At 39.0% G+C, this 56,774-nt stretch overlaps 1 protein-coding gene across 3 annotated transcripts; it reads right to left on the reverse strand.

The window, feature by feature from the left end:
• Positions 1-21,569: 21,569 nt before the first annotated feature.
• On the reverse strand, positions 21,570-52,289 carry PDLIM3 (PDZ and LIM domain 3). Of its 3 annotated transcripts, XM_045785774.2 has the most exons (8): positions 52,058-52,288; positions 42,514-42,665; positions 40,403-40,487; positions 32,509-32,576; positions 27,510-27,773; positions 25,771-25,901; positions 23,655-23,766; positions 21,570-22,297 (listed from the first exon to the last, which is right to left on the reverse strand). In XM_045785774.2, the coding sequence occupies exons 1-8, from the start codon at positions 52,148-52,150 to the stop codon at positions 22,108-22,110; spliced, it is 1,095 nt and encodes a 364-aa protein (XP_045641730.2). In that variant the 5' UTR covers positions 52,151-52,288; the 3' UTR covers positions 21,570-22,107. The 3 variants fall into 3 exon arrangements, with proteins under 3 accessions (XP_045641730.2, XP_045641733.2, XP_045641731.2); XM_045785777.2 differs by lacking the exons at positions 27,510-27,773; positions 32,509-32,576 and adding an exon at positions 32,956-33,143 and having other exon boundaries at positions 52,058-52,289; XM_045785775.2 differs by lacking the exon at positions 27,510-27,773.
• Positions 52,290-56,774: the final 4,485 nt, after the last annotated feature.

Here is a 56,774-nt window from a genome sequence, read left to right on the forward strand (position 1 = left end):
TTCAACTGTTTGGCGTAGCTGCAGGCAATACTTTGTGTAGCACAGAAAATGGCGCTCTTTAAGTTTTAGTGAATATCTATGACATTTTGCAATAGCAACCATTACAGAGAGAATATAAAATAATTGAAATTTCAAATTTTAAGTCACAATAAGGAATTTAAAGTCGTGATACAATAATTTATTATATAATAATTATATGTTTTGCTTTCATGGAAATGAGACTCATTATGGTAGTCTCAATATTTACTTGCTGTACCTTCTTGTTTCCTATAGAAATGGTCTCTAGAAGATTTGATAGTCTTTCTTGTGGCATTGTAGACAATTTCAATAAATTGTGTTTTTGAGAATTTATGTTCTCCATTGATGACGTATAGTGACAAAGTTAACTTTTCCCTGTGAGAGCTACAAGTTTTCAGCAATGTGTCTGTTAAATTACTACTCTAAATAATTTACAGTATTTTGAAGTGAGAATGTAGATAAAACACCACTACAATTTAATAAGTTAATTTCTATACTAATGAAATTTCCATAACAAATGCTATATTTCATGTAACATACTAACATCTAATAATATGTTAATATAATGTGATGTTCTCTAATAACTCTAATTTGTCTATGTGATATATGTAGATTATGATGGCAAGTGAATATTGGTTATTATATAGAAATTTCTTGAGGTTTTAAATGGGAGGATTTTGCCACACCGTTTAAATATAGAATATAAAAAGCAAATGGTAAGTTGCAATGTCAAACTCAAATTTAGCCAGTGCCCTAATCTCAGTAGAGACATACTATAAGATACTTCCCAATCAGTCAGAAAGACAGTTCTTTACTTAGAAGAACAGTTTATTTTAGAAGTTAGGTCAACAAGGTCTTCGGATTTCAAACATTTTTCTTTTGTAAACTGAGTCATATATATATTCTCAGGAGAAAAAAGAATTTGTCAGAAACTTCTTGTAATTAACATAAAAAAGCCCATCGTTGGAGCCTACAAAATATAAAAATTAATAAATTAAGAAAAATGTTTTAAATAATAAAGATGTCTATGAGATGAGTGACATCCCCTCAGAAGAGGCCCCTTGTGTAGGGTCTCACACAAACAATTACACATGGAGACCCTCTTCTCTGATGAGAGAGAACCTGAAAGTTGTTAAGAAGAGAGTATGTCCCTAAAAAATGAGGGTCCATGGTGGGCATATCTCTTTGGGGGCATTCATTACATTTGTGAATGTATGTTGAAGAAATCTTATCTGAATACTCAGGATCACTTAAAACCATTGTCACCTATCACAGCCTATACTTGAAACTCCATTCCGAATTTGGCAGTGATTCAGCGACTTCCCCTATGTGAGCATGAGTTTACTTACATGTACAACAGGGAACCAACAAGATTGTTCTGAGGACTAGTGGGATCCTGTGTGGTGGGTCCCACTACAGTATGTGCAGTAGCTGCATAGGGGGCTGACCGTGAACGGCAGCTCTAGACCTCAGAGTCTAAGGTGAGGTTTCATCGACAGTGTTGATATCTCTTCCTTATTTAAAAAGATTTGATACTTCCATTGAAAAAGATTCTAGCACAAATATCAGAAAAAATTTATATTTTAGAAAGTAGGGGAGTGTGTTGTCTAATTTGTTTTGTATATCAACTTTGTGGATGAATTTGCCAAACTTCTAAAAATTTTACAAGCTTCCAAGTAAATGCACATTTAGATGGCTTGTAAAAAGTAAAGTCCTTATTATGTTTTATTTATTAAATTATTTTTGATAAATTTAATAATAATGGAAAGTGCAAAAATGATGTAACTAACTTTTTGCTTCCGTCTCTCAGAATTAACTATTATAACTCTATTGACATATTTGGCTTATATTTATTTGGAAAAATTAAAACATTACGTAGAAGTGAACTCCCTACAACCTCTTATCCTGTTCCTCCTTCCCCATGTTCCTCCCACAAGAAACCACTATAATGAATTTAAGGTATAGCCTTACAGTCCATTCTTATATTTTTATAGTAATTACATGTGCATTCATGAGCAGTGTAGATGATTGCTCTTGTTTGTTTTAAATTTTTTCATAAATGGTATCATACTTTTGTTTTATTCTGCATTTGCTCTTTTTACTCAAAATTATATATATTTTTTTGGTCTCTCTATTAAAAAATAGGTCTTTAACTGAGTTGTGAAAATGGGCTTGAAATACCTTTCAGTTCTTTCGACTTTTTGGTTCCTTTTTATTTATTTACTTATTTTAATTTTTAAAAAATGTTTTATTTTTGAGAGAAATGAGAGAGAGAGAGAGAGGGAGAGAGAGAATAAGTAGCGGGGGAGGGGTCAGAGGGAGAAGGAGAAGCAGGCTCCCTTGAGCTCAATCCCAGGGCTCAATCCCAGGACCCCAGGATCATGACCTGAGCCAAAGGCAGACGCTTAACTGACTGAGCCACCCACTCGCCCCAGTCTCCTTTTTTTTTTTTAAATTTTTGAAATTATCACCAACTTTACTGTAAGTTGGAGCTACATGTTCCATTTTTTCTTGAACCATTAAGAGGGAGTTGCTGACATGGCGTCCCATCATTCCTGAATGCTTTGATATGTATCTTATATGGACATGCTTCATTACGAGCACAATACAGCCATCAAAATCCAGAAATTAGCACTGATACATTACTACTATCTTATCTTCAGACCCCACTCAGATTTCACTGATTCTCCCAATATTGTCCTTTAGACAAAAGGGTCCAGTTCAAACTCTCACACTGCATGTAGTTGTCAAGACGTGTATCTCGAATCAGAGTCTCATAGACTCTGAGTTTACTATTTTATTCAGTGGGTTACGATGGATTATCTTCTGTTGCTAACAAGATTGATATTGTTGCTTAAATTTTCTTAGAGGGGTCAGGGAGAGTTTCTTTAGCTGGCTTCTGTGTACTTTTGACATGTTTCCTTTATTACTGGAGCATTTCTTCAATTTTTTGCCTGGACAACCAAATGTTCCAGTCTCATCCCATACCTTCCCTGCCCTAGCCTTGAAATCAGCCCTTTCTCCAGGATCCTTGGTTGGTTTTAGAAGAGCATGGCATTTAGAAACCAGGACGTGAGTGTTAGGGTGCGTGTTGCTATCTGGGTGTCGCTGCTCCCAGGCTATCTTAGTGGATAGTGCTGGGGAATGTCTATATACATCTACACATACATATAGACATCTGTACCCATATATACATACAAACACGTGAACATTCACATCCATATTTCGTTCTATAGCTATCTCTATATATTGAGAATTATGAGTCATGATACCTCCAATTCCAGCCCAACATCACAGTGCTCTTTCTAGTTTTCTCTTTCCGTATTGTAATTTCCCTTACCAACAGTGAGAAAGTTGACTCCCCTTACCTTTTATATATTTATTTATATGAGTAATACCTTTGTAAATATCCATTCTTTCAATGCCAGTCTCTCTCACCAAGTCCCCATGTGGATGCCACTTAGGTTCCAGTACCCTGCACTGCCGCTTCCCTCCTACGTTGCCTTTGACTCTGAACCCTGTATTGGGTCTGTTCTCTACTTGGATACCCTCCGCACACTTCTTGGGCTCTGTCACCCTATGCTGGGCCTCCTCTCTGTGTAGAAGACTTCCACATCCCCCTGAGCTTTGACCCCATGAACCAGCTAGTCCCACACAGGGCCACCCTCCTTACTCTGCTCAGGCTCTGACTGCTTACTGATGCCAGTGCTCCCCCACACATGGGTGCTTCCCTCTCCTTCTTTGGGAATGGACACCCTGTGTCTGCTTTTGCAAGGCTGTAAAATGATTCATCCATTTTTTTCCCCTAAAAGCTGGATTGTTTTACCTTTCATATTTCAATTCATCTGGAATTGATCTTTATAGAGCGTGAGGTAGGTGTCAATATCCATTTTTAAAATTATGGCTATCTGATTGACTCACCATTTATTGTAAAGAACATAATTCCCCACAAAAGCCATATACTTTAATATATTTTAAAATGTATCTTTCTTGGGGCCTAGGTGGCTCAGTCAGTTAAGCGTCTGCCTTCAACTCAGGTCATGATCCCAGGGTCCTGGGATTGAGCCCCATGTCGGGCTCCCTGCTCAGCAAGGAGTCTGCTTCTCCCTCTCCCTCTGCCACTCCCCCTGTTTGTGTGCTCTCACTCTCTCTTTCTCTCTCTCTCAAATAAATAAATAAAAATCTTTTTTGAAAAAATGTATTTTTCTTATATGTGCTCTCATTCTACCATCTTCACCCTAAAGTTTTTCATTGCCAAGTTGTTATGTCAAGTAAGATGATTATTTGCTTGCCCAGAACATAGGTTAGAATTAGATAAAAGGGATAGTGTAATGAAATTTCCGTCAGACTTCCAAAATGGGGAAATTCTCCTGAGTGAGACTAGGATGACCTGGTCCTCTGAGATTCTTGCAGGCTCTTTGGCTGCTGTTGAGCACTCAGTGTCTTCTACAAGGCTCAGATTTTCAATACATAGAAATGAAGGATCATTGATATACAGAAAAATCTGGCAAATTATACATTATGCTTGCTGGAGCCTACCTGCCCCTGTTCCTGCTCCTGTGATACTGAATGGCTCATTATCCCATTTGCAATTGTTAAACAAATTTATAATCAGAACACTTACTCTGAGGCATGTTAAATTTCCTCCCCTCCCTGATGTATTTATTTTCCCAATAATTAAGCTTTTTGTAAAATATTCTTACTTATACGTAATGGATTGAGAACTGTGGAATTGTATGAAGAAAATTATTTTCCAGATTGGTATGGGGGAAAACTGAAACATGGGAAGGTTTAGGAACTTTTTAAAAACTCTGTAACCGGTTGGTCAGCGACAGACTTCCTGATTCTGACACACTGGTTTTGCCCAAATCAGTTTATTTTAATGTTTTGGGGTGTTTTTTTTTCCCTATAGCAAATTATAGTTTCATGAGATAGGACAACATTTCATCTAAATTTTACAAAAGTATAAAGGACATGTAAATGTAATTAATGCTAGAGCTAAAAGTTCCTATTTCCTGCTGTGGTATCACAGTTCACCTGTACTTTCTCAGGGGGCTGAGACTGTTCCTATTTCATTTGGCTTTCTATCAGATGGATAGCGGAGCATATTCTGTCAGGAGATACGCTTTCTCTGGTCACACATGTCACTCGATTCAACAGCTTCCCTGAAAATGTCTGATTTTTTTTTTTTGATTGTGAAATTCATTGCTAAAGGACAGAATTAGAATCTGTGCTGACAATGAAAAAATCTGTGAGTCACAGATTTCACAGTATTTCAAAATCTCCAAATGGTAGCTCCTCCTAGAGAATCCGCTTTCACCTGTTGACTAACAGCTGCAGATTCAAGAATCTGGAACAAATTCAAGAGCACTGCACAAACACAAGCTAGCCAAGTATTTTCTTAGCAATCTATTACCAGACTAAAATACTTCTTGGTTTTTTTAGCCTCAGAAGATCTTTTTTTTTTTTTTTTTAAGCCTGAGATCACAAGGCTGTCAGTCATAGCTGAGATCTACAGTAGTGTGAAAGTGATCAAACTTCTCCTAGGATATAAGAAATTTGGATGATTTTCCTAAGGCAAGTGCTTTGGTCAGAGAGGGGGACCTATGTGCTGGTGACTTCAGAAGTCTACCGTGGGTGGTGGGTCTTTGACAGCTCAAAGACTTGCTCCAAATGCAAACACCTCCACTCTAAGTTTCCTACGTTTCCAATGCTAAGTTTCCTTTAGCGTTGATTTTAACCTGATTTCATCTGTATAGAATGAAGCCCACATCTCACTAAGGATGGCTACTAGCTTTAGCTCTTAGGAAGTTGATTGCCATTTTAAGAGGACTTATTAATAGTGGTAAGGTGGGGATACTGAGAAAGTGGGGTTGGTCTGACTCTGAGAAGTTGGTGCGCTAAAGGGTTAGATGTAGGTCACTATCAAGGCAGCTTGAGAAGGAATAGTTGTTAGGGAAAGAGGTATTTTTAGGATGGTGTATAGTACTTCAGCGTGTTTGCAGGCTGGGAAGAGTCAGTGACAGAGAGAGACAGAATGGGAAAAATAAGTTGGGAAGAGAACTTGAGGGATAAAGTAATGGGTATGATTTCGACCAAGAAGAAGAAAGAGGACCAACAGTCTCTTTGAACATGTGAAGGTTTGGCCATTTTGTAGAGATGATGTAAAGCTTTCTTCCCTCTGACAAAGGCCAGCAGTAGGGAATTAATGCCCTTTCTCTGGAACAAGGCACTTTGGGCAGATAAGATGGTATTTATTGGTTTGGGTAAATTCAGAGGTAGTGGTCTCTGTATCCTCTGTTAGATTGAGGAGTCTAATTCTGCTCACATACCTCTGTGAATGTACTAAGAACTACTGAATATACTAAGAAACTTCAAAGGGGTGAATTATATCTCAATAAAGCTATTATTTTTTAAAAGAACACTATTAAGGGCTCCCTGGGTGGCTCAGTGGGTTAAGTGTCTGCCTTCGGCTCAGGTCACGATCCCAGGGTCCTGGAATAGAAACTGGCATTGGGCTCCCTGCTCAGCAGGGAGCCTGCTTCTCCCTCTGCCTGTTGCTCCCCCTGCTTGTGTTCTCTCTGACAAATAAATAAATAAAAATCTAAAAAAAAAAGAACACTATTAATATAAATATGTATTTGTTACAAATCTGTTAAATAGATAGGTTCAAGATTAGAAATGGTTGGGACCAAAAGAAAGAACATGGGTAGATAGGGGCGCCTGGGTGGCTCAGTGGGTTAAGGGTCTGACTCTTGGTTTCAGCTCAGGTCGTGATCTTAGGGTCATGATCTCAGGGTTGTGAGATAGAGCCTCGTGCATAGCGCTTGTGCTGGGCATGGCGCCTGCTTAAGATTCTTCTCCCTCCTTCTCCCTCTGCCCCCCCCCCTTTAAAAAAACCATCATGGGTAGAAATGTTCCTCTTTATTTAGATGATTCACAAATTCCTTTTCTGGAAAATGCTTCATCAGTGTTAAACTAACAGCAATAGCCAGCACTTACGTGGCTCTTGCTATGTACCAAGCACTGTTCCGAGTGCTTCACATGCATGCGCTCATTCAGTCTTCACAGCAGCCCTGCGAGGTAGGCATGGTTTTTCTTCCCATTTTACAGATGAGGAAACTGAAGCACCAAGAGGTTAGGCTAAGTTTCTCCTATAGTAAGTGGTGGAGACAGAATGTGAACGTGGGTCTGGTTTTAGAATCCATGCTCTTGAGTACCTGTCTCTGCTGCTTCACATTATTTCTGCACAAGAGATATAATAGCTTTTAGTTTAGGATGATTATAAAGCTTTCATGGGACAACAAAGCCCTCAGTAAGCTTTGTAAAAAAAATATCTCCTAGATTCCATTTCAATATAACTGATTCCAGGTACTAGAACTTGGTGGTTACAAAAATGAACTCTGGACACTGGCAAAGCTGAACTGAAATGAGCTCTACCATCTTCTAGATGAAAGCTATAGAGAAATCATGACATCTCTCCAGACCTCAGTTTCATCAACCATAACATTAGGATGATAATCCCTACTTTACCGGGTTGTTGTAAGGATTAAATTAAGGTAATTCATATAAAAATATCTGACACATTTCCTACCAAGTAATGTGTAAACCCCTAAAAACTATTATTATGTATGCATTTCACTATTAAATCCCAAGTTAAAAATGGCATTTCTATGCCTTCTAATTATTCTTTGGTGTCAAAAATCAAGAGCCAATTAAATGAGCACAACTGTATCAAGCCAGAAGATTCAAGAACTAAATAACTATTCCTGAGAGTCCCAGGAAAGTTGACATTTCACATTGAGACAGATCAGATTCATGAAGTTCACTGGAACTTCTCTTCATTTGAGGAGGGTAATTTTAAAAGCTTGAATTCATGGAACCTGACTCCACCAAAGACTCACTGGCAATATTCTGTTAGATACTCAATGGTAAGTTCAAAGCAATTCTTATGTACTCTAAGGATTTAGAAGACTAATGGAATTAAAGTTGAACCCAAGTAAAAATTCTGGTTGCTCAAGCAAAGGCAAAGAATGATAACAAAGAATGATAACAATAACTGAAACTGTAGGTTATAATCTTGTAGCTATAAAGAGCACTAAGGTACCTTTACTGACTATATGTATTTTATTTGAGTGTGTAGATTTTTAATTGAATGTTTACAAAATTCATGACATAACACCAGTCACATTTATACATTATATCTAATTCTTATGACTTTGCCAAATAGACATTTTACAGATGAGGAAAAGTATCAGAGAGCTTAACTTTTGTACAAGGCTACACAATTAGAAAGAATCGCATTTAAACTCACTAATATTCCCTAGTGACAAGTAATATGTCTCGGACATCTTTAAACCTATGAATTCTAAACACTATTACATTTCTTTCGCTCTGTAGTTTTGTTTATTTATATCAGTATTAACTTGTAGTCCATGTTTGTTCTCTTTATAATAAAAATAATCTCTTCCATAAGTGCTAGGAAAAGTAGTGTGGAATAATAAAAATATTAGGTAATGAGTAAGTAAGGAGATTGTTGTGGAAAGAGGTCTGAAGAAGGATCTGGATTCTAACTGTAGCTCTGCCCCTGGGCTTTAACTCCTTTATCTTCAGAACAAGGGAGGTAGACTGGATGATCTCTGAGACTTCTACCACCCCAAACAGTTCAGACCTGACCTGCGCTTGACGTTGTCTTTATCAGCGTTAACCGGCTGCACGTTCTGTTCAGTGAGGGTATGCTACCAATGTGGCTAGGTTCGTGGTTCAGTTTAGGTTTCATTCTGTTCCAATGGTCATGGACACTACGTCTGACTCATGTCATAGGTCACAGCTGAAGTCAAGCAAGGAATATGGGTTTCTTATTGCAAATCCATTTGCTCTGTTGGAAGTACACGTTAGTGGTATCTTCTTATAGCTAAGAAAACTTACTGTTTTTAAAGCATGACCAAGTGGCCCTTGCCAGTGCAGCTCTTTTAGTGTCCAAAAACCAGAAGGCAGCTTAGCATCAGGAAGAAGTGGTCACATACTTTGGGGAATGAGAAGCTTTGCAACATGAAGTAGTGTTCTGAAAGGGTCATGGTTGGGAGTTTTGGGAGCTCAGATAGCAGCAATTGGAGCCCAGATGCATGAAAGGGCAGGCTGAGCAGCCAGTGCACCTGTGGGTGTGATTGAGCCTAAAGCAGACTCTTCATCCAGTGACATTGGTTGCATAACCTCGGTGATTTTGTGAACCAGAGGTATGCGCACACCCTGGCACATATACGTGATGGCTAATCCACATACCTGTGTTTTTCAACCCCTATACTGCAGACAAGGAGATGATGGGAATTTGGCCTCATGAGAGGTTGTTCTCAAACTCACAACATAGTTTTGCTTTTGGTGCAGAAATAATAACTTGCGTATACTCCTTCACCAGGTGAAAAATTGAATAAATAAATGAACGGAATAATTTTCATCCCCAAATTTTTGGCATTTCATATAATCTAAATTTAGAATCCATTTGTGCTTGATATTTATGATAAGGGTAGCAATTAGGATTTAAGAGCAGATATTGTATTAGTCTTTGAATAATGGACAATGGAATCATGCCTTGGGTTTTCATAAATTAAAGCATGCTGACATGCTTTATTCCTTGAGAAAGGAAAGCATGTTGTTGGACATTCTCTGAATCTTCAGAAAAAGTTTTCAGGCAATTAGAAAGGTAATGTTGAGACCTGATTTTATGTTCTTCTTAAATGAATGTTTGATAATATTACTAGAAAATTTGAAAGGAAATAGTTATAAGCAACCACTTCTTACAGGTGCTTTGTTTTGAAATTAAGCCCACGAAGCATTCTAATTAGTGTAAAAATGTCCATTTGTAAATGTACACGAAGTGTTCAGAAGTCCATATTGTTATGCCTTGTATTCAACATCTCTTACTTGGTAGGTTTTCAAATAAATATTTATTGAGTGCTCTCCAAAATGGATAGACTTGAGAGGATTGTCTCGAAATGTTGACTTAGAGGAGATAAATGGTTTGTGTACTTGAATGATCTAAACACCTTATTCTTTTTTTGAATCGCCTTTTTTATGCTTATGATTCAGATGGCACAGCGTAAATAGTAAGAGAACATCAAGTTCTGATGACATGATAATAAAGAGTAATGGTTATAAGTAGCAGTTTTCTAGGACGGAAATAAAATCTGTTCAGAGGTCAACTTGACAAACTTTTGCAACTAAAGTCGTTAATAGAAGAGACTGAGAGTTGCATTCTGTTTATCTTGGAGTGTTCCCACGTTGGACAAACTGGAGATTATCTTACGGAGAGATGAGTAAACTGTGTGTCACATTAACCATCATGTTTTATTCTGCTTACACAGGTGCAAACACACGTGATAAGTAGGACTGTTTTTTATTTCATCCTTCATCCTATTGGTAGAGAGCATAGCAGCTCTATCCTGTGTTTACTCTGAAAAAAACCTGTAATTTAGTTAATCATGAGTCCAAAGTTCATAGATGCCCAGTTCTTACTTAATCTTAATGGATAGTTTCATCAATCATTGTTAGCTTTAATAAGCATGTAAATATAAACACAGTGACTAGTCTGTTTACTAAGAAAATATGTTATTCTGTGAACTAAATCAAAACTGGTTGGCATTCTCTGTTCATGGCATGAATTCCTATGTAGAATCTGGTGTGAACTTATTGAGGGACAAAATACTAGTATGGGGGACATATTATTTTCTCATTTTTTTAAAGTTTTAATTCCTTTTCATTTTAACAGTGCTATTTTTATTTTGTACTTTATATATTTAAAAACAATTTTAATATTGCAGTCATTTCTTTTTTTATTTAGGTTTTTATTTTAATTTCAGTTAGTTAACATACAGTGTTATGTTATTTCCAGGTGTACAATATAGTGATTCAACACTTCCATACATCACCTGCTGCTCATCATAGCAAGCACACCCCTTAGTCCCCATCACCTATTTAATCCGTTGCCTGTTCCCTTCCCTCAGATTGTTCTCTGTAATTAAGAGTCTGTTTCTTACTTTCTTTCTCTCTCTATTTTTTCCCTTTGCTTGCTTGTTTTGTTTCTTAAGTTCCACATATGTGTGAAATCATATGGTGTATGTCTTTGACTTATTTTGCCTAGGATTATACTCTCTAGTTCCATTCATGTCATTTCAAATGGCAAGATTTTATTATTTTTTATGGCTGAATAGTATTCCTCTATCTGTCTATCTACCTATCTATCTATCTATCCATCCATCCATCTCACATCTTCTTTATGCATCCATCAGTCTATGGACATTTGAGTTCTTTCCATAATTTGGCTGTTTTTTTTTTTTCCCTTTAACCTTTAATAGAAGTACACATACTCTGTCTCGTTTTAAAACATTGTTTTTAAGCAACTTAGATTACATGCATATAAACCCCTTTATTGCTTTGAAAGCAAATTTCGCTGTTTCTGGATGAGGCCTGCACCACCAGCTGATTTGTCACTTTTCTGCAAAACAATTTATTTATTTATTTATTTTTTAATAATGATTTTTTATTATATTATGTTAGTCACCATACAGTACATCCCCGGTTTTCGATGTAAGGCTCGATGATTCATTAGTTGTGTATAACACCCAGTGCACCATGCAATATGTGCCCTCCTTACTACCCATCACCGGTCTATCCCATTCCCCCACCCCCCTCCCCTCTGTAGCCCTCAGTTTGTTTCTCATAGTCCATAGTCTCTCATGTTTCATTCCCCCTTCTGATTACCCCCCCTTTCTTTATCCCTTTCTTCCCCTACTGATCATTCTAGTTCTTATGTTCCATAGATGAGAGAAATCATATGATAGTTGTCTTTCTCTGCTTGACTTATTTCACTAAGCATTATCTCCTCCAGTGCCGTCCATGTTGTAGCAAATGTTGAGAACTCATTCTTTCTGATTGCTGAGTAATATTCCATTGTATATATGGACCACAACTTCTTAATCCAGTCATCTGTTGCAGGGCATCTCGGCTCCTTCCACGATTTAGCTATTGTGGACATTGCTGCTATGAACATTGGGGTGCATATGGCCCTTCTCTTCACTACGTCTGTATCTTTGGGGTAAACACCCAGTAGTGCAATGGCTGGATCATAGGGTAGCTCAATTTTTAACTTTTTAAGGGACCTCCACACGGTTTTCCAGAGTGGCTGTACCAACTTGCATTCCCACCAACAATGTAGGAGGGTTCCCCTTTCTCCACATCCTCTCCAACAATTGTTGTTTCTTGCCTTGTCTATTTTTGCCATTCTAACTGGCGTAAGGTGGTATCTCAGTGTGGTTTTGATTTGAATTTCCTTGATGGCTAATGATTTTGAACATTTTTTCATGTGTCTGTTAGCCATTTGTATGTCTTCATTGGAAAAGTGTCTGTTCATATCTTCTGCCCATTTTTTGATTTGTTTATTTGTTTCTCGTGTATTGAGTTTGAGAAGTTCTTTGTAGATCTTGGATACCAGTCCTTTATCTGTAGTGTCATTTGCAAATATCTTCTCCCATTCCGTGGGCTGCCTCTTAGTTTTTCTGACTGTTTCCTTGGCTGTGCAGAAACTTTTAATCTTGATGAAGTCCCATAAATTCATTTTATCTTTTGTTTCTCTTGCCTTTGGGGATGTGTCATGAAAAAGGTTGCTTTGGCCGATGTCGTAGAGGTTGCTGCCTATGTTCTCCTCTAGAATTTTGATGGATTCCTGTCTCACATCGAGGTCTTTCATCCATTTGGAGTTTATTTTTGTGTATGGTGTGAGATAGTGGTCAAGTTTCGTTCTTTTGCATGTAGCTGTCCAATTTTCCCAGCACCATTTATTGAAGAGACTGTCTTTTTCCCACCGGATGTTTTTTCCTGCCTTATCAAATATTAGTTGCCCAAAGAGCTGAGGGTCCATTTCTGGGCTCTCTATTCTGTTCCATTGGTCTATGTGTCTGTTTTTGTGCCAGTACCATGCTGTCTTTGTGATCACAGCTTTGTAGTACAGCTCGAAATCCGGCATTGTGATGCCCCCAGCTTTGTTTTTCCTTTTCAACAGTTCCTTGGAGATTCGGGGTCTTTTCTGGTTCCATACAAATTTAAGGACTATTTGTTCCAGTTCTTTGAAAAACGTTCTCGGTATTTTGATCGGGATAGCATTGAAAGTGTAGATTGCTCTGGGTAGCATGGACATTTTAACTATGTTAATTCTTCCGATCCATGAGCATGGAATATCTTTCCATCTTTTTATGTCTTCCTCAATGTCTTTTAAGAGTGATTTATAGTTTCTAGAATAAAGGTCCTTTACGTCTCTGGTTAAGTTAATTCCAAGGTAACGTATGGTTTTTGGTGCTATTGTAAATGGGATGGATTCCCTGATTTCTCTTTCTTTGTTCTCGTTATTCGTGTACAGAAATGCAACTGATTTCTGAGCATTGATTTTGTATCCCACCACGTTACTGAATTGCTCTATAACTTCTAATAGTTTGGGAGTGGCTTCTTTTGGGTTTTCCATATAGAGTATCATGTCGTCTGCGAAGAGAGACATTTTGACTTCTTCTTTGCCGATTTGAATACCTTTGATCCCTTTTTGTTGTCTGATTGCTGTTGCAAGGACTTCTAGTACTATGTTGAATAATAGTGGCGAGAGTGGGCATCCTTGTCGTGTTCCTGATCTTAAGGGAAAGGCTTCCAGCTTTTCCCCATTGAGAATAATATTTGCAGTAGGCTTTTCATAGATGGCTTTTATGAGATTGAGAAATGTACCTTCTATTCCTACACTCTGAAGGGTTTTAATCAGGAAAGGATGCTGTATTTTGTCAAATGCTTTTTCGGCATCGATTGAGAGGATCATATGGTTCCTGAGTCTTTTCTTGTTGATATGATGTATCACGCTGATTGATTTGCGAATATTGAACCACGCTTGCATCCCAGGTATGAATCCCACTTGATCGTGGTGGATAATCCTTTTAATGAACTGTTGGATTCTATTAGCAAGTATCTTGTTGAGGATTTTGGCGTCCATATTCATTAGGGAAATCGGTCTGTAATTCTCCTTTTTGAGGGGGTCTTTGCCTGGTTTGGGGATCAAGGTAATATTGGCCTCATAGAATGAGTTTGGTAGCTTTCCTTCTGTTTCTATTTTTTGAAATAGCTTTAGGAGAATAGGTATTATTTCTTCTTTGAATGTTTGGTAGAATTCCCCAGGAAAACTGTCCGGGCCTGGAGTTTTGTTATTTGGAAGGTTGTTTATCACTGACTCAATTTCTTCATAATTAATTGGCCTGTTTAAGAAATCAATTTCTTCCTTTTTCAATCTTGGTAGTTTATAGGTTTCCAGGAAGGATTCCATCTCTTCCAGATTGCTTAGTTTATTGGCATATAGCTGTTGATAAAAATTTCTAATAATCCTTCCAGTTTCAATGGTGTTCGTCGTGACCTCTCCTTTTTCATTCATAATTTTAATAATCTGGGTCCTTTCTCTTTTCTTTTGGATAAGTCTTGCCAGTGGTCTGTCAATTTTATTGATTCTCTCCAAGAACCAGCTTCTAGTCCTGTTGATCTGCTCTACTGTACTTCTGGTTTCTGCTTGATTGATTTCAGCTTTACTTTTGGTCAACTGCTTCCTCGTGCGTGGATTAGGCCTGTCCCTCTGTTGCTGTTCCAGCTTCTTGAGGTGAGAATACAAAAACTGCATTTTAGATTTTTCTATTCTTTTGAGTGAGGCTTGGATGGCTATGTATTTCCCCCTTAGGACTGCCTTTGCAGTATCCCATAGGTTTTGGACTGTTGTATTTTCATTCTCATTGGTCTCCATAAATTGTTTAATTTGATTTTTGATTTCCTGGTTTATCGAGTCATTCCTGAGCAGGATGGTTCTTAGTCTCCAAGTGTTTGAGTTTCTTCCAAATTTTTCCTTGTGGTTGAGTTCCAATTTCAGAGCGTTGTGGTCTGAGAATATGCAGGGGATAATTTCAATCTTTTGGTATCGGCTGAGACCTGTTTTGTGTCCCAGAACATGGTCTATTCTTGAAAATGTTCCATGGGCATTAGAATAGAATGAGTATTCTTTGGTTCTGGGGTGTAGTGTTCTATATATATCTATGAGGTCCAACTCGTCGAGTATGGCATTCAAAGCCTTTGATTCTTTGCTTAGTTTTTGCCAGGGTGTTCTGTCTATTTCTGAGAGTGGAGTGTTGAGGTCCCCTACTATTAATGTATTTTTATCTATATGTCTCTTTATTCTGGTTAAGAGTTGGCTTGTGTATCTTGCTGCTCCCCTGTTGGGGGCATATATATTTATAATTGTCATATCCACTTGTTGAATACTTCCTTTAAGAATAATATAGTGCCCTTCTGCATCTCTAACTATAGTCTGTAGTTTAAAATCCAATTTATCTGATATGAGAATTGCTACCCCAGCTTTCTTTTGAGGTCCATTTGCGTGAAAGATGGTACTCCATCCCCTTACTCTCAGTCTGAATGCATCTTTGGGTTCGAAATGAGTCTCTTGTAGACAGCAAATGGATGGGTCATTTCTTTTTATCCAATCTGCAACCCTGTGGCGTTTAAAGCAAGAATTTAAACCATTAATGTTAAGGCTGAGTACTGAGAGATATGCTTTTAATTCTGCCATGTTGTCAGTAAAGTCTTTGTTTGTATTGGCTGTGACTTTCTGTTTTGTATCACTCTTGGGGCCTTTTTACTTTTATAGAACCCCCCGTAATACCTCCTGTAGGGCTGGTTTCGTGGTTACGAAATTGGCTAGTGACTGTCAATTCTGAAATGTCTTTATTTCTCCATCAATTCTGAATGACAGCCTTGCTGGATAAAGGATCCTTGGCTGCATGTTTTTCTCTGAAAGAGCTTTAAAAATGCTCCCCCAACCCTTTCTCTCATTCCAGGTCTGTGTAGACAGGTCTGACGTAATTCTGATGCCTTTGCCTTGGTACGTGAGAAATTTCTTTGCCCTGGCCGCTTTCAATACTGTATCCTTGGATCTCATATTTGCGAAATGCACTATGACGTGACGTGGTGTAGGTCTGTCATGGTTGAGCTTGGGAGGGGTCCTCTCTGCCTCTTGGACACGAATTTTTGTTTCCCTTGCTAGATTAGGGAAGTTTTCAGCTACAATTTGTTCAAATATCTCTTCTAGGCCTCTGTTTTTCTCCACCCCCTCGGGGATGCCGATGATTCTAACATTGGATCGTTTCGTTGAGTCAGTAATCTCCCGTAGCCAACATTCGTGGGCGTGGATTTTTTTAAGACCATCTTCTATTTTTATTTTTTCCTCTATTAACCCATCCTCCAATTCACTAACCCTTTCCTCCGCTTCCGTGACCCTGGCCGTCAGAGCCTCTAGTTTTGCCTGCATTTGGCTCATAGAATTTTTAATTTCTGTCAAATTCGCTCTCATTTCCGCCCTTAGGGATTCTATATTCTCAGTAATATTTTCCTGAATACTTTTTTCAAGTCTACTCATTATCTTGACCATTGTTACTCTGAATTCCATTTCTGATAATTTGGTTACATCCATATCCGTTACTTCTGTGGCAGAGGCCACTGACTCACTGTCTTTTCTTTGCTGGGGGGGGGGGGCTTCTCCTTCTTGTCATTCTGATGAAGAGAGGTTGCGGGGTTTCCAGAGCCCAAAATTATTGACTGGGTCCCAGGCCGTGCCCCTTGTTTTATAGGGATCTTAGAGATGTGGGCTTCTTCTTTAAAGATTTTATTTATTTACTTATCTGAGAGAGGGAGACATACAGTCAGCAAGAACGAAACAGAAGCAGGGGAGTGAGAGAGGAAGAAGCAGGCTCCCAGCGGAGGAGCCCGATGAGGGACTCCTTTCCGGAACGCTGGGATCACGCCCTAAGCCGGAGACAGGCGCTCAATGACTGCGCCACCCAGGCGCCTCGGGTTGTGGGCTTCTTGATTTTTCAGCCTGCCTTCTGTGTTCTGGGGGAGGGGCCTGACGCACCGATACTCAGGCAACCCTGTTTGGGTAGAGTCTCCGTGTCCCCTGCGAGGGAGGATGGGGATGGGCACTCCCTGAGCCGGTATTTCCAGGCTTTTGTTCTCTGGCGGCTTTCCCTGGCGGCCGGCTATGCCTCTTCTGAGGGTCAGAGCAGCAGAGGCTGCATTGTCGCAGAACAGAGGGATTGCGGCCCGTTCTCCACTGATGTTCTGGCCACTTTAACTCTGTTTCTGTTGGTGCTGCTCAACCCTGCAGCGTCCCGGGATGTGCGCCCCACACCCGGCGTCCCTGCCCTCACTTCCAGGGCCGGCGCGTCTCTGTCCTTTGTGTTTCTAATGCCGCCAGCCACCGGCCGCCCCGCAGGCTCCCGGGTCTCCCGGTCTCAGTCTATGCCCGGTGAGCACACCGCGATTCCGGAGTTCCGTGAGAAGCCTGGTGGCGCGCGCACCCGGTTCAGGGTCTGAGTCTGCTGTTTCGCGGGTGCCGACCGCGAGTCCGCCCGCTCCCCCGTGGAGGTGGCCCGCCAGCCGCCAGCCGCCCCGCGCGCGCTCCGGGAGTTCCCGGTCTCAGTCTGGATCCCGTGAGCACACTGGGATTCCGGTGTTCCGGGAGATGCCTGGTGGCGCGCGTTCACGGCTCATCGGTCTCAGTCCGCTCTCTCGCGGGTGCCCTCTGTGAGTCCGCCCGCTCCCCCGTGCAGGTGGCTGCTGCTTCCCGGCGCCCAAACGCGGCGGCTCCCTCCCCCTTCCGTTTATCTTCCGATATCCATGCACGGTTTACAGCTCCCCTCTTCGTACCTCAATACTCAGCGCTGGAGATGTTCATTTATAGAGTTCCAGATGCATCATCCTGCGTCTCAGGCTGATTCCGTGGTTATTTAGGCTGGTCTGGTACCTATCCAGCTCGACTCAGGGGACCGGCTGAAAAAGGGGTCCCCTACTCCTCCGCCATCTTAACTCCTCTCCATAATTTGGCTGTTGTTAATAATGCTGCTATAAACCTCAGAGGGCATGTATCCCTTCAAATCAGTATTTTTGTATCCTTTAGATAAACACCTATTTATACAAAGTGTAATTGCTTGGTTATAGGGTAGTTCTAATTTTAACTTTTTTAAAAAAATTAATATCGGCATCAGGGAAATACAAATCTATTTTTAAATTTTTGGAGAAACCTCCATAACTGTGTTCCACAGTGGCTGCACCAGTTTGCATTCCCACCAGCAGTGTAGGTGGGTTGCCCTTTCTCTGCATCCTCGCCAACATCTGTTGTTTATTTTAGCCATTCTGACTGGTGTGAGGTGATATCTCACTGTAGTTTTGATTTGTATTTCCCTGATGATGAGTGATGTTGAGCATCTGTTCATGTGTCTGTTAGCCATCTGTAGGTCTTCTTTGAAAAAATGTCTTCATGTCTTCTGCCCATTATTTAACTGGATTATTTGTCGAATTTTGTAAGTTCTTTATATATTTTGGATACTAGCCCTTTATCAGATATGTCATTTGTAAATATCTTGTCCCATTCTGCAGGTTGCCATTTATTCATGTTGACTGTTTCCTTTGCTGTGCAGAAGTTTTTTATCTTGATGAAGTCCTTATAGTTCATTTTTGTTTTTGTTTCCCTTGCCTCAGAAGACGTATCTAGTAAGAAGTTGCTACAGCCAGTGTCAGAGCAGTTACTGCCTTGCTCTCCTCTAGGATTTTGATGGTTTCGGGTCTCACATTTAGGTCTTTCATCCATTTTTAATTTATTTTTGTGTATGGTATAAGAAAGTGGTCAGTTTCATTCTTTCTCATGTTGCTGTCCAGTTTTCTCAACACCATTTGTTGAAAAGACTGTCTTTTTCCTGTTGGATATTCTTTCCTGCTTTGTCAAAGATTAATTGACCATATAATTTCTCAGTTTTCTATTCTGTTCTATTTATCTTTGTGCTAGTGCCATACTGTTTTGGTGACTACAGCTCTATAATATATCTTGGAGTCTAGAATTGTGATGCCTCCTGCTTTGCTTTTCTATTTCAAGATTGCTTTGGCTATTTGGGGTCCTTTGTGGTTCCGTACAAATTTTAGGATTGCCTGTTCTAGCTCCGTGAAAAATACTGTTCTTATTTTGATAGGAATTGCATTAAACATGCAGATTGCTTTGGGTAGTATAGACATTTTAACAATATTTGTTTTTCCCATCCATGGGCATGCAATGTCTTTCCATTCTTTGTGTCATCTTTAGTTTCTCTCATCAGTATTTTATAGTTTTCAGAGTATAGGTCTTTTATCTCTTTGGTTAGGTTTATTCCTAGGTATCTTATTATTTTTGGTCCAATTGTAAATGCAGTTGATTCCTGAATTTCTCTTTCTGCTGCTTCATTATTGGTGTATAGAAATGCAACACACTTCAGTGCATTGATTTTGTATCCTTTGACTTCACTGCATTCATTTATCAGCTCTAGCAGATTTTTGGTGGAGTCTTTAGGGTTTTCTATATACATATTATTGCATTCATTTCTGTTTATTCTCCACATGTTGAAATTTCTAGATTTAATTGTTGAAAGAATGATTTTGATTAAATGTAATGAACATGCAACTTCAGGGAATGCTTCACAAGCCTTGGTCATGTAGTCTGAATTATCAGATTTAAGCATATCTCTCTGGAATTTCAGATTAGAACTATACTATTTTTTTTTAAATACACTACCTTTTTTTAAAAAAAGATTTTATTTATTTATTAGAGAGAGAGAGAGAGCATGAGTGTGGGAGAGGGAAGGGCAGAGGGAGAAGCAGACTCCCCACTGAGCAGGGAGCCCGATGTGGGATTCCATCCCAGGACCCCTGGATCATGACCTGAGCCGAAGGCAGACCCTTAACTAACTGAGCCACCCAGGCGCCCCTACACTACCTTTTTTTAAAAACTCATTGTTAAACACATGAACTGAAGCCGTTCATTATTATTCTACCATGTACTAAATATGATGTACATGAATGTACAGTACAATGTCTAATGTACACTTCTATCATGAGTCTTTCATTCTTAATCTAACCTCTTTTTAGTATAGTACACATATCCTCAGCTGTGCTTCCTGACTCCAGTTGAGATGTTGCTTAATCTTCTACAGATAATACCTACCAGACTGCCACTGGAAAGGGCCCTGAGGTGTGAGAGAGGGAACAGCTCTGGGGATTAAATTCTTCTCAGGCAGATTCTACTTGCTTCTCCTGATAGTCACTCACTTTTATCCCCGAGTCCAGAAATACTGGTGCTGTGAATTTCCACACCGTTGCAAGATTCTGGAGGGTATATTGGGTTGGTTTTCAGTTTTCTCCACTGCTGCTTTGGATTTCAGCTTTCTTGAGTTTTCTAAGTCAGTTACCATTTATTTTCTCCCTAGCTTCCAAGCTTTTAAGTTCATATCCTTCCCAGAACAAAATATTTTAAAATAACATCTGAACAAAAAATATAGTCTATTTTGGATACATTCATTTCTTTGATCTCTAAGTTTCTTATTTTATTTTAATGCCTTTGTTAATGAATTTGTTTTGGTGCAAGGCGCTCCAGTTGCAATCTCAAAGGTCTTAGGGGCCGGGTAGGTGTTGTGGTTCCTCTCACTGGATCCAAATCTTAGACAGGTCAGAGTCAGAAATAAGTAGTTAAGTTTGGGGAATTCCAGAGCAATACAACATGTGCCTTATTTTCCATTTGGGACAATAGGAGATTACCTGCTCCCGACCCATAGGGTAGGGTATAGACGTAGAGGGTAGGATAACAAGGTAGAGGTGAATTTGTGACCAGGGGGTGAGACGGAGGGCCTGAGATGGTCCCTACCTCCGCCTTTCCACATCCTGCCAGTTTTGCATGGTTTGTACACGGAGGGGACATTTTCAGAAGTTTCCCATATATCCCCAGTGAGGGGCATGGGAAGTAGGTAAGACATGCAAGTTAGGGGCATTTCTATGTGGCCACCATAGTGAGGGGCAAGGTGATAAGACAGAGCCAGGGGCCAGATGGAGTTCACTGAGATGCAAAGGATCCATGACTCGGGAAGGCTGAGCTGAGACTTCTGCAGACGATGCTGGAGGTGGGTTTGTTGCCTGCCCCCAACCATGTGGAGAAAACAGACCACAAGTGAAACCATGGATTTTAGCAGTGGATACAGTGGGACCCCAGGAGACTAGCAGCCCCTCCCTTCCTCAGGAGGGCCCTGAAACTGTCTTCTCTTGGAGATACCATCTTGGGAAGGAGGAGGCAGCAGTGGTGAAATTTTGAGCATAAAGAAACAGACTTGAGGGAGGTCTGAGCCTTGAATTCACTGAATATTTCATCTGAAAGAAGCATTTATAAAATGAAAGAGACCGTTTCAAAGCACAAGAAACTGTTTTTATGGGAAAGGGACTGAATTACCTTTAGATTTAAATATCCCTCCTATCCTCAGAAATTGTGGGCTCATAAGAAAGAGTAAACGAGTTATAAAAACTAAAGAAGCCACATTTTTCCTAAAATAACTGAGATATTAGTGTACATGTCAAGATATGATTGGACCCTCTTGTTGGAATGTTGATTTTATTCGAATTCATTGAATGACAACTTCATTAGGTATTTTAAAAATATTTTATGTATTTATTATGTATGTTGTATCTGGTGGTATAATTGAATATGAAACTAGAGAAAACTAGGGAATTTCTTTCTGGCATGCATTATCATAGTTAAAGCAGATACGGACAATTGCAGGTTGTGTTAGAATACAAGATTATCACTTGGTATTTACTACAATTGCAAAATCAGCTTCTTAAGGAAAGATAATTAGACTCCCCCAAATCTCTTGATGTCAGAATATAAATATAAATTGTGGAGTAAGACATAAAAAAAATTATTGCTTTAAATGTCATTAAGTTATTGCTAGACCGAGAGAGAGAAAACGGCTGCAAAACATAGCTAAGTCTATGTTTCCGCGTACATTTAGAGCAGGCACTTGTCTCCCACTCCCTTTTCTTCAGTAACAATAAGATAAACGTCTAAAAGCCTTGGTTTTAGATTTGAGCCAACAGTTTGCTATCCTTCTGCCCAAAGCCATCGCTGTCTTCCTGTGTAAGTGTGCGTGAGTGCGTGCGTGCTCCGGTCTGTGTAAGACTGAATTAAGCTTTGGGGTAAAGAGTAACTGTGTCGTAGCCCTCTGGGGGCCTCGTGCGAGCCCTTGCATGAGTTTCGCAGTACAGCTCCCCCTCCACGAAGAAGTAGCCCTTCTGTTTGAGGTTGAGGTTACAGTCAGCGCACACGAAGCACTCCGGGTGCCGGTACTTATCCCGCGCCTTCACAACCGCACCGCTGTTGAGGAAAGGAGGTGAAGTGAAAAACACAAAGCCAGAAACACGGAGACCACACCGCAGATAAGGCCGGTGTTGTCTGTTTCACATCCAGGAAACAGCCTCCAGCTGTGAAGCCAGCAGGGCTGTGAGATTGATGTCGTTGTCAGGGAGATCCAAGACAACCAGAATCACACATCACGGGATTCTCTCTGCTGTTGACCTGTGACTATTTTTCAGATTTTTCAAACAAGTCGCTTCTATAAAAGTTAGAGGATCTTCCTTCCTGATCTTTGCGGATTGTTTCATTGAAAGAGGAAAACATGATATAGGTAACACAAATACCTCTGCAAAGTATTCTGATTTTGACCAAGCTTTTCTACACAACTAGAAGTCCCTCTGATTGCTTTCTGCCTTGGCCACGCAGCCTCTATTCTATGGGGCACAGAGAAAACAGAGCAAAGGGCAGACATGGAATGTCCATGGGTGGGTGGACTCACTTCTACTGTCAAAACAGTTTACTCCAACTTAGTAATCGCTTTTGGTACCATCATAAACTATTGTGTTTTATGAGATCCTCTTTGCTCCTGAGCTGCCTGTCCTGCTTCTTTCTTTTTCCTTCCTTCCTTCCTTCCTTCCTTCCTTCCTTCCTTCCTTCCTTCCTTCCTTCCTTTTCTTTTTTCTTTTCTTTTCTTCTTTTTTCTTTTTCTTTTTCTTTCTGTTACATTCCCCTCCTTGCTCTAACCAGGCTTCTCTCCCACTGCCCTCCTGGGATGAATCCTGGATCACTGGACAGATGGTGCTGCAGTGTGTGAGCTAATAGTAGAGGAACAGAATAAAGGGGTGGGAGAAGTGACCACGTGGGGCGTTTGCAGTGGAGAGATTGAAATGATCTGGGTCGCTTGAAGATTTGAACTAGCAGGTGTGGCTATGCAAACATAAGGGCCCTTGACATGGAAGCTGACTGTATTTTTAAAAGTTATACTTCAATATTTGTGCAACTTAAGAAACCGACTAAAGATAATGTGTTTTCATGAGCAACCTGATAACCCTTGTATTTGGTTTCGTTGGTTTGTACAAATGAAGAAGTATTTAAAGACTAGACATGAACCAAGGGAGGGCTTTTTGAAGTGAAGTTATGCTTCTCAAAAGCAATTTTTAAGGTATGCTTTGAGGATAGTTGTTTTTTTTTAATGAGAATATATCTGAAATTATAAGTCCAGATTGCTGACTCACATTATATGCCAATGTTAGGGCACGTTGAAGGAATTCTGGTGAAAATGTGCTAAATGTTGTGGACGTAGTTGAAGTCACTGACTGGAAACCGAGAGCGGATACCAAGATTTATAGTGCACGCCTGGGTTGAAATTGAGACTTACACAATGCCGCTGCCACATTTGTCACAGATCGGCATCTTCTGTGTGCTGCCAGCACCGCCGTGGGCTTTGGTAACGGGAGCTCTCACACTCCGAGTTCCAGCAGGACGGTCGTCTGAAAAACAAAGTGCTTCCATTTATGGCGAGGGAACAGCTGGCTACAGTCTGTACTTCGCTTCTATTTTAAGGTGTGCACTTTAACCTAAGGAATTCTTAAGCTGCGCCAGTACTATCATTTCAAAGGGAGTAGGACAGGCTCAGGCATCACTTGTTCTGAAATAGGGCCTTTCCAAAATGAACTCGTTAAAATTTGTTGTCGTTGCTCTTGGAGGGAGCTGTTATAAAATGCCGAAAGGAGTGGAGAACAGTTGGCCTTTTTTTGCTTTTTCTTATTGTGGTAAAATATACAGAACATATAATTGACCATCTTGACCATTTTTCAAGGTGTAATTCAGTAGCAGTAAGTACATTGACAAGGTTGTGCAACCATCACCAACAGTTCTTTCCAGAATGCTTTCATCATCCCAAACAAAAACTCTGCACCCATTAAGCAGTAACTTCCCATTCCCCCTCCTCCCAGATCCTGGTAACCTCTACTCTACTTTGTGTCTTTATGACTTGCCTATTCCAGGTACCTCAGAGGAGTGGTTGCACGCAATATTTATCTTTCCCTCAGCATGTTTTATTTTTTATTTATTTATTTATTTTTAAAGATTTTATTTATTTATTTGACAGAGATAGAGACAGCCAGCAAGAGAGGGAACACAAGCAGGGGGAGTGGGAGAGGAAGAAGCAGGCTCATAGCGGAGGAGCCTGATGTGGGGCTCGATCCCAGAACGCCGGGATCACGCCCTGAGCCGAAGGCAGACGCTTAACGACTGAGCCACCCAGGCGCCCCTCCCTCAGCATGTTTTAAAGGTTCATCCATGTAGCAGCATGTATTAGAATTTCATTCAATTTTGAGGCTGAATGATGTTCCATCGGATGGATAGACCACTTTTTGTTTATCCATTGATCGGTTGGTAGACGTATGTGTTATTTTCATTTTCTGGCTATTGTGGATAAAGCTGCTATGAATATTGGCGTATGAGTATCTATTTGAGTCCCTGCTTTCAATTCTTTGGGTATATATCCAGGAGTGCAATTGTTGGATAATACGGTTATTTCTGTGTTTAACTTTTTGAGGAACCACTATACTATTTTTCACAGTGGCTGCCCATTTTGTATTCCCAGCACCCATGAACAAAGAGTTTTTCCACATGTTTACCAACACTTGTAAATTTTTTTTTAATAGCCAACTTAGTAAGGCATTTTGCATTTTTGTGCAACTTTTAAAGGACTGTGTATATCTTTTCGGGGTAGAAAAACATTGGTAAGATTATGAGCTCTGAGGACAGCAGGAGTGAGCTAGAGATTCAGTCCTGCTTCTTACTGTCTGTGTCTCTGTCAGTTTCTCATTTGTTAAAAGGGAAAAGTAATAGTTCCTATCTCACAGGTTATCGGGAGGATTAAGTGCGAGTATGCAAAGTACTTAGCACAGGGTTTGGAACATAGTAAGGGTTCATTTCAGTGTTGTCTAAAAATTTTGATGATAGGGCCTCCTGGGTGGCACAGCGGTTAAGCGTCTGCCTTCGGCTCAGGGCGTGATCCCAGCGTTATGGGATCGAGCCCCACATCAGGCTCCTCCTCTATGAGCCTGCTTCTTCCTCTCCCACTCCCCCTGCTTGTGTTCCCTCTCTCGCTGGCTGTCTCTCTCTCTGTCAAATAAATAAATAAAATCTTAAAAAAATTTTTTTGATGATAATGACACCCTGGAGCAGGGGGCAGAGGCTAAGAAATTTTGCAATATCCATTTAAAATTCTAACTTATGATTTTTGAGCCAAACTAGCCCCTTGACTATATGGATGGAATTTGTCTTTGGTGTCCTTTTATGATCAGGTTGGTGGCTGCTTGGACACATTCTGGAAGCTCCTTTCCTAAACCAATCACCACCCAAATCTTTCTGAGGAAAGATTCATTCGATCACTGAACTAAATCCATTTTTAGTCTCTCATTCCCAGTATGTTTGCCATCCTCCCCTCCATCAGTACTGTTCCAGCGACAGTCACGGCTGCTCACCAGGGCCATCATTCACTAATTCCTGGAGCACTCTGAAGGAGCCCGACTGGCGGGGCTGAGTAGGCTCATTCCGATTCTCATGGAGCATCCGGTACACATCTGACTGGGGCGGCACCGAGGCCGTGGGTTCACTGAAACACAGGACGGCATGTGAAGCAGTGTCAGGAGCCTTGTGCGGCATGGAATGTGCAAGAAGCCACAAGACATGAATAAGCAATAACCACTATTTGCAGTAACTCCTGAGCAAAGATTCAGCATTTTCAAGTCAATCTCTATTACAGTTAAAAATACGATATGAATTCACATGGGTCACCTTCATGATGTCACCCGTTAACCTGGGAGTCACATCAGCACTTCTCCATCTGGCAGAGTCCTTTAGAGGGCAAGTACAGTGTGATTGTTAGGGGATAGCAATTTAAAAAAAAATAACACTCGTGTCTGATGGATATAAAATTAGAATGTGAACAAAATTAACTTTCCTCAGAAAAGAGACAACATACACATGGTGGAAGTGCAGGAGTGAGCCCGGTTTGATTATTCTCAGTCATAAAATTGTCAATAAAATTCAGATTCATTTCTGATTTTAAACTGAAAGGTATGGTTTAATTTTGTTTTTAAGGTTAATTTGTTAACTCCTGAAAACAGCAAAGGTATCGTTTTGCTTATAAATTGAAGAAATTCAGCTTGTCTGTGAAAGTACATAATGTAGAAACTTTCATATATATGTCAGTTATATCAACTACATTGTTTTTTAATAGCCACATTATAATTCACTTATAACAATGATAGCAGCTTAATTTTAATATTCTACAAATGTAATTCATGATGAACAATAAGAAGATGCATGTCAGGCACTAAATGCTTTATTATTTTATGTCATTTAATTGCATTATCTAGGAAAGGTAATTGCTCTCTGCACATATTTTTGCTACCTACATCATATTTTAAAATCATCATCTTATATATCTGAAATTCTTTGCAAAAAAGCTTTGAGATACATTACACCATTATTATCTTATCATATTCCTCCCAAGAGATATTTTGGGATATAGTTACACAGTACTCTAAAACATTATAAAACTTTAATTTATAAAAAGTGGTTATATAATACTGAAAGAAGTAATAAGATTTTATCTTATAATAAGTCTTTTTATTTGAAAAAACTTGATGGCAAAAGTAATTTGAGCAAATATTCATAATAAAGAAGAAATTAGTCAAAATAGGGACCAGTGGAAATTAAATATTTACATTAATAGTTTGAGCTTACAAAACCTTAATCATGGTAAAAATTCTAAATGGAAAAATGATGACCTCTCCACAAGCTACCATTAAAAGAGAGAGGAGGTGTCATCTCTTAAAATTTCTCTGAACCTCCCATTCCTTTCCCAATTTTTGATGCCCAAAGAAGAAGCATAGAGTATACTAGATTATAAGTCACTTTTGAGAAATATTTTACCAGACATTTGTAAAGAACGTTGTAGCTTTCCAAAAGACATAGACATTTGTTCCTTCCCTGATTTCATTTTTTTGCTCTCTGTCACATAAAGCTCTACTTAGTTAATTCTTGAAATCATTTTATCTTTAGGTCTAGATATTTGCAATACACCCCTAGTATTTTTTTCTTTAAAGCTTTCCACATAGCTTCCTTTCAATTACGACAGTGTTAAAAGACACCCGTAAAGCTGACATTGCCCGTGTGTTTAGTTAATATGCCCGTGGTTCAAAAAGACTCGCATTACCTCATTGAAGGTGCTTCCCCTAGAGCTGTTGAAACCTGACCCTGAAGTGTTTCCATAATATTGTCATCTGAGTACAACTGCATAGGTGTATTAAACTGAGCATGTATAATCTTCACACCGGGAAGTTCCATTTCCAAAGGAATGTTAGGGGCCATCTTAGCAGCAACTTTCAAGTCACCTGGGCAAATAGTACTAAGAGTACTGACAGAAGAAGGGGTGCTACGTCCACTGCCACCGTCAATACCGGACGGAGTGCTGCATCCACTGTGTTAATGACCACGTGACACAGAGGTGACGCAGGAATCAGAAAATCCAGACAGAACACAGAGAACACGTACAGAGAGGTTAAAAGGAATTGAAGACAGAAAGTAAGAAGTGAATTAAATCAAATTCAAATGAACTGTTTATTTCTGGCTAGACTGTATTTTACAAAGGGAAGACATTTCAAGATTCATGATTGAAAGAAGTGCAAAGAAATTAAAAAGTACAGGTGATATTGCATTTTTTGGCTCTGTTCTACTGGGCAGTAGGCTGAGGGTTATACAGAGTTGTACGTGAGGTAGAAAAGATGCAACAACTTTTGCTTTTTAAAAATAAGCCAAACAATTTTAAACTTGCCCACATCACAAGCAAATGATGCAGGGAAACAACATTGGGTGGATGTCCTTTCACACTTATGAGCTGCGGTATTCAAAATCAAAATATTACTGAATGATTCTTCACAATTAGTAAAGGACTATGCAGCATGAAGATCTTAATCAAATATTTAGGCTAAACATTTCAAAATAAGTATGTTTCAGAAATGCAGTTATACTTTCATTGAAGAGTAACTGGCAACTTGAAGGTTCTGTGATAAATTTTATGTTTTAAAGCTATTTTGTAAATGTCTTATAGTTACTATTTTAACTTTTTCTACTTTCATTCTTGATTTTGTGAAGAATACACGTTAATAAACTATTCAGTGATTTAATATAGGCTCTAGAAACAGCCAATAAATGCTTGTCACCTTGACATTAATTGATTAGAGGGCAAATAAGGTAGTCTTAGACTCTTTGGATACTACCTAGGGCTAAGCTATATTTCTTTCATACATAGCTATTTCATATAACAATTTTAGAGGCACACATGTATTCCCATGCATATTTCTCATTTCCTTTTAAAGATCAATTGAGGGGACTTATTAAAACATGAGAAAGGCCAGTCATGCAATTTTAAGAATAACTAGGGGGATTTCATAATTTCTATGAATCTGGATAGGAAGCTAGTCACAGCTGACACACCAATGACTAAAGTCATTTTTCTACATGCATTTTAAGTGCAGCATGAGAAATGCATTTTACAAGAAAATGAAATATACTGAGATTTTTTTTTTTTAAGCACAGTCATTTAAGACTAAGGCAAAAGGAATGTTAGTATTTGTAAACTTCTATCATGCTTGCAGGTTAGTGTTGCTATAAACTCCAGACAAAGAACAATTTATATGATGTGTTTATGTCAAAATCCATTTTCTCTTAGGGTTCAAGTATGGCTCTTGCATTTACTCTCTAGGGCTGCTAATGCTAACCGTAGTCTGATATAGACAGCAAAAACCAAAAGAATATTGAACATTGATTTTGTTGACTTCATCACAGTTATAGCCTGCTTAGTCTGGACAACCCATGTCACAAAATGGATTTTTAAATTTTTTTGTCTTGTGTTATCCAGTTCAACCACCTGCATGACCTAGGTGAGACGAGTACATATGGATGTGCTCCTTCACTTCCTGGCTGTTGAGAGCCTATTTAAAACCCAATCTGTAAACTGGTTAATCACATACAAAATGCCCAGTGGCTTATTTACCATCTCTGTAGGCCCAACACTGTCCTAGCTAGCTCCTGAAATTGACCTCAGTTGGTAAAAAAAAGAAAAGTAAATTCTCAGTTTCCTCAGGATTATATTGATTTGACCTGAGTGCAATGAAGCATATTAAATTGTAATTTGGGGATTTGAAGCACTGAGTTAAATCTTGGGAGGGTTGGACTTAAGTCCAAAATAGTGAATCTTGTCAGCAAGCATTTATAGCTATTCTGGTCCTACTGTGTGCCAGGCAGAGAGCTAGAACAGAGAGTAGATAGATAAACTATGAGCAGTCAGAACTTACAGATAGATCTTATTTCGTAGTTGTAATTAGTAATCTTTTTCTGTTACTAGTGTTCTTGTACATAGCATGTTTGTGTATATAATTTTATTTAAGCAAGGATTGTGTCTTCTATTGCCTGGCTTCTTTATCATTCTATTGAGGGGCCCGTAGTTATTGAAGAGATAGGAAGTAAACCCTAAGCAAGCAAGAATGACCTCTTATAAATTTCTGGGACACTTTCACAAGATCTCTTGAACTGATGATTTAAATAAATAGTTTTCATGGACTCCAGTCACTGTGGGTAGTATCAGGGGTCACTATGACCTAGTGAAAAGGTAGGTACTAATGAGATTTCTTGACTTTGACTTAGTGATTGGCAAGACCACTTGTAAGCTTGATGATACACTCAATTACTTCTTACCTCCATAGATATCAGACAGAGAACTAATTTCCCTGACCTGTATACAGACTTTTTGGATTGAGCTTCTTGAAGTGATCTGTCCAAAAACCACTCACAAGATTCTGTCCTATCATTTGGATCTATAAAATAAAATTTTTAAATTTACATATGTGCATATGAAAATACTGACTTTTTAATATGATTCAATTATGAAAAAATTAAAAGAACCATAATGACCAGTAAGGCCGTAGGGAGATTAACATATTAACAATTTAGCATCTCCCACTTACTTCTGATTAAAAAGTTGTTCATTGATGGTGTAGTTGTGGCTTGGTGTGTAGTCACCTAAACTTCCACCTTGACAAAGACTCATTTGGAAAGAACAAGAAATTCAGAAGCTAGAGCAAATAGTGAGAGGACACAGGAAGAAAGGAAAGGTAGTAGAGGCATTTTTACAATTCTTTAGGATTAAATGCTGGAGCCTGTCTTTAAAGCAAACTCTTTCATCCCCGTTCCTCCCCTCTCCTCTCCCAAATTCAGCTATATTGAAAGGCACCTTACAGTGATGAAAGTATGAGGGGCTTGTCCCTATTACCATTTTTGAATTAAAATGAAAATATAAAAGAAGGCCATTAGCTACCTAAATCTCTCTGACTTTCCCTGAAGTTTTATAAAATTAAATGTTACTGGGCTTTAGCAAAAGCAAGATCTGTGTCATTCTAATGCCTCCTGAAGGCCTATAGTTCAGTTTAGTGAGTGAGTTTATAGTTAAACCAACCTCAAAGGAATGCAAATGTATTAATTTTACAATACTCCTTTAGAGAGTTGTACATATGTTTATTCAATAGTAACATAGCATTTTTACTCTTAATCTAGTGTTGTGATATCAGGGGTGGGGCTGCAAAGCTGATGAATGTGGAGAAATAGGGAGAAGATTTAGAGGAAAATGGAATGGGAACCAGGGAACAAAAAAAGAGAAGTAAAAAAAGGCTTGTGCAGAGTTGCATGTATGAGAGAGAGGTGATAGCCCTTTTTTCTTGCCATCAGAGAATATTATCAGGTACTCTTAGGACTTTGTTCCTTTACCTAATGAACACTGATGGAACGTTTAGTCTGTCCCAGTGTTGTTTCTAGGTGCTGGGAAGATAGAAGTGCTCCATTCTAGGGGGGAAGATGCACTTGGCAGTCACTGCCTTTTTAGCATCGTCTCCTGATCTTCCACTCTATTGTTTTGTCTGAGTCTGAGATCACAAAATTGTCCAGCTTATTTTGAGATAATCCTCTGGCCCTAACTCTGCCTTTATGGAAAGGTCTGCATAAGGAGATCGTATATCAATTGATGACTGACCATGCAGAGCAGATATCATGAACGTGGATACCCCCAGGGGCCAGCAGGGTACCACACGTATGAAAATGGGCCAGGTATCAGGAATGATGGGCATTTTGACAGGATGGAGAGTAGGTGTTCCATCTTAGGCATTTACTTAAGTTCATTTTTTTTTTTAACAACAGGAGGATTATGTAAAACACTGTCTATAAATTGGATGGGCCACTAGTTTGGAACTCTGGGTATAGATCATTAGTCAATAATCCTAACCACCAACGTCCTTCCTCAGGGCTGATTAATGTAGCTGAGGTCAGAGGAATGAGCTTGAGGTTTCGTAAAGCCACTCTTTCCCAGTGTGCCAACACAGGGCATTAATTTCTCCCCCTTGGGTTGGAGTACAATTTCTAGAGAAGATATTTATTTGGAAAGGATCATCTGAAGATGATCTGTTTCTCTGATTGACAACCACAAAGAGCTTGCTCATTCTTACTGCAGTGTGTACACAGTTATCCATGAGGGTAACCAACATATATCCCTGTCTCCCAACTCTTTCCTTCTACTTATCTCCCCCCATGTGGAAAAGTTCCTTTTTAAGTGGCCTCTCTTTCTTTGCAAGTATCCACAAGAATGCAGAGTTATTTTTATGTAAGAGCTGGAACGAGTGGAACCCAGCGGGCTGGTGGTGCGGTGAGGAACAGGTGTTGAGGTGGGCTGCCCAGAGAATATGCAACATAGAAGCCTGCCCCAGCACTCCCACTGGGCCCCACCTGCTTCCTTACTCCGACTGGGGCTGGTTTCCAGGTTTGTTTCTGCTGGCTGGGGCTTCCTGACCTGGGAATGGGGTACATCTGCCTGCCTCAAAGGTCAGTGTGTTCTGGATGGGATCCTCAGAACAGCAAGGGTATTAGTTATAAATATACATGGTGATTGCCTAACTTTTCACAGCTCTATAATCTTGTCAGTATTTACTCTCAGAAATGGAGGTTAGTGGCCTCCTATGCTCTGCAAAGTGAGTTTGTTTCTTTCGCTTTTGAAATAAGCTTCAAGATGAGCAGAGTCACTCCAAACGCCTACATGTTACTCTTCTTAGTGATTAGTAAGGATTTATTAAAGAAACATGCACTCCAGACACCAAAATTTCAGAGCTTATGACCTGCTTCGGCCTGGGATTATGAAAGGTTTGGGCCGAATATTGTGCTTGTGTTCAAAGTAGTTCGCATCCTGTAAAAACAAAGGGTTAAAAAGTTCCTCAGTGGAAGGTAGTTTTCTTTTTTTTTTTTTAAGATAAAAGTAAATGAATGATAATTGTACAGAGAGGATTATTTACCATCAAATATTGACATGACTAAGAAGGGTGACAATGGAACCAGAGCGATTTCTTCATTTTTAAGCATCTGTTCACTAGAAATGTTCAGGAACTGGCAGATTGGATGCCAGAACATTAGAACCACTTTCTAGATGCGTGTCTTTAAACTAAAGATCTGATTGTGCCTTCAGGAGAGTAAAAATGAAACAGCAAGAGCTGGACTTTTGAAAGGAAAAGAAATCCGTACTATCACTGTTAGGAGCATGGTGGCTGGGAACCAAGTCGGATACTTACTGTTGAGGTGAACTAGGAATGAGACCCCGCAGCTGTCCGTGAAGCGCATCTTGTATATTGCTAGTTGAATAGAGCCCAATTGGTGAGTTATAGGAAGCGCTCACTACCTGTCTTTTGTCATCAATGTTTGCTGCTGCAACAAAAGGCTGGGCCCTTCTGTTGTGCGCGGTACCAATGGGTTTGAACTCCTGTACAATGGCAGACAAAATACACAGAGCCACAGAAGGCACAATAAAGCCGTTAATGAGCAGACCAACAGCATCGCTATTGTTAATCAAGGCTTCTTTGTCCCTACTGCAAGATTCATGGCAAGGTTAAAGGAGGAGGTGAGTATAAACCTTTCTACATTTTCTGTGAACTTCACATGTGCCGGACTTAGCCACAAAATGGTGCAAAGGAATTGATCTTATTTAAATATTATAAAATAATTCGAACATTATACCTTTTGTTTGGCCCTACTGAGTTTTTACATCTATGGCTTTTAAGAAATTCTCATATGACTCATTTGAAGACAGAAATTCCGTGTCAGAAATGAGATTCGGGGCTTAGAATAATTATTATAATTCACATTTCCTCAAGTAGAACTTACGTATGCTTTCTCTTCTAATAATATCTTAATAAAACTGCCTCCGTTTTAGGAAATGGAAGAACAAAACAATCAGAAAGAGAGGGAGCATTTGTGATTAACTCTACTGAATCACTTTAACTAAAACAAGTAAAAGTATTGGTTTTTTCTTAATACCTACCACAAAAAACAAAATTCTTCTTTTTCTTTTTTTTTAAATTTAAATTCAATTAGCCAACATATAGTACATCTTTAGTAAAAAACAAAATTCTTAATTTGCATTAAGTTCTAACCTTAAATTTAGAACAAATAATAAGAATTAAAAGACTATTTTCCCCCTATGAGAGCAGGTTTTCCAATTTTTATGTAGATTTATAATTTTGTAAAGTCATTAAATATGTTTTTCTTCTAAGCAACAGAAGAAAGCCAAAAGGGAAGGGTAAAATACACACAAGCTGATTCTCTTTCCAAATCTTTTCATTTGGCAGGATCAGTAAGATAAATCTTTCCAATATTTTCACTTACACACTCACATCGACTTCATTTACTTTTGTGAATGTGCCACCAGTTTTTCACACAGATTTCAACTAGTACAAACATTTATGATTCTTTCAAATGTTACTGAAAAGAGGCTGTTTTTATTAAAAAATAAAAAAGGTCTTGTGATGTTCTTGCTCATGTCATTTCTTTCTCTCCGTGTCATTACAAATGAGTAAGTTGTGGGATGGTGCTTTTTTGTTAGAAAAAGAGACTGTCTTTATTTCTTAGGGGGTGGAACCAGAGTTTTCACAGAGATTGTCATGCATGAGAACACCAACAACTTCCTGGAGGGACCCATGCCATAAAATGCTTTGTTTTGGTTCTGAGCAGGCAGTCATCACAGATAGTCCCCGTTTCCCCATCCAGGTCTGTTGGCAAAGCTCACTTAAAAAACAAAATACAGTTATAACAGCTAAGTGAGGTGCAGCGTCAAATACTAGCTGAGTCTTGGACTCCAACTGCCCCAAATCTCATGGTACCTGAAGATCTGTGAGGTGGTGGAGAGCAACTTTTCTCTCATCAACCTCGGACAGCATAGTGTAACAGCCTTTTGAACTTGAAAAGGTCTGAGTTGAATACAATAGCCTGTGATCCTAGAGTGTGTTTGGATTGACTAATATCTTACTGAATCATTCTTTTTACCTCCAGAAGAGTCGCTCATGGTCTACAAGTTGGTTAGGTGACAATATAGTTACTGCTATTAAGTAGCAGAATGACTGTAGCTTTAGAAAAACACTGAATCCCACGACATGTGGAAATGCGTGTAGTCAAACATGGAGATAGTGGTATCATCTGATTGTTTTGGCTGATTTAATAATGAATTTTGATTGGCTTTTTTACGATTAACCATTCTGATTAGCCATTATTATGGCATGAAAAAAGTGAACTGGAAATAATTTTAAGTAATGACAGTGGCCACGATTCAAGCCTTTGTTACTCTTTTTGATATGAAAGAAGACAGAAGGCTAATTGCTTCATTTAGTTTTGGCGGATTATAAATTTCTCAGACTAATTAAATGAGTGAATCAGGCAGAACTGAAGGACTCAAGCTTTGTGGAATTAAAAAAAATTTTTTTTTTTAATTTAAGTATGCCTTGAAGATCTTGGTAAATAGAATTAAATTTATAAGAATTAGTAAATGCAATATGATAGTTTTATGGGGAAAATATCTCTGCCCTTATTATTTCTTAGTCCTAAAATGATAAATAAATATGGATGGTGACTATCCTATTAGTGAGGCAACTTTTCTGGAAATATTTATGCCCTAATAATCTCTAGTAGTGCTTCCAAAAAGCAGCATATGAGTTAATGAGCTCCAAGCTTTTTCTTTACTGTTTTCAGTTTTGGCTGCATATTGCAAAAGTTGCAAATGTGTAATTTGTTAAAATTAAAAAAAAAAAAACCTATTTTCTGCACATAATCGTAAAAAGATCATAAAAGGACGTGTTTCTAATATAGCCTTCAAACATCCGTATTTAGGCTTTGCAAAGCATTAGTTTATGGGCTGCTAGAGTCATTCCAAAAAAAGCACAATGAAGTGTATACATCAAAGGTAAACATTTAAGTATGGCATGGAGAGGCAACATTCTATCCAAATCTTACATCATTGTTGATGGTCAAACAGAATCAAGCGACAAAACCAATGAGAAGTTTACTACTTCACTTTAATTCCTTTTTACTTTTTCAGGAAAATTGTTAGTATCAGAAAACACCAGTAAAAAAAGTTATATACCAGTCAATGTAGTCCAGCTCTTGTGTTTATTTTTCCCAGACAGTAGCATCCAAGTGACTCTCATCTCTTAGGAACTCAGTAGTAATCACTGAAGTTAATTAATGCATTGTCAATAGTATTTTTAAATGTTAGGAGCTCATATTAAAGAATAATAGTTTGAATTTATAAAATGCTCGAGCTGCCAGAGTCAAAGCTAGGTAACTGGGTAGAGATTTGCTGATTTCAGGGAGAATACAGGTCTTAACCGTCTCCCAAGCCCTTAGAATGACCTCAGCAGTGACAGCATTCAAAGACACATCCACCTCCCAACTTCTTACTGGCAGAAGTTGTCCAGAGATAGAGACTCAGTCCAAGAATGGGGACAATTACCAGCTCCAACAGAAACAGTGTGTTTGATAATGTGCGTATTTGTATTTATTTATTTATAAAAAACAGTGGTGGGGAAATAAGGTGAACAAACTATTTCAAATGATCATATACTTGACCGAGCCACACTGAGTAACTGATGGTATATTTTATCATGTTTGGAATTTATGAACAATCACCACCCCTACCTCATGCTCACCCCTCAAATGAAAAATAAAGTCACCTTTATAATTTTCCCCCCAGCAATCTGTTTCAAGTGTTTCCCATATATAATAGGGGAAGAGTTTGGGAAATGGGGTTTAAGAAACCTTGTTTTGTGTAGTCCACCTCCCAGTTATCAACAAATTGTAGGATAAAGGTAACTTTTGAAAATATAAACAACTTTAACCCATATCTCCCTTGATTTTGTGTGTTGTTCCTATCCATCTTTATTATCAAATCTTCTATGGCAAGGATGCGGTCCTTTGTGGAAATAGACACAGCTATCTTCTCCTTTAGAAAAGAATGATTTTTTTTTTCTGAAAGCATCTTTCCTATACGGGATAGCTACATTATAATTTTGAGTTGTTCAACAACCATTAAACAAAGAGGAGGGTAATGTTTTATTTGAAAATGCCAGCTTTGGAGAAGGATGCAGAGCTCTAAAAACATACTCTTAGTCTAGAGCAATAATGCTTTGTATAGGAAAATGCATATGTCTTCTCATAGGCCATGTTCAGGATTGTATAGAAGACATATATTCAATGGCTGGGAATAAGTTTTTATATGTAAATATATAACTTTTTACAAATAAATAAGTAACATTTATTCAATGGCTTAGAATAACTTGTAAGGTTCTTTTTAAGCCTAAGATTCAAGTCTAAATTGATAAAAAACAAAATTTAAGTATTTAATAATAACACGGACAAACGAAAAAAAAAACTAGGTATTAACATTTCATGTCAATTATTATTATAACTCTGTAAGAAAAAGTCCCCAAAGCCTAAACCTATGCATAGGGAAAAGTCTGGAAAGAAATACACTAACATTTTGTTATTTGTGGCTGGGCTTGGATGGTAGGATATAATGTGTTTTTTTTCCCAATGGATATACATTATTTTTAAAATGAAAGAGTATTATATTCTAATAACAAATGTCACAAAACTTGCAGTAAAAGTTTCACTTGGGTTGAGAAACAAGAACTCAAATATTGTATTGCTCAATCGCCTTTTATGTTCATCTACAGTACCGTCTGAAAGCATGATATATTAATGGCATGTGTTTCTCAGATGGACACATCTTTGTTGTCCAGAAAGTTGATTTATTTGGTGAGTTCCCATTTTCAGGGTGGGGGTGGGGGAAGACCTCTCCTTGCAAGACCTCTATTTTTAGTGTTAACTAAAAAGATAAAATAAGAAGACAAACATAACCTCAGTTTAGCTTTTCTCCACTCTCATGCTACAAGTTAAATTCACTGCTTGTATTTTTTTTCTTTTTATCACTGCATTTTGTTAAGTTTATGCTTTGGTGTTTCAGATAGCTTGGGTCATGCTGAAGTTTAGCTATGTTTGTAGGGAATGTCTGCTCTGAAGGGCCAAGTTTTGTGAACTGATCATGCAGAAATCTGGCCTGAGGATCCTAAGGACAGGAATCCTTTGGCCCATTAGCAGAAGAATTGAACGGTTCTTATCTCTGAGACCTTCCAACACCGGCCTCTTGGAGGAGGTGCCAGCAAGAATTAGTCATGACTCAAACTAAAGGAATGTTAAAGGCTCTATCTGACTGGCTTCTAGAGCCTTTAACCCAATCTTCACCTTTTTTTTTTTTCCAAACCTATCTCATTCTCTTTTTCCCATTTGTATATCATAAATGTCCATATTGCCTGACCCCAAAATGTAGGACCTGTGGGCTAATACATGATTGACGAGAGGCCAGAGTACTTAAAATTAGGGTTATTTTTTAAAAATCCAGTTCTTGGGATAATTGTGGTCATAAAGTAGTACTTGTAGATTTATAAAAGGGGCATTTCCAGAACAAAACTCAAACAATTGCCCTTAAATTCCAATTATGGAGAGATGTTAGCAAAACACAGGCTCCCATCTTGGTCTAAGCTCAGCCTGTGCTTAACAAACACTTGCTGAGTCACCCACAGGCCAGAGCAGACTCTGCAACATAGTCAGGGATCACTGGGGATCTGGTACTTTGGTCAGATCTGTCTCATTGACCCCATATCTTTGCATCTCATATTGGTGAAATTGGATTTTAGAAATTAGGAGAAATTTGGAATGAATGAATGAATAATGAATAATTTGCAAAAGGGTGCAGTACAATTTCGGATATGTGCTATATATGGAAAGGAAATTCAGAATTTTATCCATTTTGTCCTGGTGATATTAAGAGATTGGGTGGTTAATAAATGCATATGGATAAGCCTTAAACTTTCACTTCTTTCTGTCGTTTTTTAAAACACCATATGATCTCTTTTTCTCATGTGTTGCCTCTAAGTGGTGAGTCAATGAAGGTGGGAGGAAGCTGGTGGGCTTGTGCATTACTGCAAAGGACTATCTCCAAGTGACAGCTCTGCCTGGAGAACTTTGCTTTTTCTTCTTCCAATTTTTTCTTCTATCAACGATAATGTTGATTGGAGGTATTATGATTCACCAATCTACCTCAGATGCCAGGGGGTAAGCCACCACCAGCATTCAGACCCCTTCTCACCACATTTGCTAGCTATCTCGTCTATTTCATCTTTCGCTCACTCTTCCTGAAGAGCTGAGCTCTTACCTGACCTAAATCCCATTCAGCCTGCACAACCACTCCAACCATGAAGCAGCGGGGACTGGTGGCAGCTGAGCACCATTCTGAGAACTGGTTCCTTGGTGTGGTCCTGGGCAGTGTTAGAAAATGCAGTTTATCGGTAGAGCCTCCAGTTCCTTTCATCCATTAGCTATTTATTGAGCGCTTGCTGTGTGCCATGCTGGGAGACTCCCGAGTAAAGAGAATAGACACAGCAGTTCCCACCTTCACAAATATTCCATAGCCTGCTCACTCACTTTGGGGTCTGTTTTCTCCTCCTTTGCTCTTACGAAGTTTTAATCCAAAGCAATTTGTAATGACCCTTGTAATAGTAATATGGAAAGCATTCCTGGTGTCCGGGAAGTCCTATCACATGGGCAGCCTCCATCTCACTGTAGGAAAGGCCAGAGGCCTGTACATCACCGCCTGGTGGGAGGGGGTAGGTAAAATACCAGTCTTACCAAGTGCTCCCGCTAAATTGAATTTGATGTGCCAAGTTCTTTTTCTATAGTATTTTATGTAAGTTCTTTTTCTATAGTATTTTATGTAAATCTTCGAGAAACCCTATAAGATACATGTTACTCTAAGTGTATTTTATCAAGAAGAAAATGGAGGTTTATGGAGAAAGTGGAAAACTGGAAACACAAATTCAGAAGTTGGTGATGAATACTTGCTTAAAAAGGGATACCCAATTTCTATATCTGTCTTTCTAAACTTGGGAAACTGCTGGTTAAGGAGAGGTTCTAAAATCCTTGTCTTAATTACATTTTCCCACACAGCACAACTGAGGGTTGGTTTAATTTCAGGTTTTTTGTGTTTTTTTTTTTTGGAGCTTTTGAAAGTAGACATCATCAGATAAGCATCAGATTATTAGATTAATTTAGCTCATTAGAATTGCCTCAAGGGAAAATCCTCTCTCTTTTGTAATTCTACTGCATGGGCAGAATATCACCATGGTTACATAATGCAAAAAACCCTTTTTGTAGAGTAAACTTAATTATAGAAGGTCGGAACTGAGAATTAAAAAAGGATGTAAAAGAAGATCTGGATGAAGACCTCGAAGAATTGAAGTTCACAATAATTATTAGATTAGAGACACCTGTTTCAAATGGTAGACACTAATTTCGTTTTGCTTTGTTTTAACATGTTAAACTTCTTGGATTATGTCATGGTCATTTGGCAGAAGTCCATTATAAAGAATGAAAAAATAAGTGGACTGTAAGTAGATAGAGTCAAATTTGTCCTGAGAACATATTTGTCTTTTAACAAGGCACTTGCCTGGGGATACTTCTCTTTTCTCTTGATATAAAAAGATGCAGATAATATAATGTCACAGGGTAAAGACAGACAATCGCTCCATCATGTGGCTTATTCCGATTTTTTATATTTGTCACTTCTTCCTCTTGGAAGGCATCCACATCATTTAAAAGGAAATATAATGTGAATATCACTTACTCTAAAATTCATACCTGTGGTTCTGATTCTAAGTTGATTTTGAAAGGATGAGCCTTCCCATCTTCAGATACCTGTGGAGACCATAAGCGAGTTTCTGCCCTGTGAATAAAAGAAATTTTGTAAACTCCAAATTCTAATGGCACTTCCAGTTTTAGTATACTTTAATCTCCCATAATGGGTATGATACTATCGAAACTTGATAATTTCTGTATTCTCCCATCTAATTAGTTTTTTGGGTACTTGAATGGATAAAAATTTTTTTTTTAAAGAATTTATTTATTTATTTGACAGAGATAGAGACAGCCAGCGAGAGAGGGAACACAAGCAGGGGGAGTGGGAGAGGAAGAAGCAGGCTCATAGTGGAGGAGCCTGATGTGGGACCCGATCCCATAACGCCGGGATCACGCCCTGAGCCGAAGGCAGAAGCTTAACCGCTGTGCCACCCAGGCGCCCCTGAATGGATAAAAATTGCACGGAGTACTACTGTAGACTGAAGTTTGTGTCCTGCCACCTGCCCCCCGCCAAGTTCCTATGTTGCAACTCTACCCTCCAGTGTGATGGTATTTGGACATGAGGTCTCTGGGGGGTAATTAGGATTAGATTAGGTCATGAAGGTAGAGCTGTCATGATAGGATTAATGTCCTTATAAAGAGGAAGAGAAATGCGAACTCGATCTCTATGTCCATGCACCAAGAAAGGCCATGTGAGGAAATAATCAGGAAACTGACCATGCCGCATCCTGATCTCAGACTTCTGGCCTCCAGAGCTGTGAGACATAAATTTTTGTTTAAGTCACCCCGTCTATGGTATTTTTGTTATAGGAGCCCAAACCAACTGAGGCAAAGACATTGTACAGTGTCTGGAGAGAGTAGGTCTGCTGTACCTGCAGGAAACACTACAGGAGAGGAAGATTCTGAAGGCATATGACCACAGGGAAAACTCCCTGCGTTTCCTCTACTTCCCTCCCATCCTACCCAGGCCACCACAGGAGACAGTGAGTGGTGTGCCAGGGGGATTTGCTGTTGGCATCAAGGAAATGAGCTTTATCCAATCTCATGTCCTTCTCATGTATCTGTTTGGGACCATGTACTCTGAAGGGACTGTGTGCTTGGCAGGAACACTAGTTATGCATAAACAGGGAAAGAGTCAATTTCACCCCTGAAATGGCAGATTGGCTGATTGATTGGGCCTTCTGAACCACAGCAGGAAAAGTTGGAAATATAATAGCAACGGGAGAAACACACACTAGCAACCACTATAACAAAACATTATTTTCACAATTCAGCTTCAGCTCAGGCCTATGATAGCAAAAGATCAGTTCAATTTCCTAATTTTTTGTTGTTGTTGTTTGTTTAGAAATGTCTCATTTCTAACATTCTCACCACATGTGCACTCTTACAACTTGTCAGATTCTTCTGGGCTGAATTCTGTACAAAACAGCCAATGGCGTACAGGGGATTAGCAACCAGTTTTCAATATGCTCACATTTTGGCAAGTCAAGAGATTCTTTTAGGAGAATCTTTAAATTCCATTGCATTCTTGATCCCATTTAGAACAGCAGTACAAGTAGCTGTGCTGCGCAGTGTTTCTGTGGCCAGAACCTTTCGTGGTTCTATTTTCATAGCCAATTAACAGGAAAAGGAATTCTTTTAGGCTCTTTCCTTATTCTGACATTCCAGAGAATTCTTTTCAGAAATAGTTTGTTAACAACTCCTAGATTGACATCAGTGAAGAACAGACCAAAGTGGCTGATATACTAAAAGAAAGAAAGAAAGAGAGAGAGAGAGAGAGAGAGAGAGAGAGAGAAGAGAAAGAAAGAAAGAAAGAAAGAAAGAAAGAAAGAAAGAAAGAAAGAAAGAAAGAAAGAAAGAGAAAGAAAGAAAGAAAGAAAGAGCCAGTCAAAATTCTAGGAAGGAAGGAAGGAAGGAAGGAAGGAAGGAAGGAAGGAAGGAAGGAAGGAAGGAAGGAAGAAAGGAAGGAAGGAAAGAAGGAAAGGAGGAAGGGACAGTCAAAATTCTAGGTCCTATGAAACTCTTTCTTACTGGGAGGATGAAATCATTTGTAGTTCTGGTTCGGGTTCTCCTGCAAAACAGATCACATTTTAACACCATTAATTAAAGAGCACCTGTCAATTTTGAGACACAGCTGGTGTGCTGCTGCTTTAATCCTGTCCTGTGCATCAGCATGAGTCATGGACTCTGTACCAAAGCCATCAATAGCCAGGATGACATCTCCAGGACACAGGTTGGCAGCTGCTGCCTTGCTTCCTGGAGTAATCTGGAAGAAATGATGGCATCATTTAAAAACCAACATTCTGCAATATTTTGAGTTTTGTGCCTGATATTTATATTTCAGCTTGGTAACATTTTAAATGTTTCACTGGGCAGGGAATTTTAAATCTAACTTAAAATAACTCTTAAATGATCAATTGTGTTAGCTCTATTTTTCCACCATGCTAAATAATTTTGTTTCTTACTAACCACATTTCATCTATCATGACATCTCTTATTCTTTTCTAAAACATCTTCCTTAACACCATGGTTGAATCATATTTTCTTTGTTTTAAACAAAATAATTTATTCTTTAGGGTTTTTTTTCATCCATAACTCCCTATTTGGGAGTATAACGTCACCACATTTGGGGAGCTTTTATATTTGAATTGAAACTACTGTTGCATCAAGTAATGATGTTTAAAATTCACATGAAGGGGCATCCGGGATGTAGAAAGCTGGAAAGAGAATCACTCTTGCAGTAATAAGAAGAAGCCATATAATATACAAAATTGTAACTTTTCATGAACTATTCAGAGAGCTGAAACTGCAGGGCAACCAACTAAGCCTGGAATCTAAGGAAAGACAGGTGCCTCCAAGGAAAGTCAAGATGTAAGCAACTCGTATTACTTGTGTCAGAGCACAGAAGAAGAAGGGGGCACTATTTTGGTCACAAAGAATTCAGCTGAAAAGATGAACAAATTACTAAAGTTAACACTGAGATTCTAGAACCCCTGGGGATGCAGACACAAGAGAAGTTTGTATTCATACACAGTGTCTTCTGCATGAATGAAAAACAGATTGAACAAATAAAAAACAACCAACAAGATACTAGATTTTAATTAAACCTTATCAGAAATTACATTAAATGTTAATGGTCTAACCACATGTTCTGTGTTTTAACAGAGATTGTCAAACTAGGTAAAAAAACAAGATCCAATTTTATGCTGTCTACAAGAAACCTACATGGATTTTTCTTTTCTCTTCTTTTCTTTTCTCTTTTCTCTTCTTTTTTTTCTTCTTTCTTTTTTTTTTTTGGTGGGGTGTGTGGGTGATGAAAGAAATACTTAAGGATACATATGGTTATTAGCCATATGTATGGGAAACATATGGTTATTAAATATTTAAAAGATAGCAAATTTGAAATTATTAATTACTATGTTGAGGTTTCAGTTTTTGATTGCTATACCTACTCCTAATTGCTTTGGGTAAATCCCAGTTATTTACAACTGCCTAATAGTCCTTTCCTGGTCTTACCCTACCTACTTCTCTAACATCATCATACACTGTTTCTGCTCCCCTCCACCCACTGTGCTGTAGCTATTCCAGGTTCCTTTTAGTTCCTCAAATAGACCAAGCATGTACCCTCTTCAGGGTTTTACATGCACTGTTATTTTTGCCTGAAATGTTTCCCCCACTCTTTACCCAGTTGCTCCTCTTCATCCTTTACGTCTAGGCTTAAATGTCACATTCTCAAAGAGACTTGCCCAAACATCTGAAGTAGCTTCTCCAGACCCTCGCCCCATCATTCTCCACCATTTTTCATTTCCTTCCTGAAGATAAGTTGTACTTTAATGCTTGTTTATTTACTTGTATATTATTTGTCTTTGCAACTAGACTGGAAGTTCTTGAGCATATGTATCATATTATGTATATTTCTAATGTGTCACGGTGTATATTTCAGTGTTTGAAATTAATGGATAATTGAAAATGAATGAAAGGGTTATTTAAAGCAGAAACAAAAAAGATCTAGTCCCTACATACCCAAAGATTATAGCTATTAATGTCAACCCATCACTGTTGTATTTGCAAGTTCCTACTGTTCAGAGCAGAAGAGACAGGACTTGACTTAAACCTCAGACTGCTCCAGGAATAAACTAGACTGTTCCTAATATTTTACTTGAGGATCAATCATTCATTCATTTTTTTCTCTATTAACTTAATTAATCTAGCTATCGATTCCATTTAAATTTGTGGCTCTAAGAGATAGCCAAGATTCATTTAAATGAATAAAATTGCAAAGGTAATAAATTCTCATGTGTCTGAGATATTCAGTCTCATCACTAAAATGTTTATTGTACTCACTTAATTTCTGTGATCATCTCACTTAAGGATACATACTGATCGTGATTATTTTCCAATAGGAACAGTTGATAGAAGCTTGGTGAAGACAAAGGGGGTTATTATATCCCAGGCTTTGGGATGCATTTCATAGCTGCCTTCCATTTGGAAATTCTCCCAAGCCCAGAACTGTTAGAAGAATAAAATTTTCCATCTCCAGTGTGACTTGCAGGGATAAAAATAATCTTAAACTTTTAATTTTCTCTAGCTATACTTTGTCAAAATCAGTACTATCTATTTTTGAACTTATGAGACCAGAAGTCTTTTCTTTGAGTTAAAAAATGAGAAAGAATAGCTCAATGTGTTTGCTTTTAAAGCCTCACCTAGCGTTTCTAATATACTTAAATAGATTTTTTATATAATGCTCAATCTTGATTTAGAAAAGCCTAACACCATTTTTTAGCTCTGGTTGGGATAAGTGGAAAGTAGTGTTGTGTGTGTGTGTATATAAATTCTAAACTGAGACATCTGGTGTTTGTTGAACTTCGATACTGAACATTGCTAAGTTTCTTTAAGAGTATTAATACATAAGTATTAACACTATCTTATATTTACTCCAAATATCATATTTGCAAAGCTCTTTCTAATAACTTTGACCATTGCAACAACTTTAAGACAGGCTGGACGAAGAAGACTATTTTTTAGAGAAGGATAAATGTCCAAGTAACCTGTTGCTTCCTACTAAGATGGGAACAGCTGTTTGGCTATGTCAGCAGTGGTTTCAGAGGTCAAATAAGAAAGGTGGTTGGGGGTGCCTGGGTGGCTCAGTCAGTTAAGTGTCTGCCTTTAGCTTGGGTGTGGTCCTGGGGTCCTGGGATTGAGCCCTGAGTTGGGCTCCCTGATTTGCAGGGAGTCTGCTTCCTCCTCTGCCCCTCCTTGTGCTCTCTCTCTCTCTCTGTCTCAAATAAATAAATAAAACCTTAAAAAAAAAAAAGAAGAAGGTGGTTGATGGTGATGTCAAAACCCACTTCTTTATTTTTTTTTAAATCTTTTGTTTTGTTTTGTTTTGTTTTTGTTTTTTTTGGTCAAAACCCACTTCTGACTTTGCATTCAACCTAGTGATTGATGTCCTTGGATCTCTAAGGAAGGAGCTGATAAGAAAAAAAAAAAAAAAAAGGATGGAGAGAGAGGGATGAGAGAGAAGGAGAACATATGGTCTCTTCACTTCTTCTAGTTCTTAAGTTCAGCTCGGATTGTGATGAGAAAATGACCACTAAATTGGCCTGGTTTTAGTAAGTTAAACTATCTGTTTAGACATAAAGATATGTTATTTCCCAGCATTATATTATTACTTTATTATGTTATTACTTTATATTATTGCTCATAGTTTATTATTAACATTTCCCCCCAAATCAGGAGAAGAGAGAGCTACAATGAGGCAAAGAGTTTTTCAGTGGATTATTTATTATTAGGTTCATTGGCATCTCAAATATCAAAAGCATTAGAGAAATCATTGAAAATAGTACTACCACATCACTTAGCACATGTTTCAAATTTGTCTAAATAGAACAATCACATGAGGGTCCTTGCTGGACATAAAGACTCCCATTCTACTCCAGGTGCCTGGAATCACAAATCATAAGCTCTAGGGGAGGAACCAGAGAATTTGTGTTCTAACAAGTGCCTTGGATGATCTCTATTATTCACATCAACCTATTATTTGGGTCTGTTTGGAAAACAGTAATTTAAATCACACATAAAGCATCTATAATATTCTACTTACTGCAGGAGACATGAGGGAAGCACAAGATATGGCCCTGGGGAGACTTTTTTTTTTTTTTTAAGATTGATTGATTGATTTGAGAGAGTGCGGGGGAAGGGGAGGGCAAAAGGGAGAGGAAGAGACCAGAATCTCAAGCAGACTCCCTGCTGATCATGGAGCCCGATGTGGGGCTCCATCTCACGACCCTGAGATCATGACCTGAGCTGAAATCAAGAGTTGGACGGGACGTTTGACTGACTGAGCCACCCAGGCCCCCCTGTTGAGACTTTTATGTTAAGAATAAAAATGAAATAGGTATGGACAAGACAAGTTTACACTGCAGGGCTATGCTATGGGGCATGGATCGAAATAGTGAGAAAGCCCATTGTTCGGTTGTTCTCTGTTGCCTACAAATAAACTCCAGTGCCCTACCTGGCACCTAAAGCCCTCTAGTGCCTGGCTGTAATGTGCATTTCTAGGGCCATACCTCATGTCGGTTACCTCAGAACCTCTGCAAGTAGCACCTGGGCATGGATAGTTTCATGTGTCGTCTGGTGAATCTAATGTGTAGCCATGGTTGAGAACCAGTGCAGTATTGTTATTATTATTGGCATTGTATTCCTGAGAACTATTATCTCACGGAATTCTCAAGACACTCTTTTAAGATGAGAAAACGGATGCTCTCAGAGTATAAGAAACTTACTTAGGGTCACACAACCAGGAAAAATCTGCAATTCCTCATAGGGCTAACTCTGTAGCTCAAGCTCTTCCACTGGCCTGCGATGCCATTCTTGCAGGTGAACTCTGCCCTGACTCGTCCCATCTCTTTGGCCACACTTTTCTCATGGAGTCCTGGACAGGTTGTGTGCTGGTTGTTTATGTACATGTATGTCCCTTCTCTTCTCATATTTGAGCGTCTCAGGGAGTAGAAACCTATTGAGTTATAATTGTATCCCCCACAGTGCCTTCCACATATAGTGCTTTCTACACTTAATAGATATTTGTGGGATGTAGGACTGTTATGAACATATGAACCAGCATTTCTATGCAGACATGTCTTTGGTAGAATAAATAGGTTTTCCCATCAACCTTCCTACTACACTTGAATCCTGGTAAAGGATTGCATTCAACTGTAAATACTTCTTTCTAAAAGCTCGAATTTCAAATATAGTTTATATTAAAGTCATATACTTTTCTAAGTTCAAGCCTGCAAAACTTAAGAAATAGTAACATTTTCTATATTGGTACCCAAGTCCATATAGTGTTCTCAGTTACAGTGATCTTGGCCCTGAGCATGCTCTGAATAGGAAGGAGGGAGGAAGAAGGGGAGGAACAAGAATTGAGTGGGAAAGGACATACTAGCATCAGATGTATATAATAATCTTACATCATATACACAAAAGAAACTCGTACTTTACTCCAAATTGGACCATTTGTGAAAGCAAACCATCTGTAACTTGGCTGTGATGGTAGCTCCACCTTCTGGGTGGTCCAAATACTTAGAAAAGAAGGAGACTCCTTAGAATCTTCTTGGCAGAAAAAGAAAAGCTGCTCACTTAGAGATGTGAACCTCAGATTTATTCTGTGAAATGTGGAGGCCAGTTATATATGGTGTTTGCAGTAACAACCCTTCCACACCCACAACTCAAATTTTTATTGCACAAAGTATCACACACCTATTGCCTAGAAACTGTTTTCCTACAAAATGTGTGTATCACAACCCATTGCTAATTTTTTTTTTGAGAATGTCTGTTGTTTTGTTTTCCTTACTTCTGGTGTCTTTTATGACACAGATTCACCTGGCTGATTAATTGGATTGTAAATTATTTCTACAGTGGGGACCCTTTATCCTAATTTTTTGAACTGTAATTTCAACTGCTGGAAAGAGTGACATTTGTAATCCCCTTCCCCAACTCTGGTGGAGTAGAGGCCCACTGTCTAGGAGCATTTGCATTTGCAAAATGTGAGGCAGGGAGGGAAGGTGATAGCTTGCAGGAAGACAAAAATTGATTTGACTCGAGGAATGTACCTCATTTATAGGAATTTTTGTGGCGTTCAGGCATTAGTTTTTCAATTCTTTGACTACTTAAGAACTTATGTAAAACATATCAATTAACAATAAAGCAATTCTCGTTTTTTAAATGTGGAATATCTTTGAGGATATAATCTGCATCTATTATGATATAATAGTTACATAAAAAGTGAACAATTTAATCAATCATTCATATTGTGTCTATATTTTTATAACATAGATGATGCTCAGCACTGAGTAGCCCCTTAATTTAAAAGTTCCTGCTTTCAGGGAGCATGCAATTTGTGGGATACAGATGTACTCAAACATCTGTGGTACAAGGCATGACGTAAGGAGAAGTTGTAGGGCAAAAGCTGTGGTAATCAAATGCGCGAAATGCTTATTACGAGAAGAAAGCTAGGGGAGTGGTATTTGATTGGGCTGCCTAGGCAGAGGACAGTGGGTTAGGGTGGGGAGGAGAAATGTGGAGAGAAATGATTTTGCATGTAGATGGGCAGAGAAGTCATAAGTCATCCGGGGTAGTGACACTACTGCCTATCTACACAGTGAGAGGAGGAAAGGGAGAGAAAAGGAAGAAAGAGGGAGGAAATGAAGTTGGAGACGTGAGTTGGGAAGAGGGTGAAGGCTGTGAATATGCTCAGAGACCGCACATTTTATTCCCTTTAAACTGGTGTTGCCATTGAAGGATTTTTAAGAATGGGGAAGATAGAAACAACCTAGCATTTCCCGAAGCTGGCTGGTAAGAAATATGCAGAGTGAATCGTAGAGGGCAGACAGAACGAGGTGTGAAGTTATGGAAGCTTGAGTAGGGACAGTGGTAGGAAAAAATCTTTATCTTCTATAAATATATAGAATCAATAGGACCAGATGATGAAGTGGATGACACAAAACACCTGTTTGGAAAGATCTGTACAATAAACAGGTTTTTGTTTGTTTGTTTTTTACATGTGTGGACTTCAGAATGCAGGCTTTGGCGGCGGATGGAACTAGGGCCAAGTTCTATCCCACAACTTGTGACCATTAGCAGGTTAGTGAAATTCTTGAAGCGTCATTCTCTCATCTGAAAAAAGAGATATTACTACTACTACTCTTATAAAATTATTGTGAGGTTGAAGTGAATTAGTGCATATAAAGAGCTAAGAGACGCTCATGGCAAGCCAAGGTGAGCAATAATACACATACAATCTCATTTACTACCTTTTAAAATAAAACAAAAATTATAAAAGTAATAAAATTTTACTATTGAATTACAACACGGATAATTAGTTTTCTGTAAGATCTTTTAGTCTTTTTACAAGTGATTTTTACTGTTCTTATAATTTTGGTGGAAACATTCTCAAGTAGGTATTCACTAAGGAAAAAAGTTCAAGGGAATATGCTTTCATTTATTCAACATGAATCTGTTACATGCATGGTTTGGGGGACACTTGGAATACAAAATAGTTGAATTTTACCTGCTATTCTTGAGCTAAATTAATTGAAGAGAACGGGCATAGTCAAATGAAATCATCACTTATGGTCATGCATTATTATTTAACCGTGTCAAAATGAGGGATGTAAATTAGTAATGAATTAGAAATTCAAATAAGAATTGGCTTCCCAAATAATAGTTGTCATATCAAATACATTTGCCAATAGCTCCTGTAGTCCAACTGCAGTATGTAAGTACTGCTTTAAAATAAACATTGTTTATGATGTCAGCAACTCAACATTTCAAACATAAGATAATCATATTGATGCGTTACATAGTTAAGAGCAAGATATTTCTTTTATAAATCACTTAAAAGGTTTTGGTGACAAAATTATTTTTTTAGGATTCACTATAAATATGATTTATCCTTTGTTAGGATTCAAAAGCTTATTTTCCTTTAGTTTAAACAAATGAAAACGATACTTCAGAAACTTTAAAAATATTTCTTAGTAGAGATAATGGAAACTGTTTTGGTTGGTAAATCCATAAAAGGCACTCATTGCTTGGCCCAGATCACTGAACCATTTTCTGTTTTATTTACTTAGGAACATTGTGGGGGTATGTTAGGTTTTCATGTCTCATACAAAAACACATGTCAGATGTGTTTATATGTTTTTGAAAAGTGTAAAACAAAGCTTGAAATGTTCCATGGTATGTGTATGTACGGTACATGTTTTGAGATATTTTAAAAAGACATTGGTTCCCAAATCTCATAGATATATATGTAGAACAGAATTTAAAAGGTATTAACTTGTTCAAAAATCTATATGAGTAAATCAGATTATAAAGCATACATTTATAAAATACAATATAAGCAGGGTGATTGTTCGGAGAAGGAAGGGAAAAATGAAGGGGGCGGGGGTAAATAGAGGGTGAGATGAACCAGGAGAGACTATGGACTCCAGGAAGCAAACTGAGGACTTCAGAGGGGAGGGGGTGGGGGATTGGGACAGGCTGGTGATGGGTATTAAGGAGGGCACGTACTGCATAGAGCACTGGGTGTTATACGCAAACAATGAATCATGGAACCCTACATCAAAAACTAATGATGTACTGTATGGTGACTAACATAACATAATAAAAAAAATATAATATAAGCAGTAAGGAAAAAAAGAAAACATAAGTAAAGTATAATATTCTGAAAGTTTATGCTTTTAGATTATGTTTAATATGCCTTTTATTGATAACTGAAAGAACAGGAATTTTCTATTAAGACAAACACTTGTGTTAGAAAAAAAATCAACTAGACCAACTAGAAGTTTACTGACAGGACAGAAATCCCCAAATTTCCTTTTTCTTCTTTTCTTTTTTTCTAATTAGACAATAGTCTAGGAAATATTAAGTAAGAAAAAGTTGACTCTGACAGTAAAGTGGTTTTTTTTTCCAGAGTTGTTAGGCTGACTGGTGACTTTCCATCAGGTAAACTAAATTATCTGACACGTTTTCTTTGTAGTTTGAGTTATAGGTGATGATTCCTAAGCCAAATTCCCAGCTTTGGAAAATACTTTTTCAAAATGCCTGGAAACCTAGGAAAACACATTAGTAATATTTTCCCCGTCTGGGCTGATATGAGCGGTTCCAACTTGGCCGACCCAGGTTATGTCCTGGGATCAGCGCTGTCCTGAAGTTTTCATCCGTAGGAGAAAGGCGCTCAGGTGCGCGTCTAGCTCCGAGGAACAACAGCCAATGTCAGGCATTCCTCCCTTCTCCCTGGGACCTCATTTCTTTTGTTCCTGGAAGGAAACGGGGGGTGGAGGGCAGAAGGCCCCCCAGCCCTCGCCGCCTAGCCTCCTCTGAGCCCAGGGGAATCACGCTGTCAATTCACCTCTCCTTGAAGTTGTTGGGGACCGATAGGATGCGGACGGAGACCACTGGAGCTGACTGCGTAAATTCTCTAAGTTGCTCTGCATCCTCCCAGCTTCAGTTTGCCAAGTTGCAGCCGCCCCTCGCAGTGTGAGCCCGAAGCGGAGGACCCATCGGGCGCACCCGGGGCTCACTGGCCGCTCTCCAATCCGGGAAGACCCACCGCACGCCAGCCCCCCCACCGGCAGTGAAAGAACAGAAAACACCTACCCTGGTGATGACCAAAGGCTGGTTGAAGTCTATGCCCCCGGAGAGTCTGAAGCCCCAGGGCGCAGGGCCCGGGAGGATCACGTTCTGGGGCATGGTGCTCTTGGCGCGGCCTCGAGCCTGGGCGCCTTGGCTCTAGGGACTGGGGCGCAGCGAGGGGCGGTCCTGCCCACGGCAAGTGTCCCCGAGAGGGACAGCCACTCCGCTCCCCAGAAAGTGCCCTCGCCCAGATTGCGGCCGGGGAGCTTTATCCCCGCTCCCGAGTGACGTCACTGGCTTGCCCTCCTCCCCACCCCCTCCCACCAAGGAGAGCTCCAACTTTGGAAGAAAGAGACGCGCCAGACCCGCGGGAGTTTACGGACCAGCACCGGCTGGGTGCAGCCTCCCAGACCTTTAGGAGGGCGCTGGAGGAGGCTTCGGGTTACAGCCTCCCGTAGTCTCTTAAAGTAACACCTGTCCTCCTGTTTATCTTCTTCTTGGAGCTCAGCACCGCGCTCCATTCAAAGTTAAAAGCAGTGAAGCCACAGCGTCTATGCTTCCAATTAAAATAAAACAAAAGCTTCATAAATGCAGTTAGTTACTTAGCAGTTTTGAGTGCGCCGATATTTACTTATTAGCCGTGTGACCTTGGTAAAGTTAACTAAGGTCCCTAAGTCTCAGTTTCTTCATCTGTAAAACAGGAGTAATAAATAATTGTACTTCTCTCGTAGGGTTGCCTTGAGAATTCAGTGAGGTACTGCTGTGCGGTCCCTGGCACAGCATCAATAATTACTAAGCGTTTCTGCAGTTAAGTACCTACAGTCGCATGTATTTATGGGTATATATAATATATATTAATATATATTCAAATATACTCAAAATGTATTTTTTGAAAACTAAGCAATGTAGAAGTGAAAATGTCATGCAAACATACTCAATCCAATGAACCATCTAAAAGTACACATGAGGGATGCCTGGGTGGCTCAGTCATTAAGCATCTGCCTTCAGCTCAGGTCATGATCCCAGCATCCGGCTCCCTGCTCAGCTGGAAGCCTGCTTCTTCCTCTCCCATTCCTCCTGCTTGTGTTCCCTTTCTCGCTGTCTCTCTCTGTCAAATAATAAGTAAAAATCTTAAAAAAAAAAAAGTACACATGAGAAAATGATTCACCATTATACTAAAAAATAGCTTAATTTTGAGTGGAGCAATTGTCACCTCCCTGAAATTCAGTCTCTAAAGTTAGTTTTTGACACATGGGAGATGCGTGTAACAGAAACCTAGGAAGTGAGTGTCCTGTGTGGGTGCTACAGCCAGAGGGAGGGTACTGAGTGGAGTAAGTGATCCAAGAGGACCCCCAGACCAGATGAAAGTGCCTGGCAGAAATGGAGGGGCAGGCGTTCACTGAGCATCTCTGGGTCCGGGTGGTGTAGTGATTGCTGTGCTGGTGTCCCCTTACCTCATCCTCGGGACAAGTCCATTAGCATGCTATTATTATTCCTATTTGGTTTTCAGGTAATGAAATAATTTCTTAGGAGTTGAGTAGTTTGTGTAAGATCACCAACCCATGTTCGCCTGACACCACTGTCTGCGTGGTATAGGTATAAAGGTCAGGAGAGTCTGGGAGGGTCCTGTCATAGTGCCATGCCTCAGTATGGAATCAAGTGTTTCTGGCATAATACCCCAGGATTTTCTGATTCACCAGGCAGGGGAGAGGGAGGAGGGTAGAGAAGTATGAAATGCTTTAAAAACATGAGAATGAGGGTCTTGGACCAATAGGATAGGGCCATATCAGTCCGGGAGAGCAGAGCTGTAACACACTTTTAATAGAGTTGTCTCTTTGGAAGTGGTTTTGAGACTGATAAAAGAGATTCAGGAAGCTATAAGCAAAGTATCCGCCTGGAGTAGTGTAAATCACAAAGCCAGGATTGGTACTACTTTGCCACTGTGCTGAATTATATAAAAGTTCCAGGGAGTAGGTGTTTTCTGGTCTCAAACATTTTCCAGTGCCCCACCATGTTGGGTTAGCAGGGAAATAAGCATCATATATTCTTGTTAATTTTGCCTGTTTGGGCTGGCTGTATTATTGCAAATCACATTTCCTCTGTCAGTCACTGGCTGTGTCTGTGTGGTACACACACACACACACACACACACACACACACACACATCCAGAGGTCAATTCAGAAAGAAAAAAATCAGACAAGATATTTGGCACAGTGTAATTGCAATAATCAATCTCATATCTCACCTCATGACTTGGCTTATATAACCAGTTGATTATATGCTTTTTGTTTTCTGCCTTTTTACACGTCGCTTTGATGCCATTTAGTTATAATCAGCATCTATACAACATCGATATGATGCCTGATGGTTTCTTCAGGCTTTGCAGAGAGAATGGAAATCAGGGACAATCACCTCTGGACACTTTCCTGCTGACCCCAGGGAACAGTAGGATAGAGAAAAAGTGCCCACTTTATGTCCCTTGTGTTCAGAGGTGATTGTCAGAGTAGGGGTGGGAATAGCTGTGAGGGAGAATTCTAAGGAAGAAGCAGTGGCCCGACCCTAATTATTCTCCGAGGTTTCTGCCTCTGGTTTGGGTACTGTTCTAAGAAGACGTGCTTTCTGGATGACCTTTCCATATATTTTCTTTTTATATTTCCCTTTTTAAAGGATTATGATAGTAGAGATAAAAACAGAAGGACCAACTGAAAAAAAAGGGATTATGATAAGTAATTTATGATTCTGTTAAATATGTCTTTTGTGATTATTGTATTAAACTGTGTTTAGAAAGTTCTTTAACATTTTCTTTTTAGAGGAAGGTCAGTAAAAATTGTTTATTCTACTCTTATATAACTGGAAAACTTTTCTCTTGGTAAAAAAAATCATCTCTCTTATTTTAATTCTCAAACCTACAATTTTAACCTTGAACTCTCATCAATTTTCTGATCTTGTTTTTCTAACCACCTACTCGTACATATACATTCCAACCCATTCAAATCCAAATCCATCATTTTCTTTACTCATCTCAAACTGATTTCCCTGTCGCCATGACTTTCAATTTCCTCATTTCTGTTTATTTTTCTACTACTGTTCCAGGTTTGTAGGATAGATACTGTAAATTTTGTCTCTTCTTTATTTTCTATATGCCAAATGTCACAATGTATTGTGGTTTATTCATTCATTTGTTCATTCATTCAAGTAGCATTCACTGGCCATCTCTGACATGTCAGGCACTGGGAATGCAATGATGAATAAGGCCCACTTTCTGTCCTCTAAGAGCCAGTGATAAAACAAGGGAGATGGAGATATAAAACATGACCACGTTATGGGATCAGTGCTGGGACAGCGTTCTATACACTGACGGAGAGTGAAGTAATCAACTCTTCTTAGGAAGGGTGTCAAGCAGTGTTTCCAGAAGAAGAGATGTTAGAGCTGAATTTCGAAGGGTTAATAAGAATTTTCCAGGTGACTGGGAATTGAAAGGGGAAAAGGAAGGAGGACGTTCAAAGTAGAAAAAACTGTATAGGATGTGCAGTGGCAGGGAGGAAAAACAAAACAGATGGCAAATTAAGAAATGGCAGGTAACTTGGTATGGATAGGTCTTAGCATTCTGAGTATGGACAGGAGCTGAGGGTCATATAGTGAAGGGCCATATCAGAGGAATGTCGTCTGTTACACTGACACTTTGATTTTATCTTATAAGGAGCCTTTGAAGAGTTTTAAGCAACATGTATAATAATCAGATTTGCATTTTACAGGCATCATTTTGGACATTGGGAGGATGAATCACAGTTGCAAGAGATAGAAAGCAGGGAGTCCAGTTAAAACTTACAGAGGAAGATGTCGATTTGGGCAGTGGGGGTGGAGATGAATGGGCAGATATGGGAATCATTAAGAAGGTTAATTGACACAATCTGAGGACAGATCTCATATGGGGAATTAGTGAGGTTAGGAGATTTGGGTGGCTCCCAGATTTCTTCATTTGAGTATTATGTGAATATTGGAATTATTAACAAGGAGGAAATATATAAGAAGTACAGCAAAATATTTTTATTTTAATAAGAGTGTGGCAGATTAAAGCACAGTTTTGGTAATGCTGAATTTGAAATACCTGTGGAATATCTGCTATGTAGTATACTGGTTAAAAAACTAAAATTTGGAGCCAGACTGCCTGAATTATATCCTTGCTGCATGATCTTGGGCAGATTATTTAACATCTTTATTAAAATGATGATTACCATAGTACTTGCCCCCTGGCAAGTATTACATGGTTTGTATGAGTTAACAAGTACAAAATACTTAATATTAACTGTTATTAGGTTTTTACAAGGTTATGTGTTGACTGGTTGATGAAAATGTTGTGACCAGAAGCTCATAGGAACCTAACCCTGTATTTCCCCTAGGAGCAATGTTTCAGTATTTGCTGTTGGTGTTTGCTGCAGCTTTATAGAACATAACTAATGTGAATAATGAGAACTGACTGTAATATTATAGAAGTATGATGTGTATCATGTCACAGATATAGCCATGTGTAGTAGCCCTTCTCTGATGGTAATTAAGGACATCCACAGCATCCCCTGCTTACCTAAATTCCCAATCTTACAATTTGGAGCCCAAGGTAAAGAGACATATGCATTTATCTTTTTATCTCTTTAATTTGTTTGTCAGGATTTTGGGGAAGTTTAGGCACATGTCAGTGTCTAACACTTGTTTTTGTTTTATTTAATTATTTTTAAACTTAAA

This window comes from Ursus americanus, chromosome 27 (assembly GCF_024610735.1).
Source record: "Ursus americanus isolate L20-20 chromosome 27, mUrsAme1.1.p, whole genome shotgun sequence".
Taxonomy (NCBI): domain Eukaryota; kingdom Metazoa; phylum Chordata; class Mammalia; order Carnivora; family Ursidae; genus Ursus; species Ursus americanus.

Coding starts and splice junctions, on each gene's coding strand:
- PDLIM3 (XM_045785774.2), bottom strand. CDS start 52,150: ATGCCCCAGAACGTGATCCTCCCGGGCCCTGCGCCCTGGGGCTTCAGA. Junction 32,577..40,402: donor ACTTAGAATCAGAACCACAG/GTATGAATTTTA, acceptor TTGTTTTTACAG/GATGCGAACTACTTTGAACA. Junction 27,774..32,508: donor ATAATCCCAGGCCGAAGCAG/GTCATAAGCTCT, acceptor TCATTAACACAG/TGGATGCAGCACTCCGTCCG.